Below are 72,089 nucleotides of genomic sequence, written 5' to 3'. Positions count from 1 at the left end.
TATAACCCCCCAGCGCTGTATACAGTAATATAACCCCCAGCACTGTATACAGTAATATAACCCCCAGCGCTGTATACAGTAATATAACCCCCAGCGCTGTATACAGTAATATAACCCCCAGCGCTGTATACAGTAATATAACCCCCAGCGCTGTATACAGTAATATAACCCCCCAGCACTGTATACAGTAATATAACCCCCAGCACTGTATACAGTAATATAACCCCCAGCGCTGTATACAGTAATATAACCCCCAGCGCTGTATACAGTAATATAACCCCCCCAGCGCTGTATACAGTAATATACCCCCAGCGCTGTATACAGTAATAACCCCCCAGCGCTGTATACAGTAATATAACCCCCCAGCGCTGTATACAGTAATATAACCCCCAGCGCTGTATACAGTAATATAACCCCCAGCGCTGTATACAGTAATATAACCCCCAGCGCTGTATACAGTAATATAACCCCCCAGCGCTGTATACAGTAATATAACCCCCCAGCGCAGTATACAGTAATATACCCCCAGCGCTGTATACAGTAATATAACCCCCCAGCGCTGTATACAGTAATATAACCCCCAGCGCTGTATACAGTAATATAACCCCCAGCGCTGGATACAGTAATATAACCCCCAGCGCTGTATACAGTAATATAACCCCCAGCGCTGTATACAGTAATATAACCCCCCCAGCGCTGTATACAGTAATATAACCCCCAGCGCTGTATACAGTAATATAACCCCCAGCACTGTATACAGTAATATAACCCCCCCAGCGCTGGATACAGTAATATAACCCCCAGCGCTGTATACAGTAATATAACCCCCCAGTGCTGTATACAGTAATATAACCCCCCAGCACTGTATACAGTAATATAACCCCCCAGCGCTGTATACAGTAATATAACCCCCAGCTCTGTATACAGCAATATAACCCCCCAGCGCTGTATACAGTAATATAACCCCCAGCGCTGTATACAGTAATATAACCCCCAGCTCTGTATATTGTAATATAACCCCCAGCGCTGTATACAGTAATAACCCCCCAGCGCTGTATACAGTAATATAACCCCCAGCGCTGTATATTGTAATATAACCCCCCAGCGCTGTATACAGTAATATAACCTCCAGCGCTGTATACAGTAATATAACCCCCAGCGCTGTATACAGTAATATAACCCCCCCAGCGCTGTATACAGTACTATAACCCCCAGCGCTGTATACAGTAATATAACCCCCCAGCGCTGTATACAGTAATATAACCCCCAGCACTGTATACAGTAATATAACCCCCAGCACTGTATACAGTAATATAACCCCCCAGCGCTGTATACAGTAATATAACCCCCAGCACTGTATACAGTAATATAACCCCCCAGCGCTGTATACAGTAATATAACCCCCCAGCGCTGTATACAGTAATATAACCCCCAGCACTGTATACAGTAATATAACCCCCCAGCGCTGTATACAGTAATATAACCCCCAGCGCTGTATACAGTAATATAACCCTCAGCGCTATATACAGTAATATAACCCCCCAGTGCTGTATACAGTAATATAACCCCCCAGCACTGTATACAGTAATATAACCCCCCAGCGCTGTATACAGTAATATAACCCCCCAGCGCTGTATACAGTAATATAACCCCCCAGCGCTGTATACAGTAATATAACCCCCAGCACTGTATACAGTAATATAACCCCCCAGCACTGTATACAGTAATATAACCCCCCAGCGCTGTATACAGTAATATAACCCCCAGCGCTGTATACAGTAATGTGACGGATCGTCCTGTGCTGCAGACTGGACACATCCGCCTGTCAGCTCCTTCCCTCTCCCAGTCAGCGGACACGCTGTGGCTGTCCGAAGAAAGCAGTCACAGACCAGCACTTCCCTCAATCATGAGACAGAACTTCATGCTTTGAGGTTAAAAACAGAACTCCCTTTATTACAAACACACAGAACTTATATACAATCTCCATTCACTGTGCACCGAACCCAACCCCCAATCCTATCAGCCACATCCCATCACAAATCCCATCAGCCACATCCCCTCACAAATCCCATCAGTATACAGGGGATGTATCAGGTGAGGGGATTAAGGGATACAATGGGTTTCTCCCACCTGTGTTATCCCCCCTGTAGTGCGGGTGCCGTCTGGGCAGACAGGACTGTGCTGGATGATTAAGAGCCCCAGCCAGATTATAGGATCGTCTCTTTGAAGGCTGGGGCTGAATCCACATTCAAACCGGGTACACATAAATATAATAATTGTGACGGAAGCCTCCATCACTGGGGCCACTGGAGAAGCCTGACTGCCAGCCTCCTTCCTATTGACTATGGGCCTTGGGTTTCTAAAGACTTCTGTGGCTACCCCCAGCAGTATCTTCTCATCTCTGGCTGAGGGGATTATCTCCAGCAGACAGCCAGGGTCTGCCACCAGGGAGTGACCACCATTGTTTTAGTCTAATGTATAAATCAGTCTCCCCCACCTATTGTATTGTTAATCCCGTTACTGCCCCTGTTGTCTCTGGGAGGCAGATTAAGGGAGTTGTTTGTGTCCCAATATCTTGTTTTATGTAAATGTGTGTTTTGCTGGATATATCCAGCCCTGTGTGTGAGAAATAAATCAGTCTTCGTTTGGTTTTACCCTACACTGAGTCTCGGCTAGTGACTGGGGAACCGGGGAAAGTGTGTTGTCCCAGGCTAAGGGAGCACAAGACAGCGGAGGTAGTCGGTCGGACTAGCCAGATCCGTTACATTGGTGGCAAGCGGCGGGATTTCTTCTTAGTCCGAGGGACACTTACTTTCTACCGGGATTGACCGACAGGACGGCAGACTTCGGTCGCCTTGACGAGGACATGGATGTGGTATCAGAATTCCAGGGGCTGCTGCGGGTCATCCTCTCCTGCTACACCACTGCTCTGCCTACAGAACAACACCAGAACCTGAGGCAAGTGGTTCGACGGTCAGTTTGGCAGAGGGCTGTTATACGCCGGGGTCAGTGTCTTCCAAGCTCCGAACAAAAGATTAGAGACCAGCGGGAACTACGGATGCCATTCCTGGGACAGCAACCCCAGGAGCAATGGGTATCCGAATTGGACAAGCTGGTCCAACAGGAGGTAGAGCTGGAAGATCATTATAGGGATCTGCAGTGGTATACAGAACAAGCATATTGGGGAACTGCGAAAGATTGTTCTCCAGAGGACTATGACTGCGGTGGCCCTGGATTATTATGGGATAGTCTTCAGGAGGATCCGGACTTCGGCAGCACAGCGGAGTGGCGGATCGAGGACATCCGGGATTTCAGGGAGTGGGACCTCCCAGATGCACTAGGACTCAGAGGTGATTTAGACTTTTTAATTACACAGGAGTGGGAACTGGAGAAGGCATATAAAAAACTGTTCGAATGCGTTCAACAGAATGCCCCAGTGTCCAGGGATTGTGTAGATTTTGTGGATGTGATTGAGTGGTCAGCTGAGGATGTTGACCCAGGTGGGGTGGATGGGACTGCGGTCTCCACCCCTGAGTCAGAGGGATACTGGGCAGCTAATCCAGATCCGATACTGGAGCTGTGCGACTGTGCTCCACAACCAGATCCAGAGACTGGGGATTCATTTGATTTATTGTCTGAGGATGTTAACCCAAGAGGGGTGGATAACACTGCGGTCTCCACACCGGGGGCCTCAGAATGCTGGGCAGTCTGCCCAGATCCCTTAGCCCCAGCTGAAGAGCTGGCAACAGGGCAGAGCGCTGCTGGCTTCTGCCCCACACCTGCAATGACTACAGGGATCCAGGGAGATGCGGCACCCGGCCCTTCTCCCCAGCGGCAGCTCACATGTCCGGGAGCAGAGGAACCGGTCCTCCCTCCCCAGCGGCAGGCCGACCCACAAGATGCCCTAACCCCAGCTGAAGTGCTGGCAACCGGGCAGAGCATCGCTGGCCTCTGCCCAGCACCTACCAAAGCTGCAGGAATTCAGGGAGATCCAGCAGCCAACCTACCTCCCCAGCAGAAGCAGGGAGGTGGAACAGCCGGTCCATCCCCCCAGCGGCAGAACCTAATTCCGGTACCGGAGGAACCGGAACTCCCTCCTCAACGGCAGCAGGAGCACCAGGGAGGGGATGCAGGAGGCATCCCTCCCCAGCGGTACCCGGGAGATGGCGCAGCCGGCCCATCTCCCCAGCAGCAGCAGGAGCACCAATTTTGGGAGGGCATTAATGGGCCAAATAAACTGACTGACTACGGAGTCAACCCGTTTGGGGTCTCATCCTATGTCAGTCCAATTCGAAGGGGGAAGAATTGTGACGGAAGCCTCCATCACTGGGGCCACTGGAGAAGCCTGACTGCCAGCCTCCTTCCTATTGACTATGGGCCTTGGGTTTCTAAAGACTTCTGTGGCTACCCCCAGCAGTATCTTCTCATCTCTGGCTGAGGGGATTATCTCCAGCAGACAGCCAGGGTCTGCCACCAGGGAGTGACCACCATTGTTTTAGTCTAATGTATAAATCAGTCTCCCCCACCTATTGTATTGTTAATCCCGTTACTGCCCCTGTTGTCTCTGGGAGGCAGATTAAGGGAGTTGTTTGTGTCCCAATATCTTGTTTTATGTAAATGTGTGTTTTGCTGGATATATCCAGCCCTGTGTGTGAGAAATAAATCAGTCTTCGTTTGGTTTTACCCTACACTGAGTCTCGGCTAGTGACTGGGGAACCGGGGAAAGTGTGTTGTCCCAGGCTAAGGGAGCACAAGACAGCGGAGGTAGTCGGTCGGACTAGCCAGATCCGTTACAATAATAATAATAACTGAAGATCAGACAGGGTTCGTCACATTACTCCCCTCTTGTGCAAACGTCCGGCAGACACAGCCAGATCCCTAACGGATCGGCTTGGGGATGACCGGGCCTCTACTGTCTCTAGTCCTGCGGGGTAGGGAGAGCGGGCGTGCGGCCTCTGGGGCACCCTGGCAGCCCCATGTCAGTCATCCAGGCTCCTAGGCCTGGCCCGTAGTCAAAGGGTAAGAGGCCAGCCCAGAAGCCTCTCCAGTGGGCAGCCCTCTTTAGTCTCCTCTGCAGGCATGGAAGACCTTTCTCCAGGGCTTCCTTTCCCCTCTGGGCCCTCAGCCCAGACTCGGCTCCCTCCCAACCTGATGGAATCCTCCCATGGTTACCCTGACTACGGGCTTGTCCCGAGACAGCTCCACATTCCCCCACCCAAACAACAAGAGCCCACTCCAAAGCAGCAGCAGTTTCACTTACCCCTACCTGGCTCTCCGAGCTGGGGCTCGTTTTGCCCACTAGACCATGCCGCTGGGGAGGAATGCCGGTTGCCCTTCCTCCCATAATTGGTGACAGCCGCTGGGGATGGTCGCCGCCTGCGCCCCCTCCCGGATGCTCGTGCTGGGGAGAGCCAGATAATGGGGGTGTAAGCAGTGCAGGACAGAGGTCAGCGACTCTCTGCCCGGTTGCCAGTGCTTCTGCTGGTGCAGGGAATGGTGCTGGGCAGAGAACAGCGTCACTCTGCCCTGTGGCCAGCTCTTCCGCTGGGGGTTCCCTGCTAGCAGGTGGGGACCCTTCACTGTGGGGTGGGCAGAGGCCAGCAGCACTCTGCCCTGTTGCCGGCGTTTCAGCCAGAGCGAGGATTGCTGGTGCAGGACAGAGGTCAGCGACTCTCTCTCCGGGTGCCAGCACTTCTGGTTGGTCCTCGTTAGCCGGCGGGAACACTGTGCTGGGGAATGAGCAGAGGCCAGCAGCACTCTGCCCCGTGGCCGGCTCTTCTGCCGGTCTGGCATTTTGCGGTGCTGGGCAGAGGATCGCGTCGCACTGCCCTGGTGGGTCCCTGCTAGCAGGCAGGGACCTTTCACTGTGGGGCGGGCAGAGGCCAGCGGCACTCTGCCCCGCTGCCGGCGCTTCAGCCGGAGTAGGAGGGGCGCATGGTGCTGGGCAGAGAACAGCGTCCCTCTGCCCTGTTGTCTGCGCTTCTGCCGCCTCTAGTGGAAACCCATAGACCGCTGCCTCAAATTCCGGCGACTGCACGCGGTCCATAATCGCCCGGAAGACTTCCTCCCAAAAGTGATTGCCCACTTTCACCTCTTCGGGCTCTGGCTGCAATGCCAGGGGCAGAGTGGCTGAACCTTCAAGTCCGGAGGCTTGCCAATTACAGTGAGCGGCCTCCGGAGCTTGCTCTGTAACATCGGTCGGCTCACACTGCAGGGCGTAGCTCCCCTCGAATAGCGCCACGTATTCTGCCTCGAGGCACCATTCTCTGTCTACTAGTCTCTCAAGGTCTTGGCTGAGTTCACTTGTTGCAGTGGGCGGCAGGGCTCTCCGGCGCTTGTCACTAATGTCCCACCATCGGTCCATGTTGCCACTGCCAAAGAAACCCCTTTCCTCGAATGCCTCCCACAACAGGCCAGGCCCGCCAACATCCATCCCTTCCGGAGAATGGGGCTTTCTGGATTTTCGCTGCGGGCCTCGGGCTTCCCAGTATATGGCTCGGTACTCCTCTTCGAGCCCAATCTCCTGTCGGACCAGCCTCTCTAGCTCTGCAACCTCACCTGGAGACGCAGGTCCCCCGAACAAGTAGAGCCTCCCATTCACCTGGTCCCTGATTCGTTGTTCTAGGGTGTGCAGATGTGTACCTTGGTGGGCGCTCCACTTTTCTAGGGCCGCTCTCCATCTCACGAGCCGGGCTCGGGTCCGTCTCTCAAACTCCCATACTGGAGTCTCCGATTCGAGGGTCTCGACTCCCCTCCAAGTCACCCCGCATCCCGGTGACTGTTCAATCCACTCCATCTGTGGATCCGTTTGGCTCTTCCTCGCCAGGGTATAACTTTGTTCTGCGGCTAGTTGCTTTGGTCCGCTCTGGTCTGGAAGGAGTAGATCCCACCGCTGCCACCAATGTGACGGATCGTCCTGTGCTGCAGACTGGACACATCCGCCTGTCAGCTCCTTCCCTCTCCCAGTCAGCGGACACGCTGTGGCTGTCCGAAGAAAGCAGTCACAGACCAGCACTTCCCTCAATCATGAGACAGAACTTCATGCTTTGAGGTTAAAAACAGAACTCCCTTTATTACAAACACACAGAACTTATATACAATCTCCATTCACTGTGCACCGAACCCAACCCCCAATCCTATCAGCCACATCCCATCACAAATCCCATCAGCCACATCCCCTCACAAATCCCATCAGTATACAGGGGATGTATCAGGTGAGGGGATTAAGGGATACAATGGGTTTCTCCCACCTGTGTTATCCCCCCTGTAGTGCGGGTGCCGTCTGGGCAGACAGGACTGTGCTGGATGATTAAGAGCCCCAGCCAGATTATAGGATCGTCTCTTTGAAGGCTGGGGCTGAATCCACATTCAAACCGGGTACACATAAATATAATAATAATAATAACTGAAGATCAGACAGGGTTCGTCACAAGTAATATAACCCCCAGCGCTGTATACAGTAATATAACCCCCCAGCGCTGTATACAGTAATATAACCCCCAGCTCTGTATATTGTAATATAACCCCCAGCGCTGTATACAGTAATAACCCCCCAGCGCTGTATACAGTAATATAACCCCCAGCGCTGTATATTGTAATATACCCCCCAGTCTAGTAGATCGGGGGTCAGATAACAGAGCGAGAATCATACAAACGGCTGATATGCAGCTGCCTGAAAACATTATATTATGGGGGCAAAAACTACAACTGGGGTAAAAAGCCATCAGAGGAATATTTATGAATAAACGAGGAATAAAATAATTAGATGGGTGATATAGTATGAGACGGACCTCATTCGCATCGTCCATCTTTTTCTCCTTTAACCTTTTGCCTTCTAAGTGCGTTGGAGAATCAGATACTCGACTTGTTTCTTCCAAGCCTTATATAAGTATCGGTGCTCAGGGGAGTAATCCAGGCCTCTTGAGGTACAAAGATACCCCCCAGGTCCCAAGGGGCACCCAGGGCTCTTTGGTGGACGCGTTGGCCCTGCGAAGCTGCGTTAATGCCGTGGGGTTCTAATTATTTAGGGTATTTTATTGTGGAAGACCCCTCCAGACTCCGAAGACGCTCTGCGGTGCCGCATTGGGGCCGCGTGCATTCTGTGTCCGGAAAGCAGTTCATTTTGGTGCAAACCCATAACACAAATCTCCAAACGAGAAAGAAAGTAACAGCGATCGTCACGGCGACACAATAGAGTCTTTTCAGAGCTTTAATTACCAACCGACACTTAGAGAAAAGGTGATTTATAAAACGCTGGCTCGGCAATGGAGCCGAACGAATGGTTAATTGATCCGGGGGGCGAGCCGTGGGGAACATTATTCACTCGCGCTGATTTATCAAAGTATTTAAGAGACCCGCAGAGACAATGCTCTGCTCCCCCGGGGGCCGGGACCGCCGTGTGCGCAATGCGTTTAGTGATAAACTGCGCGTTCTGGCAGCTTCAGTAACAATAATCTTTATATCTCCGCACAGCGCCGAGTACATCCCTGGCAGCCATGGCAGAAGATGTTGCTGCGAAAGCCGTGGATTGTGCAGGGATATCGGAAACGCGAGGGTCCTCACCACTCGGGGCCACAAGGGTAAAGCCGTAAGGGTAAACACGGGGTTACTGCCCCAAGAGACCCACTACTCCCTCCGTTCAGCCCTCCTTTTGTTTCAATTACCCCTACTACTCCTTTAGATTGTAAGCTCACCGCTCCCAACAGGAACTTTGTATAAAAGTACCATAAGGCTAGATTGTAAGCTCACGGGCCAGGTGATAATAATAATAATGATTGCACTCAGTTAAAAGCGGCCAAGGAAGGAGAGTTCAGGATGAGAAACGCGTTAAAGTTTCTCGGGATGTTTGTGAGATTTGAGTCCTCGGCGGATGTCACTTCTGGTTCCTGTCACATGACAGTCGAGGCGTTTCAGCCGCAGCAGGGCAGCCAGGTTCGGGCTTCAGCTTTTCAGGGGCGGATGGCACACGGCGGACCTTCTGTGGAGAGAAGACTTTAAGCGGCGGATGGTTCCCCTTGGCTTGCGCATGTCTCAACGAGCCACATCAGCCGTCTGACTTGCCCATTTTGGTTTGTCCTTTGCCACGTTCTGGCAGAAAAGAACCGGCGGAACTCAACTGTCAGATCGAGAGGATCAGGGAAGAGAGAAACGTCAGCCGTCTGACATCAACTGTCAGATCAGATGGTGAGACGGCTGATGTGTCGCTATTCCCTGATGCTCACCATTTAACAGTTGATGTTAGACGGCTGATGTTTCGCTATTGCCTGAGTCTGACATCAACTGTCAGATCGAGAGGATCAGGGAACAGTGAAACACCAACTGTCCGAGTCACAGGAGTAGACAGTGGTGCCCGTGTGTTCCTGACACGTGTGTGTTGCATGTTTGCTCACCGTGTGTGACACGCGGGATTTGGGAAAGTGATGTTTAGAGAAGGTGTCCGCGAGTGACAGACTTTCGGGATTATTCACCGTGAGACAGACGGCCTCTCGCTTTTATTCCCGGCCGGGGAGAGAGCGTCTCTCACATTCAGTCACGTTTCCTCTCCAAGAGATTAGAGAGACAGAGCGAGCAGCCATTGAGCGAGAGCGCGTGTCTCTCAGCCAGCACCCCTGGGGTCTCCATCGGAGGCCACGTCCCAGACCCCCTAATTACTCCGCGAGAGAGACGCGTAGCCGTCCGCTGGACACGTGAGCGCGGCCGCCATCGCTGGAGAGAGACAGGCGCTGGCTTCTGTGTATAAATCCTGCTGGGAGGTTTATTGACAGTGATGGGCAGGAAGGTGAGACCCAATTACAGCGGGATCAATGCCCGGGGGGGGGCCGGAGTGGACAGCTTCCACGCGCCTCTCCCCAACGAGACCGCTCAATAACCCGCCAATGCGCCACGCCGCTTTATTAACCCCGTCTGGTCTGCATCGCAGAAAAAAAAAGCACAAGAGGCTCTGAATTGAGAAAATGCAATATGTTTGGGTCGTTGGCAAAGTGTCAGCTCTTGTGGCTCCTCGCGGCCGAGACACGATTATCATTTATTATTATGATTTATTGCTGTATATAGCACCACCAGATTCCACAGCGCGGTACAATCCATGCTCAATAACCAAGTCTGCTGGTACTGGGGTATTTAACGGGGTTCACACCCCCTCCTCTGTAACCACTGGGTGCTGGGGGTATTACAGACCCCCTCCCCCCCGCTCCGATCACAAGTTACCCCGGCCACGCAAAAACCCCGGGGATGGATCAATCACACACAGAGCCTGCAAGAGTAGTCCAGGCAGGCTCCTTATACCAGCAATGGTGGTACTATTGAAGTACTATTGAAACATGCACATATATGTGCCCTGGGCAGGCAAGTTGGCCACCGAAGCCGTAACGTGGCCACCGAATCCTCACCTGTTCATGTCTTTGCCACCTTCTATGTCTGTTAATCTGTTGCAGTGTTTCTGTCGCCCTGCAGGTGGCAGCACCTTTACACACTTACCCCCTGTTACCCCTCTGGTCGGGCATCCCCTGTTCTTACACCTGCCCCACCAATCACCACGTGGATTCCACATAATTCCACCTGGAACTAAACTGAAACTGCGCCCCGGTCATTGCTGGCCGGCGGATCAGGAGGCGACTACAACCTCGTCTGATAATTTCACGGGCATTGGGAATGAGTCCTGCCCCGATCCACATCTGCCCTGTCCAGGTGGCCTGCAGACAAGGATTCTGGGCAATCATACGTGGCCCCCATAGCTTACTGCTGCCGGACTGCACCGGCCCTTGGGGCCCTCCACATTATATTATTTGACTAATCCCTGAGGGCCACCCTGGGGCAGTCGGTTCTGATTCTGGAGTGTGGCCCATGGCCCTTGCAGAGGTGGAAGCCCAACTATTCTTATGGTTCTTCTCAGCCTCGCTCTGCCTCCTGACATGAGAGACATTTCCATCTGAAGAAAGGACCTCTGAGACCTCGAAACGGACCACAAATTTATATCGTTGTTTTACATTCACTTTATTAAAGCCGTTACTTGGCAACGTGTCCCCTGAAGCCCCCCAGCCTCGGACCCCACAACCCGCCGCAAGAACCACGGGAATAACGGGTCGGCAGACCACATGACTAAATCTCGTTACAGACCTGAGCCTGGGCCATGGATATCCAGAACCAGGCAACATCCCACAGAACCGGGCCATGGACAGGAAGGAAACCCCTTTAAAGTGGCCCCTATGACCATCCTGTATGTAGCGCACGGCGCGCCGGGGCCCCCGGGAGCCGTCACCGCGCAGGCAGATGATTTCCCGGACGTTGTTTTATACGCTTTGTGACGGCCGCTGCTGACACCGATTAACTGCCACGGCTGCAGCTCCCACGCGCCACAAATCTTCACTGCTGATGATTAAGTCTTTCTGCTTTTAATGAAGATGTTTTTTTCTTTCCTCCGCACATTTTTAATGCCTCCTCGACGTTGCACATAACTGGGGGGCGGGGGCATTTTTTACATCACCGCGGGGTGAACTAAACGCAAATACCCCTGAAAATACCTTCATTTGAGAACGGATCAGGGTGGTGATGGTGGTACAGCATAACTCCCATCCTACTGAGCCAGACACTGATATGGTACAGCATAACTCCCATCCTACTGAGCCAGACACTGACATGGTACAGCATAACTCCCATCCTACTAAGCCAGACACGGACATGGTACAGCATTACTCCCATCACTATATACTGAGCCAGACATTGACATGGTACAGCATAACTCCCATCCTACTGAGCCAGACACTGATACGGTACAGCATAACTCCCATCACTATACACTGAGCCAGACATTGATGGTTTAGGCCACTGCCCCCCACTCCGATACTGAGTTGTGGGGTTCAGGGTCATTCAGGGTTACCGCCGCAGGCCGTGCAAGGGGGGCAGGAGAGATTAACCCTTTAGTTACTGGCATACCTGAGAACTTTCTGAATGAGCCGTCACTCTCCATATGTGTTACCCAAAGGGCACTAATACCGGTCGTCATGGAAACCTTGACTTGTCTTATTTAACCCTTACAAATAATTCCTGCAGTTTTTCTGAAGTAATACTGTAGTTTTTTGGACATGAAAAAACTGCAATACTGCACTTTTACTGCATTTGTACTTCACTGTACTGCAGTTTTACTGCAGTTATTTTTGTACGGAAGTACAAATGCAATAAAGCTGCAGTACATTGAATTACAACTGTAGGTTTGCAATATAAAAAAAAAGTGCAGCAAATGTGCAGTATTGCAGTTTTTTCATGTCCAAAAAACTGCAGTAATTTTTTCGTAAGGGACTTAATTGAGTCACCTGCATTCAAGCAGGGATATCATCCATAACATAATGGGAGCAAAAGCACTGAGGAATAGGAAGGAGTCAAACTGTGTGACCCACAGAATCTGCCCCGAGACCCTAAGACTGGGGCAAAAAAAACAAACTCCGGGGTAAACCCTGACAGTTCCCAGGTACGGTTACTTGGCTGGGTTTTACTCCTATTTGGACTCCCTGGAATAAGCGAAGGTCCCACGGCAGGTAAATAAAGCAGCCAATCGTAACAGCCCTTTCCCCACCTGTAGGGTAAAGTATTGCCCTGATAATACCCCCTGCTGCCCCCGGGGCACCCAACCAGCAGCAAAAAATACTATTCATATAATTCCTTTTATTTCACATAAAAAGAGACAAAACAGTGAAAAACAAACAATATTTAATCTTTTTATTATCATCATATCTTTGGTTTGTTTTTTTACCCCTGAGCACCACAATCCGGCTTCACCTAATGCCCCGGATCAATCATAAAGAAAAAAGAAATTTAACAGACGGGTGGCGTGGCGGGTTCCACGGCGCGGGCCGGACGCGGCTTTCTAACCGTATTCTGGGGAAATTCCTGCCTTTTTTAACATTTCCGCAGAGTATATTTTAAAACTTTAGCTAGAAGCAGATGATGAAAGTCTCCTCAGCCAATCAGAGCGAGGATTACTGGGGGGTCCATGGCCGATATTTTTTGTAAAAAACGGATTTACTGTTAAAAGTCATAAATCATTTTTTTTCCTCACTCCCTAATCTAACGATTTAGTAAAAAAAAAAAAAAAAAATCTAAGAATTCAAAGTTCTGAGGAAAAATATTTGTATATTTTTTGGACTCTCCGATGGAGAGTTTGGAATTAACACCGTTAGATTTTTCTTGGAAACGGCCAATCAGACCGCGCTGGACACCATCTTGTGTTTTCTTTTCGCCGCGGAGGCGCACAGTCCGGGACCTGCGACGCGGCATTAAAAAAAAAAAAGAAATGAAGCCAAAAACGGCGCTAAATTCTACAAGCAAAGCCCAGCAAAAGAAAAACAGTCTATAGAAGGGTTAAAAAATACAAATAATAATAATTACACCATTTATAAGTCTTTTTTCCCCGTAATTTCGTGAAGTAAGCGCATCTTTAAGCTCAAAAGCAAAGGACGTCTTTATTCGTGGAACCGGCCAACGTAACGTGGTAAGCGGCCATTTTGTGCCAGTTTATGCCCCAGGGCTGCGATTGGCTGGCTCCTTGCCCTTATATGGTAAGTTCATGAGAAGTCCGGGGCAGGGGGAGGGGAAATGAGGTAAAATGGTTGAAGTCCACACTTTATATCCGTCGGGGCACACGGGGGGCACGAAGGGAGATGCCCACCGTGCAATCGGGTTTTCTTACAGGTCCAAATGGGTTCCGCCCCCATCCATGGTCCAAAAACCCACCCCAAGTGTCACAAAGTTAAACAATCAGCTCACGGTCGGCGGATCTTTCACCCCGTGGGGAACACGAGACCCCCGAACACTGTATGAAAATAGAATGTATGTTTTTATTTTTATGTTTAGATATGTGGGATGTTTCCGTATGTTGGGGGAAGACATTCTCCATCGCGATGTTCACTTCCTGTCTTGCTGCAGCCTCCTCGCTCATGGAGTGCGCATTTAACGCGACAGGAAATGCCTTCCCCCTGTGCTTTTCAGAGACCTTCATGCTCTGGGGAGGTAGAGAAACGTGTAGACGGTTCCGCTGCGATCGGTGACCGGATTCCGGTGACACCGGGGGATCCCGGAGAGTCACGATCACAGCTCACAGGGAGCGATGGATTTCATTTTGTCATTACAGTAGATGCACACCTTCCAACTGTCCCGCTTTGCGCAGGACAGTCCCAATTTTGCCACGTTATCTCGCTGAGCTCTACCTCTGCCCCACTTTTCAGTAGAGAGGTACGGCTCAGCAGGATTGAGGATCGCAATCTCCCGGTCGTTCACAGTAGCGTTGCCAGTTTGAGTGACACTTAACCTCCCAAGCCCCGCCCCCCAGCATCTCGATTCGCCGAGGGGTAGAGGTCAAAATGCTAGAGTATGAAGCAGATTAACTTTGGCAGTTCTGTCATTTTAGTCTTTCATCTAAATCACGTAAAAAAAAAAAAAACCCTTTAAGAAGTTTTTTGTTGTTGTTTCTATAGCAACAGCCTATCAGTGACTGCTTTTGTGTCACATGGCAATTAGGTGTTCCCGGCAAAAATTATGAATGAGGCAAAATCTTACATAATTAACCCCTTAAGGACAATGGGCGGTCCCAAAACCCATTGAAAACAATGCATTTTGAGCCCATAGATGAACGGGCTTTGTCATTAAGGGGTTAAAGAACTATTTCTGGGAAGGGTCAGCATGAAGAACGCGGCAGAGGAGGTGAATTATAACTGGTGCAGGACTCCAGTACACGGTTCAGACCAAAATGTTCATGACATCATCTTCCGCCTCTTGGAATAAAATTATTCTCCAGTTTACAGAATTTGATATAATTATAAATATATGCTAATGAGGTAGACGTAACCTTAAATATTCTCTAAACTCTGAAGCAATCGGGCGACCCCTTCATTTTCGTTACCGAGCGAGATACGGGCAGAGGGACCCGATGGGGACGCGTGAGGTAAATCCAGGCTCTGGAAGATGCAGCAGGATCCTTTGGCAATGAAAGGGTTAAAAAAAACGTTTAAAAAAAATAAGTATTTTTGGGGTGGATTGGGGTTAATTCTAAAAATAGAATTTCCTGTTATTTCGGGAGCGATGTTTCTTTCTCCAGCCCCCCCACCCCCCCGGTAACGGTTGTGTTTGGGGCGATTCTTACACGAAGCCCAATTAATTGTCCTGCGAATCGGTGCCGGCATTCTTGAGGTCTGCTGTCAACTCCTCCCCCGGCTGCCCCTACTGAAAGCAGGAAGCGTACCTCAGTACACTTCCTGCACACGCTCAGTACGACGCCCATTCTAGTCAAAGGGCGCTGAGCTCATTTGAACTCAAAGGGGGCAACAGCAGCAGCCAATCACACGCCAGAACGCTACGGGACTTAAATGGGAGTCGTACTGAGCGTGTGCAGGAAGTGTACTGAGGTATGCTCCTCGCATTCAGTAGCGGCAGCCGGGGGAGGAGTTACATCAGACGGAAGTCTTATTTTCTATAGAAGTTTGGGGACTAAACAGCTCTTTTACCCATTTCCGAGGTATTTAGGCATTGCCGTTAATTTCCTGTCATGATAACCCGTTTTGGTGCGGGGAGCGCGGTCGCCCCCCCCCCGGCTCTGGTTTAAGGCTGGCGCGATTCTTTGGTAACTTCCACCAACTCTCAACACGATAAACCAAAGCCATGAGATGAATCCTGCTTGAGAAGAGGTGACTTTGAAACAAAAAGAACGAAAAAGTTTTGATCTCCCCGACGCAGTTCAATAAATTAACTCTTTGGTAAATAGCTACATATTGTGAGCCCCCCAGTTCGGTAGACGGGTGGGAGACGGCGGGGAACGTGGGGCTCCCAACACCCCCTCCCTTTAGAAAGCATGCTGGGGTGACTGTGCGCTGGGCAGAGGTATTTGCCCCGGGGGTACGCCCCAGACGGCTGGTGTAGAGGTAGGATGGCGTGGATTTACGTGGATTGTAGACCGGTGAGTCAGACTCGGAGTGCGGTGAGCAGGCGGTCGGCCCTCCTGGCCCCTGCGCGGCTTCTCATTCTACATTCAATGGCTGCTCTCAGGGTGAACTCCAAGAAGAACCGGCCCCGCTCTGTCTGAAGGAGGCTGCGGAGGGTCCGGTAAGTCTCGACCCCCCCCGCCGGTGGGAGTGGAGGCCGCGCATGTTCACGGGGAGGAGCTGGGGGGAGTGTGCGCTCGCGGTGATGAGGGGAGCTGCTGGTTCGGTGGCGGGGGCGGAGTGGACCGGCCCGGGTTGCTGCTGGATCCGGTGGGTCTGCGAGCGACCAGAACGCCTGCAAAATAAACGGGGGGCACATTAAATGGCGGCCGTCACCTTCACGGCACTACAGATAAATCTAGCGGGCACCGGGGGCACTCCTGCCGGCCGGCGCCGTATTCTATTCAGAGACAGTCCTGCGCGCCCCGGGGGCCACAGCCCCGTCGGAATTCTATTCTTAGTTCTTCATGAAATAGTTCTGCGCTTTCTACCATTTTCTTGACTTTTGAGTCTTTTACGCCAATAACCCCGCGAGTGCCGGGGGGAGGGGAGGGGGCGGGAGTCGTTCCGGCCCCCCGGACGGTTAACGACCGAGTCCTAATTACCAGATAGATAAAGAACAGAAAAAAGCCAAATGAAGGAATATCGACGAATCGGCCGCAATCCGAACACAGAGAAGATTAGCTAAAGATCCGCAGAGCTACCCGTTACCATGGCAACGCGGCAAAGAGAAGTTTAACAAATAAACCCACCCGGTTATTATTTAAGGGGTTCCATGGGTGACGCGATCTGCCCCCCGAGTACCGAGCAGAGTTTTCTAGGCCCCGGGACGCGGTCCAATCATAATGCAGCAGCCGCGCTGTAATAGGATGGAAGCTTTAAGCCCCTCCCAGCAGGAGCGACAAACCCTCCACAACGACTTATCGTTGGCAACAGGCGTGTAACTGCGCCTAGGGGTCCCGGGATGGACACCTTAATCAGGCGTTGGTCTCGTCTTAGATTCAGGAGCCGGATGTCTATCCCATGCATGTTTAATACCCTCACTGTATTACCCTCTACCACTTCTGCTGGGAGGCTGTTACACTTATCTACCACCCTCTCAGTCTGTCTCACCCTCTCTGGGTTACTTATAATGGGTATTTTTCTTTAAAAACCGGTGCAGATGGAGCCGCTCGGCCGTAGAGAGCAGCTTGTTGGATTTCCTGCTGGCGGCGGGAGGGTCTGTACCTGCGTAGACGACTCCATTAATCTCGATGGACATGTTGATGCTGCTGATGTCGGTGGCTGACAGGCTCATCGCGGCGTCTGATCTGTCATCTGTAGAGAGAGACGGGAAACCATCACCCAGACTGTCTCTATGCGACCCCCCCGTCTGTCTCTACCCGACCCCCCCGTCTGTCTCTACCCGACCCCCCCGTCTCTACCCAACACCCCCGTCTGTCTCTACCCGACCCGCCGCTCTGTCTCTACCCGACCCCCCGTCTGTCTCTACCCGACCCCCCCGTCTGTCTCTACCCAACCCCCCCGTCTGTCTCTACCCGACCCCCCGGTCTGTCTCTACCCAACCCGCCGTCTGTCTCTACCCGACCCCCCCGTCTGTCTCTACCCGACCCCCCCGTCTGTCTCTACCCGACCCCCCGTCTGTCTCTACCCGACCCCCCGTCTGTCTCTACCCGACCCCCCCGCCTGTCTCTACCCGACCCCCCGCCTGTCTCTACCCGACCCCCCCGTCTATCTCTACCCGACCCCCTCGTCTGTCTCTACCCGACCCCCCGTCTGTCTCTACCCGACCCCCCCGTCTGTCTCTACCCGACCCCCCCGTCTGTCTCTCTACCTCGGCCGTTGATCTTGATGTTCATGGGCAGCTGGGCAGCCATGGTGAGCAGGTTCTGCTGCAGCGCATGTTGCATGAGCCGTTGCTGCTCCTCCGCCATCAGCGCCATCTTCTTCTCCGGAGGCTCGCCGGACTCCAGCTTTTCCCGAAGCTGCTCCAGGGCCGCGGCCTGCATGGCCTGCACAGCGTGGGGGCCGGGGAGACTCAGCGGGACGCCTATCCTGTGCGGGCCGGGGGCCGGCCGGAGACCGTCTTCTGCGAGAGGAAAACGAAACTCAGAACTGCGGAGTAACCGAGTACTTTATTTATTACTCCGTTATACGAATTATTACTCCGAATTATTACTCCGAATTATTACTCCGAATTATTACTCCGTTATACGAATTATTACTCCGAATTATTACTCCGTTATACGAATTATTACTCCGAATTATTACTCCGAATTATTACTCCATTATACAAATTATTACTCCGTTATACGAATTATTACTCCGAATTATTACTCCGAATTATTACTCCATTATACAAATTATTACTCCGTTATACGAATTATTACTCCGAATCATTACTCTGTTATACGAATTATTACTCCGAATTATTACTCCGTTATCATAGCAATTATTACTCTGTTATTATTAGAATTATTACTCTATTATTAGAATTATTATTGTTTTTATTATTATTTCTTATAGTAATTACAGAGTAATAATCCTAATAACAATAACAATTCTAATAATAACAGAGTAATAATACCAATAATAACATAGTAATAATTCTAATAGTAATTACAGAGTAATACTTCTATTACTGTTATTAGAATTATTACTGTTATTATTATTAGAATTATTACTCTATTATTAGACTTATTACTCTATTAGAATTATTACTGTTATTATTATTACTGTTATTAGAATTATTACTGTTATTATTATTAGAATTATTACTCTGTTTTTATTAGACTTATTACTCTATTAGAATTATTACTGTTATTATTATTACTGTTATTAGAATTATTACTGTTATTATTATTAGAATTATTACTCTGTTTTTATTAGACTTATTACTCTATTAGAATTATTACTGTTATTATTATTACTGTTATTAGAATTATTACTGTTATTATTATTAGAATTATTACTCTGTTTTTATTAGACTTATTACTCTATTAGAATTATTACTGTTATTATTATTACTGTTATTAGAATTATTACTCTGTTATTAGAATTATTAGTTATTATTATTACTATTCCTGTTAGTATTATTCCTGTTATTAGCATTATTACTCTGTTATTATTAGAATTATTACTATTATTATTATTATTACTGTTATTAGCATTATTACTCTGTTATTAGTGGAATTATTACTATTATTATTATTACTGTTATTAGCATTATTACTCTGTTATTAGAATTATTACTATTATTATTATTACTGTTATTAGCATTATTACTCTGTTATTATTAGAATTATTACTATTATTATTATTATTACTGTTATTAGAATTATTACTCTGTTATTAGAATTATTACTATTATTATTATTACTGTTATTAGCATTATTACTCTGTTATTATTAGAATTATTACTATTATTATTATTCCCGTTATTAGCATTATTACTCTGTTATTAGTGGAATTATTACTCCGCTGTTACTCCGTGACACTCACCCTTCTTGATGGCGAGGATGTGGCTGATCTGCCCCCCGTTGTGTGTTGAGGCTGAGAGGGAGGCCATGTTGATTTTGGGGGACGTCAGGGCGCTCGGGGTCCCCACCGGGGAGTAACTGAAGAGCCCGGAGCCAAAGCTCTGCCTCCTGCCTTCCCGCCGGTTGCTGTCGATGGCGGCCTGGAGCTCTCCGGGGGAGCTGAGACCCCGCTTTTCACACTCGTAGGGGTAGAGATACTTCATATATCTGCAGGGGGAGACGTGATGACATCAGAGGGGTCTCAGGCTGTATGATGACATCATATTTACACACGTAAACAGTGAGGGCTGCCCATCGGGTCTGCCGTGGAGTTTTTTGCCTGATTAATCGAATCCCTCGCATGTCGTACAACCTATACTAGTCGGCTGTTCCAGGTATCTACTACCCTTCCTCCCATTACGACTGTTGGCGCTGTACCCTCCACACAAAGGGCTGGCCGCGGAGTGAGACAGAGCCAGTTACCACTTCTGCCGGTTAGCGGGTCGCTGTCTCCTGCACAGATACTTACTGCGTGCGGAGCGTGAAGGCCGCGCTGGTTATGGACGTGGGAAGACTGAGGCCTTTGGTGATTTCCCGCCAGATCTTCTTGTTGATCACCTCCACCAGGCCGCCCTTCTCCGTCACCAGCCGGTACAGCGTGTAAAGGTCCAGGACCTGCTTGGCCATGATGGGGATTCGGTTCACCGGCGTCCCTGGAAGACATAACGGGCGGTAGCGGTCAGCGCGGAGAGTAACCGGGGACGGGCAAACATGGCGGCGTCTCTATGGCAACCGCACAACGAGCGCCACGGAACAACGCAACAGTTACAATGTATCACCCCCCGCCCCGTATCCGGGGGCATCTACTGCCTGCTGCGGGGTAAATAACACAATCGCCGGGGTCGCGCTGCCATGTTTTGGGGTACATGGAGAACTCCCACAATCCTCAGCATCCCCAGCGGAGTCTGCTAGGTCTGGGCCTCGCGTACTCAGCGCTGCGGGGATCTCCCGGGACTCACGACGCGGAACGTGGCTGCTAGGGGGTCCGTCGGGAAACAGGGTTCATGTACAAGACCCCAAACCGAGGGTCTCGGGAGAATATTACGGGCACCGGACCCCCAAACCCGAGGGTCTCTAGAGAATATTACGGGCACCGGACCCCCAAACCCGAGGGTCTCGGGAGAATATTACGGCCACCGGACCCCCAAACCCGAGGGTCTCTAGAGAATATTACGGGCACCGGGCCCCCAAACTGAGGGTCTCGGGAGAATATTACAGGCACCGGACCCCCAAACTGAGGGTCTCAGGAGAATATTATGGGCACCAGACCCCCACAGCGAGGGTCTCGGGAGAATATTATGGGCACCAGACCCCCACAGCGAGGGTCTCGGGAGAATATTACGGGCACCGCACCCCGAGACCCTCACTGCGAGTTTTCCTCGGTCTCCTGTCATGTTCTGCGTTTTTATATTTTCAGCGTTTTTTGGCCATTTTCAGCACCCTGGGGGGCCGGTTTCTCCGGGGGTTTAATTTTTAACCCTGTGACGTGCGGGGGGGGGGGATGGTGTTGGTTTCAGGGCCCGGGGTTAAACGACCCGTCAGCCTCTGACCTCTCGAGAAATAATGAGCCGCCGATTAATTCCTTTACACCACGGAACAACCCCCCCTTCCTCATGTTTTATGTGTCAATTAACCCGGATAATCTCTGCCGGAAGGCGGATCCCTGTCCGTCTTCATAAAGCTCTCTGACCCCAGATAATTAACCTCTGTTTTGCCTTTTCAGTTTTATTTTGTCGGCTGGATTTATGAGGACGGAAGATCAATACCCCGCGGGATTTACACATCTAGGAGGAGAACAGACAACCCTAAGTACTGTGTTTTCAGAGGGTGGTAGATAAGTGGAGCAGCCTCCCAGCAGAAGTGGTAGAGGGTAATACAGTGAGGGGATTAAACATGCATGGGATAGACATACGGCTCCTGAATCTAGGTATGGTTCAATCCATCGCATAATAATCACAGATCATCCTCCTGATTCTGGAAGTTGTGGCCCCGGGGGGGGGCTCCCAGGAGCCGCTCAGGGGGGAGGGGTGGCTCCCAGGAGCCGCTCAGGAAGGGGCCGGGAATGAGACATAATGGGTACTCCGGCCACAGAGAGAAGGGAAGCTGCAGCCTTGCGGGTCTGTAATCAGCGGGAAGGCGATCGCCGGCCCGTTACCGGCCCTCCGGGACAGAAAGCTCGCCCGCGTTATCTGATCGTCCCAACTGGGTAATGAGAAGCGTATAAAGAACGCAAAGAAATGGAATATTCCGCCCCCCCGGCACGCGCATGGAGGAGATGGTCCGGTCCTTTCATCCCTTTTATTGTAAGAAGACCTCGGAGGTCTCCTCTTCACACGGAACGCCAGTTACGGCCCAATAAAGTGTATCAACTTCAAAGAGCGGCAAACCATTTCCACAGCCGGCCGGGGAATTTTCTCAGCGGTTTCTTATACTTTTTATAGCCTTTTCTGCACTTTTTTGCCCCCCCCCCAAAAAACCAACTAAATCCAGACATTTTACTGTAAATTACACAGCAGAGGAGAGATGGAGAGAAGAGCGGGACTGGGGGAGCAGGGAACACAGAGGAAGTCAGAGAAACCCAGAACCCGCCGGCAGATCGGCCCCATCCGGCCCCCGTCCAGCCTCCTTAATCAGTCGTCGGTCTCGTCTTAGATTCAGGAGCCGTATGTCTATCCCATGCATGTTTAATACCCTCACTGTATTACCCTCTACCACCTCTGCTGGGAGGCTGCTCCACATATCCACCACCCTCTCAGTAAAGGTATTTTGAAGGTATAGGAACGTACGGATAGAGGCGGACGGGGATTTTACATCCTGCAGATATGAAGCCATGAAACAGAAATCCTTCCAGCTCGGTGGTGTAAAGAGACAGATTGCAAGCTCTTGGGTACGTTTTTGAGAGCCTAGCCCAGGAAGCCCCTTTGCTCCCCTGTTTTTGGCTGGAAGTCGTCCTTTAACTTCGCGAAGGGAGGATTTATGTGGCTTCAGACGGAGATAAAGGAGATGAAGGTCCCGGCTTTGTTTAAAGAGAATGCGGGGCCGTTAATAACCGGCGGGGGCCGATCTGCTAAGGAGTGCGCCGCCCCCCCGCTCATCGATCCCTTTTGTTAGCGTGATTTATAGGAAGCGCTGACAGCGACCAATCAAACGAAGCAGATTATTTGATACAAAAACCTCGCCGAGAGCAGCAGGTGGGGGCAAAACACTTACCCCGCGAACAAAAGCCCCGCCAAGGGGGGGGGGCAGGTATTGACAGGACATTCATTACCACCCCCCCCAGGTGATGGATGGAGGCAAATTAAACTTGTTTAACAACCACGAGCCTTCAATGGCTGCTTCTTCTTACACCCTTTAGCTGCCAGAGTGACCGCAGGGCATTAAGGGGTTAAAAAGGCAGATTAACCCCTCTACTGCCAGCTGTAGCCTCCACCATGAAACTCCTACAATCCTCAGCCGGCCCTTACGAGTGACGGATGGGCCGCTGAGACTGGATTAACACGCGCGGAATCACATTCGGGTTACAGACCGTTTACCACTATCCTCGGGACCCCAGAACCCCAAAACCAAGACCCCCAAACTAAGTGCTGCGTCCGTAATAAATCCCAGACTAGGCGTGAAAGAGCGTTTATCGGCAGAGATATCTCCGGGGAGACGTCACAACGAGAGACCGTAACCCCAAAACTAGAGCGTCAGAGGCTGAGATGGGATGGAAGGAGGTTTTACTTTACTGAGAGGGTGGTTAATAAGTGGAACAGCCTCCCAGCAGAAGTGGTAGAGGGTAATACAGTGAGGGTATTAAGCATGCATGGGATAGACATCCGGCTCCTGAATCTAAGACGAGATCAGACAGCTCTGCGCATGAACAAGGAAACTTTCCCGACCCCGGCCCAATCAGAAAAGCTCGGGGCCCTAAAGTGCTTCAGGGGCCACAGCTTTGCCCTCATTGCAGGAGTCAGGTTGATAGATTGCGAGCTCCTGTGCGCACCTATTGTTATGTTATATACTACGTGTACGGCGCTGCGGAGTATGATGGCGATATATAAACAATAAATCCTAATAATAGCTGTATCGGCTGACCGAGGAGCTGTAGAGTGCGAGCTTTTGGGACCCCTCCGGTCTCTTGCTCAGGCATTCCCGCCGGGTTCTCAGGGTCTTGGGGTGAGGGGTTCTCCATTTGAGGGTCTCGGGGTGGATGGGCAGATTCTGAGGGCTTTTACCCCGATGTAGGGGGTGGTCACATGATGAACGCACCAATCACGCGTCTCGCCCTGACGGCCATGTCTAAGGGGCCATTCTGGTGCAAAGAGGGAAAAGTGCTGTTGTCATAGCAACCCCCTGGGGTATTCCTGTCACCCAACCATTTAACCCCGTAGCTGCCGACGTGTCTGGCGTTAACAGTTTCCGTGCACGCCTTCGCTGGGCGCATCGCCGGGCTCCGGACCCCCGCGCTCCAGACTCCTGCGCTCCGGACCCCCGCACTCCGGACCCCCGCGTTCCGGACCCCCACACTCCAGACCCCCGCGCTCTGGACCCCCGCACTCGGGACTCCCGCGTTCCGGATCCCCACACTCCAGACCCCCGCGCTCCCTCCGCTCAACAAAAATGCACAGTGGGCGAGACGCGTCCCGTGTAATTACCGACGTGTAATGGCGACCAACCAAAGAGGGGCCGCCGGACCCCCGGTCGATGCCTGCTAATAGCCTGCAGCCCGGCATTAATCTCGCCTGACAGGCGGCTCAGACAGATGGGAGTCGGGAGGATGAAATCATTTAGTGTCTGCGGCATCGCCCCGTATTAACTCCTTCAGCGCTGAGCGTCTTCTGCCCGGCCCCTGGGGCCTGATAGTGAAGCAGCATCCTCTATAACACAGAGAGCAGCGGACAGATCTGCGCCTCTCCCTCGCTTTACGTCCTCGCGCAGACCCCGGGGCTCCATAATCCGGAGTCAGGACCCCCAATATCTCCCTCTCAGGCATTTACTCCGCTTCTCAGATTTACTTCACTGACAGGGTGGTGGATATGTGGAACAGCCTCCCAGCAGAAGTGGTAGAGGGTAACCCAGTGAGGGGATTAAACATGCATGGGATAGACATACGGCTCCTGAATCTAAGACGAGACCAACGTCTGATTAAGGAGGAGAAGCAGGCGACTAGACGGGGGCCGGACGGGGCCGATCTGCCAGCGGGTGGAAATTTGCCCCCGTTTCTTATTCTCAGAGAGATTTGGTAACAAACAGGTTAATAAATTAAAAGAAAAAGACTGAAGATTTCCCCCAAAATTACCGAATCCTCAGGAATATTATCAGAAAACGTAGGAAGCGACTTCCAAAAATCTAACGTAAAATATTTAAAAAACTTTCCGGATTTTATTCTGATCCAAAATGTCAAATTTCCAGGTTTTTTTATTATAAAGAACCCTTTAAAGTTAAATAATCGTTATATTTTTGGTGAAATAATTGTTATATTTTTGGTGAAATAATCGTTATATTTTTGGTGAAATAATTGTTATATTTTTGGTGAAATAATTGTTATATTTTTGGTGAAATAATTGTTATATTTTTGGTGAAATAATTGTTATATTTTTGGTGAAATAATTGTTATATTTTTGGTGAAATAATTGTTATATTTTTGGTGAAATAATCGTTATATTTTTGGTGAAATAATTGTTATATTTTTGGTGAAATAATCGTTATATTTTTGGTGAAATAATTGTTATATTTTTGGTGAAATAATTGTTATTTTTGGTGAAATAATTGTTATATTTTTGGTGAAATAATCGTTATATTTTTGGTGAAATAATCGTTATATTTCTGTTTGAAGGAAGTTGGTCGCGTTACGCGCATTCACACTGTAATTCCTGATACGGTTATTCCTCCCCGTTAGAGCAAAGCGTATGTCTGGCTGCCCACCCACTCCTTCTATGGACTCTTGACAAGCCGTGATTAATGTATCGGAAGGTCGGAGGTCAGTCGTGGGATGTTGACCCCTCCACCCACCTAACCGGCCGAGGTGACCCCTGACAGCGAGGAGGAGGCCGCCGTGAGACCCCTGTCACGCCACGAGACCCCCTTCAAATACTCCTCTCAACGTGTTAATCCCGCAATATTTGGGGCTGTTTAACCTGTTCATTGCCGCTGTGTCACAAGAGCTGACACTCAGTCATAGCGCTTGCAGGGACAGACAGGCCACGCGGTGGGATCACCCGGACACCCCCCCCCGGTTACCGACACCTGCGATCGTTTTTCGTTCTTTGGCAAGTAAAAGGTTAAACCGCGGGTTTTTTTGGGAGAATTATTATTATTAAAAACAATAAGCCGCATCCGCTACAACGTTTAACCCTTCAGCTGCCAACGCAGCGATTATATATATATATATATTTATATAGAGAGCGACCCGTCGCCCCCGGCAGCCAGATCCGGCCAATCACACAACTCCTGCGTGTAATTAGTGAATCGGTTATCAGGGGTACTTCATAATGTGGAGTTATCACCATGGAAACCATTGGAATGCTCCTGCTGATTAGCTGCGCTGGTTAATAGTGAGTGTGGATGCGCTACACCTGATGTGGGCGCCATCTCTGCCAGTCCCACCTGCCGGGGCTCCGGACGTACGCAGACATGCCTGCTCTGATACCGGGCCCCGGGGACAGAAGGAATGCATCAGCTTCCCGAAAACACCGGAAGGGGCCCCCGAGTGCCGGCTCCCCGGCCGCTCCTCTCCCCGCTCCGGACTCATAGCGGCGAGTAACAGCGGGACTGCCCCTCGAACAAACCTTCATTAACCCTTTCAGCCGCTGCAAGTGCGGCTACCGACCAGCCTCCCTCCTGTGCCTGTGCGACAGGGCAGCCAATTACTACCCCTAAGTGACACCCATCTGAACCATAAGAAACCAGAACCGCAGGAAGATCGGCCCCATCCGGCCCCCGTCTAGTCGTCCGTTTCTCCTCAAACCTAAAGACTCAAACCTTAATCGGTCGTTGGTCTCGTCTTAGATTCAGGAGCCGTATATCTATCCCATGCATGTTTAATCCCCTCACTGTATTACCCTCTACCACCTCTGCTGGGAGGCACTTATCTACCACACTCTCAGTGAAGTAAAGCTGTGTAAACAAACATCACATCCTTTCCAGCTGTTGCAGCTCGGGGTTTAGTAATGCCCCCCCCAGTTGTACCCCTGCCCAGGGTGCTGGTCCAGAGTCACGGCGTCTGTGTAAGTCCCGGGGGCCGGGGGGCTCCTCGCAGGGTGGTGACACATTCCGGGGTGATCATTTCGCACGGCCCCGGCAGTTTGGCCCCCGGGGGTAACACCAACGCTCCAGTTTGCTCACAAAGCCTCCTTTTGGTCTCGCGGGGAGGTGCTACCCCCCCCCCCCCGGGTCTCCGGATCTCTGGGGCAATAAACGGGCTGCGGGGAGGGTATCAGAGTCTGGCAGCCACGGCACAGAGAGAACGTCAGCTCTGCGGCCCAGTATTACATAACAGAGCCACACCACGACGTGGGGGCCCCGCGACTTACCGGCCGCCGTTACTGGGGAGTGGGGGGTATTAGGGGGGTCAGTGAGGCATTTAGTGAGACACAGTTACCCCATTGTACAGCGCTGAGGAATATGATGGCGGAATCAACAATAATACAACCGGGGGGGTAACCGAACAGCCCGAAAAGCTTTAAAGATAAGCCCTGTTTAACCCTTAGAAGGACAGCAGTGGGGGAGGGTTAAGGCGGCATTGGCCCGTAAACGAGCGCTCGCCCGGTAACCGCCCGGTAACTTCCTCCGAATCAATGCTATCGGCGGGGCCGGAGTCTGTAATATCTCGGCTCTCCAGCGTTATCGTCCGCCGATTGCCGTCCCCTCCATTGACTCTCTGCCTGGAGGGCCGGCAGGGGGGGGGGGCAGTGATTTATATCGTGGAGCTGAGACAGAGAGGAAAATTAGACAGCTTGGCTTAATTAGTGCCGTTATCTGCGAGCGCAAGACAGAGACGACTTAATTAGCTCTGGAGAGAGAGATAATGAAGTGAATCCTCCCGCTGCCCCCCCATTAACCCCTTCCCCCTAAAAGCCCCGGCGCACACATACCCCCTAGTCAAAGAGCTGGATTATCTCCAACATATAGTGTAGCACAGTACACGGGCCACAGACGGACAGCGTTACATGATCTCACGGGAGCCGACGTTCCTGCACACATTGTACAGCGCTGCGGAGTATGACGGCGATATATAAATAATAATAACACATTGTACAGCGCTGCGGAGTATGACGGCGATATATAAATAATAATAATAACACATTGTACAGCGCTGCGGAGTATGACGGCGATATATAAATAATAATAATAACACAGTGTACAGCGCTGCGGAGTATGACGGCGATATATAAATAATAATAACACACATTGTACAGCGCTGCGGAGTATGACGGCGATATATAAATAATAATAACACACATTGTACAGCGCTGCGGAGTATGACGGCGATATATAAATAATAATAATAACACACATTGTACAGCGCTGCGGAGTATGACGGCGATATATAAATAATAATAACACACATTGTACAGAGCTGCGGAGTATGACGGCGATATATAAATAATAATAATAACACATTGTACAGCGCTGCGGAGTATGACGGCGATATATAAATAATAATAACACATTGTACAGCGCTGCGGAGTATGACGGCGATATATAAATAATAATAACACATTGTACAGCGCTGCGGAGTATGACAGCGATATATAAATAATAATAATAACACATTGTACAGCGCTGCGGAGTATGACGGCGATATATAAATAATAATAACACACATTGTACAGCGCTGCGGAGTATGACGGCGATATATAAATAATAATAACACACATTGTACAGCACTGCGGAGTATGACGGCGATATATAAATAATAATAATAACACACATTGTACAGCGCTGCGGAGTATGACAGCGATATATAAATAATAATAATAACACACATTGTACAGCGCTGCGGAGTATGACGGCGATATATAAATAATAATAACACATTGTACAGCGCTGCGGAGTATGGCGGCGATATATAAATAATAATAATAACACACATTGTACAGCGCTGCGGAGTATGACGGCGATATATAAATAATAATAATAACACACATTGTACAGCGCTGCGGAGTATGACGGTGATATATAAATAATAATAACACACATTGTACAGCGCTGCGGAGTATGACGGCGATATATAAATAATAATAACACACATTGTACAGCGCTGCGGAGTATGACGGCGATATATAAATAATAATAACACACATTGTACAGCGCTGCGGAGTATGACGGCGATATATAAATAATAATAACACACATTGTACAGCGCTGCGGAGTATGACGGCGATATATAAATAATAATAATAACACATTGTACAGCGCTGTGGAGTATGACGGCGATATATAAATAATAATAACACACATTGTACAGCGCTGCGGAGTATGATGGCGATATATAAATAATAATAACACACATTGTACAGCGCTGCGGAGTATGACGGCGATATATAAATAATAATAACACACATTGTACAGCGCTGCGGAGTATGACGGCGATATATAAATAATAATAATAACACACATTGTACAGCGCTGCGGAGTATGACGGCGATATATAAATAATAATAATAACACACATTGTACAGCGCTGCGGAGTATGACAGCGATATATAAATAATAATAATAACACATTGTACAGCGCTGCGGAGTATGACAGCGATATATAAATAATAATAACACACATTGTACAGCGCTGCGGAGTATGACGGTGATATATAAATAATAACACACATTGTACAGCGCTGCGGAGTATGACGGCGATATATAAATAATAATAACACACATTGTACAGCGCTGCGGAGTATGACGGCGATATATAAATAATAATAATAACACATTGTACAGCGCTGCGGAGTATGACGGCGATATATAAATAATAATAACACATTGTACAGCGCTGCGGAGTATGATGGCGATATATAAATAATAATAATAACACATTGTACAGCGCTGCGGAGTATGACGGTGATATATAAATAATAATAACACACATTGTACAGCGCCGCGGAGTATGACGGCGATATATAAATAATAATAACACATTGTACAGAGCTGCGGAGTATGACGGCGATATATAAATAATAATAACACACATTGTACAGCGCTGCGGAGTATGACGGCGATATATAAATAATAATAACACAGATTGTACAGCGCTGCGGAGTATGACGGCGATATATAAATAATAATAATAACACATTGTACAGCGCTGCGGAGTATGACGGCGATATATAAATAATAATAACACATTGTACAGCGCTGCGGAGTATGACAGCGATATATAAATAATAATAACACACATTGTACAGCGCTGCGGAGTATGACGGCGATATATAAATAATAATAATAACACATTGTACAGCGCTGCGGAGTATGACGGCGATATATAAATAATAATAACACACATTGTACAGCGCTGCGGAGTATGACGGCGATATATAAATAATAATAACACACATTGTACAGCGCTGCGGAGTATGACGGCGATATATAAATAATAATAACACAGATTGTACAGCGCTGCGGAGTATGACGGCGATATATAAATAATAATAACACACATTGTACAGCGCTGCGGAGTATGACGGCGATATATAAATAATAATAATAACACATTGTACAGCGCTGCGGAGTATGACAGCGATATATAAATAATAATAACACACATTGTACAGCGCTGCGGAGTATGACGGCGATATATAAATAATAATAACACAGATTGTACAGCGCTGCGGAGTATGACGGCGATATATAAATAATAATAACACACATTGTACAGCGCTATATATTGTATAAGTGATGCAGTTGCCACAGCAACCAGTGCAATGCTTTTGCTGGTTGATCCACTATTGGCATTCCTGGGAACTCTCCGGGTCAAGAGCCGAATCCTCCGGGTCGTGGGGGTGGGGTCTTGACACGCCCCGCTCCCCGCCCATTTTCCCTGTAAATGGGGGTGTTTCCCGCTGCCGTCAGTGGGCAGTCCTGGCCGTGTCCCGCAAGGGAAGGCTCCGGGCAGATGGAGCCCAGAAGTTCCCAGGTATGATTATTGGTTTGCGCAAGAATTGACCTTTTCCCATAATCCCCTGCGCCCACACGACCCCTACAACCCCCCTGTTCTCCGAGGGGCAGATGAGACCCCAAGGGCCGTCTGCCCCCCAGCTTTATTCCTCTTGACATTAAGTGACAGGCAGTGGCGGCTGCCGAGTGCAGAAAAGCTGATTTGGGCCAAAGGAAGAAAACAAATAAGACAGAGTGGAAATCGATGAGCGATTGATTTTCCTGCGGATGGAGCGGCGATCGTTACTTCTGTCAATTGGCTTCATTAGAGCTTTTTGGCACCCCAGAGACATGTAAAAAGTGGGGAGTGCAGAGGGGGTTAATGCCACGTAACCGGGGCAACTGCCTTATGTCACCGGGAACCCGCTGGCAGATCGGCCCCATCCGGCCCCCGTCTAGTCGCCCGTTTCTCCTGCTGTAACGACTCAAACCTTAATCAGTGGTTGGTCTCGTCTTAGATTCAGGAGCCGGATGTCTATCCCATGCATGTTTAATCCCCTCACTGTATTACCCTCTACCACTTCTGCTTGGAGGCTATTCCACCTATCTACTACACTCTCAGTAAAGTAAAACATTCTTCCGTTCCATCTCAGTCTCTGAGACTCTAGTGTAAGATTGGGGTCTCTTGTAACTTTTCTCCTCCTTGGATATAAACCCCCCCTCCTGTCTTTTGTTAGACCCCTTTGCGTGTTTGCGGGGTGGGTGTTGTGCGGACAGTGCCCCGACACCCAGTGTACCCCCGACACCCCAAGCAAAGTTCATTTGAATTTAACATCATGAAGGGCGGCCCCCAAAGAGTTTAGTGATTAAACGCCATGTGAGGCGCTACTCCTTCTACACCCCCAGATGACGGCATATCTGCCAACAGTCCCTGTTAAGTTTTCACAGTCCCTCTTTCTGCCCCAAACGCCCGTGCCACTTTTTCCTCCCAGACGCCTCCCTTTCCTCCCCGATGTCTCCCTTTCCTCCCCGGTGCCCCTCTTTCCTCAGATCTCTGAATGGCTGCGGGTTAGTTGCCCCGGCGCGTGGGGCAGATACAGCGGTGCGGAGTATATGAGCCTCCCGGCCTCCATCTTTCTGTTAATTAGCAGAGCGTTAACCTCTGGCCGCGGTTGATCTGGTTATCGAGCCGCGTGTTCATTAATCCGGGCGGCGGGGCCGTAATGAATGAGCTCTGCAGCATGCGCGCATCTCACCGACTTTCTAATTGTTCCAGGCAGCTGGTGGAGAGGGGGGAGAGGCGTGGACTCCACGGGGAGGTCGGAGGTTAAAGTGTTTATCGAGTGCCGGATCCGCCTAATCATTCGCCGGCAGCTCGTTACACAAACCGTCAGGCTAATCGCTCTGCACTCGGCTCGTATTACCCCCAACGGGCAAGAGGGCAAAACTCCAGAACACCATGCGCAGCATTACAAGGGGCAACAATCCGTAACTGCCCCAGGACGTGCACCAAGGAACACCAGGATGCATTTTTATTGGACAGCCGTAAGACGTGCCAATGACATGCAGCCAATAGACGGTGCCAGCCGCCCGCTCTGCTCCTCCTCCTTCTTCTGGGCGCCAGGATATGATGTCATATGGTGCTCTGCCTTATAGGGAAGTTGGCGCCGGGGGATTAGCCAATAGACAAGAAGTTCTCCAACCAGGGGCCGTGTAGGGACACCAGGCACCTGCCGGGGGCACTGAGCTGGAACGGGTTCTCCCTCCATCCTTCCTCCTCTATGTCAGCCAACAAGCGCATGCAGCAGGGCGCGCCAGAGATATGGTTCCTCCGGGGCCGGCTCAGTCTCTGATTGGATGGGAAGCCCCGGCCAATAGGCAACAAGGGCATTCTGGAACTTTGGGTGGCATCTATTTAAAGGACATTGGTGACAGCTCTAGGAAGATTCCACTAACGAATACGGGAGGGGGGTACGATAGCAAACCATTTCATGTCTCAAAGGGACATTTTCAGGGTGCCTGTGAGGCACAAACTACATTACGTTACATTCATATAGCGCCAGCAGATTCCGTAGCGCTGTTACATTTATTCATATAGCGCCGGCAGATTCCGTAGCGCTGTTACATTTATTTATATAGCGCCGGCAGATTCTGTAGCGCCGTTACATTACATTTATTTATATAGCGCCGGCAGATTCCGTAGCGCTGTTACATTACATTTATTTATATAGCACCGGCAGATTCTGTAGCGATGTTACATTACATTTATTTATATAGCACCGGCAGATTCCGTAGCGATGTTACATTTATTTATATAGCGCCGGCAGATTCCGTAGCGATGTTACATTACATTGATTTATATAGCGCCGGCAGATTCCGTAGCGCTGTTACATTACATTTATTTATATAGCGCCGGCAGATTCCGTAGCGCTGTTACATTACATTTATTTATATAGCGCCAGCAGATTCCGTAGCGCTGTTACATTACATTTATTTATATAGCGCCGGCAGATTCTGTAGCGATGTTACATTACATTTATTTATATAGCGCCGGCAGATTCTGTAGCGATGTTACATTACATTTATTTATATAGCGCCGGCAGATTCCGTAGCGCTGTTACATTACATTTATTTATATAGCGCCAGCAGATTCCGTAGCGCTGTTACATTACATTTATTTATATAGCGCCAGCAGATACCGCAGCGATGTTACATTACATTTATTTATATGGCGCCGGCAGATTCTGTAGCGATGTTACATTACATTTATTTATATAGCGCCAGCAGATTCCGTAGCGCTGTTACATTACATTTATTTATATAGCGCCGGCAGATTCCGTAGCGCTGTTACATTACATTTATTTATATAGCGCCAGCAGATTCCGTAGCGCTGTTACATTATATTACATTCATATAGCGCCGGCAGATTCCGTAGCGCTGTTACATTATATTACATTCATATAGCGCCGGCAGATTCTGTAGCGCTGTTACATTATATTACATTCATATAGCGCCGGCAGATTCCGTAGCGTTGTTACAACAGGGGAGGCTGAATATGAACAATAATTAAAACTGACAATATCCAATTAAAAGATTAACTCACGGTAAGCCAGAGCGGGGCAGAAGGAGACGAGGTCTCTGATCCTAGGAGCTTACAATCATCCCTTAAAGGAACGGTAAAGCCAATATTTGTCCCTTTATTAACCTTTTTACCCCTTGTCGTTGCTGTCTAGTCGGGAAAGGGTTAACGGTGATATCTGCGCTGTTTTATCTCCTTTATGTTTGATGATCTCGAGCCAATCGGAAGTTTGATCAAAGTCCAATAATTATGATATCACCAGTTCCACCATCCAATCAGCTTCCAGCGGCTGAAGATAAAGCGCTGTGTATGGCTGGAAGCCCTGAGGCGCGCATGTCCTCAACGTACGAAAACACTCAGATACAATGAAAACGAGTAAAAAATCCCTTCCCTGATCAAAATAAATAAATAGGAGATAAACATCAGGGGGCTGTCCTGGTGACCCATTCTCAGGGTCTCGGGGTGAATGGGCAGACTGTCGGGGGTTTTTACCCCAGTCTCGGGGTGAATGGGCAGATTCTCAGGGTTTTTACCCCAGTCTCGGGGTAAATGGGCAGATTCTCAGGGTTTTTACCCCAATCTCGGGGTGAATGGGCAGATTCTCAGGGTTTTTACCCCAGTCTCAGGGTTCTCGGCCTGGTGCCGACTCCTTTATATTCTCCTCGGATTTAATGGTGTCTGAGCGTCCCGATTGGTCCTTTTCTCCCTGCTATATCACAGCTGGAATCCCTGCTTGAACACAGGTGACCCCATTCCGAATATCTTGTCGGCCGCCATTAGCGAGTCGCTGCACTATTGTCTGTGCGATGGGCCATTGAAGGGTTAATATGAGGAGTCTGGGGGTCCTAGGATCTGGACCCCGTGTCCGGTGTGAGGAGCGGTGGCTGGAGGGAGGGCAGGAGGCAGAAAAACAGCTGCCCCATAAACGCTTAACCCTTTGTGTCCCAGCTCTGTTTCCTTTTCCGTTCACAGAATAGAGAATGGATGGGAAACAGTAAATAGAAACCCCCCGCGGGGCAATAAAGCGCAGCTCGCCGTGAGAATCAGGAAATACCCCTGTATGGGGGGGGCTCCACAATGCACGGGGCGCAGATAGTGATCTGGAGCCAATCATGCCCCCCCCCGTTACACCCTAAACGTGATGGACCCCGGGGGTGTATTCTGTGGGGCACATTGGGGGATTTGCCGGGTGTTGCACCTCACGGTGTCTGTAAGGGTTAATAGAATGGAATTATCTTCCGTTTCCTTGTTTTCGGGGTCCGTCTCCCCTCCCCCGTGCCGATCGGTACCCGGCCCGAGTCCCCCTTCTTTGTCAGGGATCAGTCTGTTAGAAACCTTCAAATATCTACATGGGGCTTTTTCTACTTTACAGAAAGGGTAGTAGATACCTGGAATAGACTTCCAGGGGAGGTAGTAAAGGGAAGTGTTACCCCGCGATGTGTTTTATTTTGTTGCCTCGTTCCTCCTGAATTTGATTTCTTTTGGGTTTTTTTTAATCCGGGTGAATGCCCCCCCCCCCCCGCAGAGACCACGGCGGGCTCCAGCAGGCACCTTGTTGAGTAGGCTGTAATCAGACTCCCATTACTCTCAGCCAGCAGGTAAAAGCCGCAGCCAAAGAGGCCCGAGTGTGAGAAAGCTGCGACGCGTGTCTGATTAATACACGCAGACGGCTCCTGTTACACGGGATGAGAAGCCCCACGCACGGTACATGCGATAAGAAACCGCACGCGCGGTGCACGGGGGTGAGAAGCCCCGCGCGCGGTACACGGGGGTGAGAAGCCCCGCGCGCGGTACACGGGGGTGAGAAGCCCCGCGCGCGGTACACGGGGGTGAGAAGCCCCGCGCGCGGTACACGGGGGTGAGAAGCCCCGCGCGCGGTACACGGGGGTGAGAAGCCCCGCGCGCGGTACACGGGGGTGAGAAGCCCCGCGCGCGGTACACGGGGTGACGCAGATCCTTTGCATGGCTGTTTGCTAAACAAATACGTTCAAGAAAAAGTCAACACGGAGCTGCATTTAATACGAGGCGGAATTAGGCGGCCGGTATGGGGGGGATCCCCAGGCTGGTATGGGGGGGGGATCACCCGGCTGGTATGGGGTATCCCCCAGTGTAAACCCCCCCCCCCGGGCAAAAGCGTTAGTGACACAATACAAAGGGAAACAATGGTCGTTATGGAAACAAACACATTGGAAACTTTCCCTTACTCTCCAATACCGGCCAAGCGTCCCTGTTTAGCGTGGCTAGTCCCTCTCCCAACTCCCTGATGCCCCCCTCTCCCCCCTGATGCCCCTCTCTCCTCCCCTGATGCCCCTCTTTTCTAGGAGGTCAGAATGTTTGCTGGGTATGAGGGGATCGCAGGGTTCTACTGCCCTAAAAGTCCCGATAATGTGTATAGAATCTACAGTGGTATATTCATGGGTGTACGGAGTGTACTGGGCTGTACTGGTATCCAGGCACTGGGTGTACTGGGCTGTACGGGGTGTACTGGGCTGTACTGGTATCCAGACGCGGGGTGTACTGGGCTGTACGGGGTGTACTGGGCTGTACTGGTATCCAGACGCGGGGTGTACTGGGCTGTACGGGGTGTACTGGGCTGTACTGGTATCCAGACGCTGGGCTGTACGGGGTGTACTGGGCTGTACGGGGTGTACTGGGCTGTACGGGGTGTATTGGGCTGTGCTGGTATCCAGACGCTGGGCTGTACGGGGTGTACTGGGCTGTATTGGTATCCAGGTGCTGGGTGTACTGGGCTGTACGGGGTGTACTGGTATCCAGACGTTGGGCTGTACGGGGTGTACTGGGCTGTACGGGGTGTATTGGGCTGTACTGGTATCCAGACGCTGGGCTGTACGGGGTGTATTGGGCTGTGCTGGTATCCAGACGCTGGGCTGTACGGGGTGTACTGGGCTGCACGGGGTGTACTGGGCTGCACGGGGTGTACTGGGCTGCACGGGGTGTACTGGGCTGCACTGGTATCCAGACGCTGGGTGTAGTAGGTTTCCCAGTCTGTCGGCCGTCAGATCTCCGGAGTGTCAATCACAGGGAAACGATACATTAACTAGAAACGGCCCCAGACAGAGCAGAGGGGCCGAGGCGGACCCCCTTCATTTCCCATTCTGTTTCCTCTCTGTGGGGGATTAGAGGGGAGGAATAACCCACCGTGTCACTCGGAATCCACGTTTCCATCTTGAAAAGGAATTTGCTTTTCTTTAGATATCTCGGGGAATTTTCTATTTTCTGGGTCATTAAATGTTTAGATCATATATATATATTTTTATATTTCAAGATTTTTTCACATTCTATATTTTTTAAATTATTTATATTTTATTATTTTATGTTTAATATATTTTTTAATTTAAATTTATATTTTATTATTTTATGTTTTATATATTTTTTATATTATTTATATTTTATTATTTTATGTTTAATATATTTTTTATTTAAATTTATATTTTATTATTTTATGTTTTGTATATTTTTTATATTATTTATATTTTATTATTTTATGTTTTGTATATTTTTTATATTATTTATATTTTATTATTTTATGTTTTATATATTTTTTATATTATTTATATTTTATTATTTTATGTTTTATATATTTTTTATATTATTTATATTTTATTATTTTATGTTTTATATATTTTTTATTATTTATGTTCTATATATTTTTTTTATATTATTTATTTTTATATAATAAAATACCGTATTTTGGATTATTTTATATATTTTTTATTTTAGATTATAAGAGTACATACAGGTTAGATGCCATGGTTCCTTTAAATCCTAACAGCCCATCGGAAGCTCTCGCTGTATCAGCCTCCCAGCAGAGGTGGTAGAGAGTATTAAACATGCATGGGACAGACATACGGCTCCTGAATCTAAGACGAGAGCAATGCGGAGATGGGGGGGGTGCGGAGATGGGGGGGGGTTGTGGGGGTATCCATCACAATTAAGTGACATGAGATACAGATTTAGGCAGAATTGTAAAAATGTGTAAATGACAGAAAAGATTCATTCCTCGTCTTTAATCAGATTATATCGGGTTTCGTCGGCCACTCACAGCACAAAGAAGCGTTCACTGCGCCCGCCATGCGCCCCAGACCCCGGGCAGGGGGGCTTCCGGAGGTCAATCAGCACCAGGTGTGGGGGGGGGGCAAAGGAGCCACTCCTTGTATAGAAACTTAGAGATCTGCGCCCACCGGGGGTTAAAGCAGCGGTGCACGGTGTGTATATATATATATATATATAAATAGGGAGTCGGGGGAGGGGTCAGACGAGGACATCACCCCGCGCTGCACATCGCAATATCTCCGGGGGGGGGGGGGAGAGACGTTTAAATCCAGAAAGAGATAAAGGACGAGAGGGACCAGAATCTAACAGGGTCAGAGGCTTTTACTTTACCGAGAGGGTGGTGGGTAAGTGGAACAGTCTCCCAGCAGAGATGGTAGAGGCAAATACATTAAGCACAGTGAAAGATTTCAATTGCCTGCAGCCAGTTCAACCTGGGCAGAGGCGCCTTGCACCAACAACTCTCCTCAAAGCAATTATTGTACCCCGAGGCGCCTCCTCTCACGGCGCGGTGCCCCCCGCGTGGCCCGGCAATCTAACCTCTTGTTATAGTGAGTGACCCCGGACCCTGTATAAAGAGGCCCCGTTAACTGTCTGTGGGTGTCTGTGGCTGACCGCTGGACCGTGCGGAGCGTGTCGGTGAGACGCACAAACAGCGTGTGTCGGGGGGGGGGTGATGACACACGGGGGGGGATTGTGTTATTGGGACAGGTGTGTGGCCCCCGAGTGTGCACACAATACAACAGCACTAACATCCGACTGCACATCCTGGTCCCCGGCGGCTTGTGCAAACAGCCCCGAGAGAAGGCCGCGCAGGCCCGCGATGACAGAACTGCCCCACATCTCCCCCGTCCACCCAGCAAACGGCGGCCGTTAACCCCCGCAGGGCATCAGCGGGCTTAACTGCCCCCCCAAACCAAAGGAGGTTTCCAGTGCAGGCAGATAAGACTGACAACCGGGCTCCTGTTAGGGCCAACCTGGCAAGGGCCACGGGGGTGTCTCCCAGCCAGAGAGTCCTGTGTGGCCCCCCTGAGCTGGCGGAGCCCCTGGCCGAGACCCCTGTTATCCTGTGACTGGCATCTGATGTACAGCGGGGTAAGGGTTAAAAGCAACGAACGCGATGGGTTAGAAAGGAACTCAATCTGTCGGCGGAATATAAACGATCTCCGAACATTTCTTTACTGAGGGAGTGGTGAATGCGTGGAACGGCCTTCCAGCAGAGGTTAATCCAGGGAGGGGAACCCTGTAGGAGACACTCACCCCTCTTCTGCATGAAGCTGAAGAGATCGTCCAGGAACTCCTTGCGTTTGGGGTCATCGTCGAGCTCGTAAAGCTGCGAAACAAAGGAGAAAAATGCAATTTACTTTTCAGGCAAAACATCTCAAAAAAGGGGCAAAAAAGCGACACCCTCGAGAAAACAGAAATCGCTAATAAACAGAACTCTCGCATTTTTAGAATCACTAACCGCGCTGATGATCCAACTACCCGCACAGGTGGTTTTATTACAACGCCCATCACTCTGGGTTCCCACAACGTGCCGATGAATTCATCTTTTTTTATGCAAAAGTGGAAAAATAAACAGAGAGAATGATGATGATTAATCAGGCTCTAGAAATGATATAAACGGCAGGGAAGCGGTTGGCGGAGGGCGTGGGGTGTAAGCGGCAGGCGGAGGGCGCGGGGTGTAAGCGGGCGCGGGGTGTAAGCGGCAGACGGAGGGCGCGGGGTGTAAGCAGCAGGGAAGCGGTTGGCGGAGGGCGCGGGGTGTAAGCGGGCGCGGGGTGTAAGCGGCAGGCGGAGGGCACGGGGTGTAAGCGGGCACGGGGTGTAAGCGGCAGGCGGAGGGCGCGGGGTGTAAGCGGGGGCGGGGTGTAAGCGGGCGCGGGGTGTAAGGGTGCGTGGGGTGTAAGCGGGGGCGGGGTGTAAGCGTGCGTGGGGTGTAAGCGGCAGGCGGAGGGCGCGGGGTGTAAGCGGGCGCGGGGTGTAAGCGGGGGCGGGGTGTAAGCGTGCGTGGGGTGTAAGCGGCAGGCGGAGGGCGCGGGGTGTAAGCGGGGGCGGGGTGTAAGCGTGCGTGGGGTGTAAGTGGCAGGCGGAGGGCGTGGGGTGTAAGCGGGCGCGGGGTTTAAGCATGCGTGGGGTGTAAGCGGGCGCGGGGTGTAAGCGGGGGCGGGGTGTAAGCGTGCGCGGGGTGTAAGCGGGGGCGGGGTGTAAGCGGGCGCAGGGTGTAAGCGGACGCGGGGCGTATCAGGCCGCAGTAGTTATCGGGCCGCAGACGGTAACGATGTTATGAAACACGGAGCGGAACAATAATTTCTGGGTCAAGAGGCCCTTCGATCGCCACGACAACCGAGACGCCGAGATCAATGGATTCAGAGGAAGCCGAGGCGCGAAAGGGGGGGCAACACCACATTAACCCTTCAGAGCCAGCTGGATTCTGACTCCGTTCCTCCATAGACTTTTATTAGTCAGTGTCCTGTTGGTGATTAAGACCGAGCCATTCTATTGCTCCCCACAGGCAGTATGATAAGGAGTCGGGGGGGGGTTAGTAGATCAGGGATCAGATAACAGAGCGAGAATCATACAAACGGCTGATATGCAGCTGCCTGAAAACTTTATATTATGGGGGCAAAAAACTGCAAACTGGGGTGAAAGAGAGGAAAGGTATTTGAGGCGAGGAATGCGATCATTTGGGGGATTAACGCAGATTGGGGGGGCATTAAAACGATGCTTTGATGACCCCGCTGTTATAACGCAGGGTATCTGGCGGGTATGAAGTGCAAGCTCCCGGGGGCAGATCACGGATAACGCTTCATATACGTGACACCTGTCACCGGCTGGGGGGGGGATTAACCCGTTCAGCTCCCGCCGACGTCCAATCAGATCTGAAAATCGAAGGTTTCTCTCGGCAAACGTTTCATAAAACACTCGGCGGGAGAAACCCGATGCAGCGAAGCGATCAGATATTTATTCCGGGGGAAGCGTCAGCTCTGCGGAACACGGGGGGGGGGGGTCAAACGTTATAGGGGAAAAATGATGAATGATGTAACGTTCTCAGCAGGATCAGTAACCCCTTCAGCGCCGGATCTTAGCTGTATTGTGTTTATTCCATTTTGCAACAATGTAACAAGTTAATAACTATTGTTATTATAAAGTTTTACTTTACTGAGAGGGTGGTAGATAAGTAGAATAGACTCCCAGCAGAAGTGGTAGAGGGTAATACAGTGAGGGGATTAAACATGCATGGGATAGACATCCGGCTCCTGAATCTAAGACGAGACCAACGACTGATTAAGGTTTGAGTGGTTAGAGCAGGAGTAATGGGGGCCGGATGGGGGCCGATCTGCCGGCAGGTGGGATGTATAGCGGAGGAGAACGCGCTGAAACCTCCTCTGCCGTGAAACGGTTAAAGCTGAGGCCGTCTTCCTGCTTTGAATGCAGGCAAATTGCCCCAACATCCCGAACCAGAGAAAAGCCCCCCACCCCCCCCGCCGGGCGCCCCGGGATTTGCAAATCAAATCTTATCGCCCAAGAGAAAGAAGCTGCGTAACAGGAATGCCTGCGGAGTCACGGGGGAGTCGGCACCAGGGCACCTGCCACTGATTTCATATTCAAATAGGGCGGGGGGGGCATCGCACGATCCCGCCGTGATGTCAGACACTCGTTATTACGGGATCATCCAGTGATCGGGGGCTCGGGGTAAACGGGGCAGATTCTCGGGGCTTTTACCCCAATCTCAGCATCTGCCTATCCGAGCGTTCCGATTGGTGCTTTTCTCCCTGCTTTATCACAGCTGGAATCCCTGCTTGAATACAGGTGACTCCATTCCGAATATCTCTACCTCCTGACCCGCCATGGTTTCCATAACGACCGCGCCTCGCCATCCTCCTGATCGTGTTGTTTCTTTGACAATGTAATATCAGGCTGTCCGAGGGGCCGGTGGGCAAGTGTGTCTCATAAAAGTCTGTGCGCCGCAAAACCGCCCCTGCTGGCCCCCCGAGGGGCCAGACGCAGCCTGTCTCAGGGCTGACGCTAATATATAATAAGACAAAGCAGCTGCTTTGGCCCCGGGGGGCCCTTACCGGCTTATTGGAAGACCTTAGAAGTAACGCTTATTCTTTGGAACAGGCGGGGCCTTGGATATCTTCGGGCCCCTAAAGACAGAGCCGCCCTTTCTGGTCCATATATTATCGAGTCTACCTCTCCGCAGTGCGGCAGCTCCATGTATTTAGCACTACTCCTATAAAACCCCCATTAGAACCAGGCTGGGGGAGGGGGGTTTATGATGCCCAGACAGGGCAGTCTCTCCAGCCCCAGCCCCCCATTTATAGCCCTCTTTGGGGGATAAAACAGGGTATTTACAGCCATCCTGTCAGTGTTGGGACAGCTGTTAAAATTCCTTCCTGATACCCCCTCCCCTCCCCCACCGCCGGGATTCTCATACAGGGATCCGTTCAGCTGATGATGGCAGGGAGCCGGCTTATTCCTCCCCGAGGTGCCACCGGCTTAATATTCTGGGGTGTCCTGATTCGGGGGGGGGGGTATTTCTGAGCCCCGCGGGGTCTTATGTTCCCTCTGCGCCCCAACGTCCTGTAAAATTCTGTCAATGACCGCTGAACGGCGGCTCAGTAGTCGGGGGAGGCCACAGCTGTATTAGCCGCCGACAGCTTCATCAATTGAGTCTGGACCATCTCTCCTGGGAGGCTAGCTCATGTGTGGACTAACTCTCCTACCCAAAACTATACGCATTTTAAAAGCTTTACATGTAAAATGACACACGCTGTACACCTCACTTCCTATAAGGAAACAGGAAGTGCTCATCTGAGAACGTGCAACAAAGAACTGCTTCCCCCGTCATGCTGAAAAACGCTTTCTTATTTATTACATAGAAAGCAGTCATTCTCTAAATACCGGGGCGGAAAACCATCAGAGGTTTCTGCAGCAGATTTCAAAACTGCCCCGTATGGTCCTTCCCAACCCAGCAGTAATTACCCCGCAGTGAAGGGGTTAAAGACTTCATTATATATTAAACATATTAAAAGGCCGCGCCGGCACGTGTTCAGGAAATGACACGACATTAATTATTCACGGGGAGAGGAGAGCATCACGGGGAGGGAGCTTCGCGGTCTCGTGGGGCAGGGAGAGTGAGGGGGGTTACAGGAAGGGGGTAAATTAGAGGCTGGGGCATGTGAGAGGGTAGAAAGAGAGAACAGGAGAGGAGGAAATATAGTTCTGGAAATTACCGCTTTGGGTCTCACCCTTTAATCTAACCCCACACTCGCCCGTCTGCCCCTTCTCCCCACCCTAACCCCACACTCGCCCCTCTGCCCCTTCTTCCCACACTCACCCCTCTGCCCCTTCTACCCACCCTAACCCCACACTCGCCCGTCTGCCCCTTCTCCCCACCCTAACCCCACACTCGCCCGTCTGCCCCTTCTCCCCACCCTAACCCCACACTCGCCCGTCTGGTAGCCTCTACCTCTTCTGCTGGGAGGCTGTTCCATACATCTACCACTTCTTAGTAATGTAAAAGTCTGCACGCTGGGAAATGGGGTGAAAACAGCAAAACCCGCTAATTTCATTTCATTACAAGGACCGGCCCGTGTCCCACATCTCAGCAGCCTGCAAAGCCTGACCCCCCGCAGCTGTAAGGGTTAAGCCGGCTGTGTGGGGGCCGGGGTGGCAGGGCGGCTGTGCCGGGTTGTAGTAGTAGTGTGTGTGTGTGGCAGGTTATGTAACAACGAGGCAGCGCATGCAGCCTGCGGAGTCGCATTGTCCCCGGCGTGAACCTTGGACGAGCTCCAGGCCCGGCGTGTGCGAGGGATTCCCCCTCCTGTGCAATCTCATGGCGGAGATCCAGCCGACGGGAAAGTGACGAGTGCGTGCGCGGCATCGCCACCAAGCTGCCGCCGCTGCCTGCCAACTCTGCAGAGTCTCACTCAATGTGCCAGAGCAATCCGGGGCAGACTCAGAATGTACAAAGAGTTACAGAGTTACATAATTCCCGCGCACGCTCATCGCTAACTCACTGCATAATTCCCACTCATCGCTAACTCACTGCATAATTCCTGCGCACGCTCATCGCTAACTCACTGTAAATTCCTGCGCACGCTCAACGCTAACTCACTGCATAATTCCCACGCACACTCATGGCTAACTTGCTACATAATTCCTGCGCACGCTCATCGCTAACTCACTGCATAATTCACACTCATTGCTAACTCACTGCATAATTCCCGCGCACGCTCATCGCTAACTCACTGTGAATTCCTGCGCACGCTCAACGCTAACTCACTGCATAATTCCCACGCACACTCATGGCTAACTTGCTACATAATTCCTGCGCACGCTCATCGCTAACTCACTGCTTAATTCACACTCATTGCTAACTCACTGCATAATTCTTGCGCACGCTCATCACTAACTCACTGCATAATTCTTGCGCACGCTCATCACTAACTCACTGCATAATTCCCGCGCACGCATGTAACACACAGAACACGGAGCTGTCGGCAGGACTGTCTCGGCGACCTCACCAGCTGTGAAATCTGATATAAGATCACTAAACAAACTTGCACTTTTTGGCCACGCGCTGCGGAAACGTTTACACGGATATCCCGGGATTATCGCGCTGCAAGCTGCCGGCCGGCTGCCCCCCGCCCCGTCTGCGGATATTCTGCCCCCCCATCTGCGGATATTCTGCCCCCCCGTCTGCAGATATTCTGCCCCCCGCCTGCGGATATTCTGCCCCCCCCGTCTGCGGATATTCTGCCCCCCCTGTCTGCGGATATTCTGCCCCCGCTGTCTGCAGATATTTCTCCCTGCTGCCCCAGAGAGGGATGGCGGGGCAGAATGTTTTGACAGCGGATCTGAAGCGTGCGGAGTCTGCAGAGCCGTTCCTGTCTGCGGGGTTTCCGGGGCGGAAATGCCGCGCTCCTCCACTCCCCCCGTTTAATGCCGCGCTCCTCCACTCCCCCCGTTTAATGCCGCGCTCCTCCACTCCCCCCGTTTAATGCCGCGCTCCTCCACTCCCCCCGTTTAATGCCGCGCTACTCCACTCCCCCCCGTTTAATGCCGCGCTCCTCCACTCCCCCCGTTTATTGCCGCGCTCCTCCACTCCCCCCGTTTATTGCCGCGCTACTCCACTCCCCCCGTTTAATGCCGCGCTCCTCCACTCCCCCCGTTTAATGCCGCGCTCCTCCACTCCCCCCGTTTAATGCCGCGCTCCTCCACTCCCCCCGTTTATTGCCGCGCTACTCCACTCCTCCCGTTTAATGCCGCGCTCCTCCACTCTCCCCTGTTTAATGCCGCACTCCTCAGCTCTCCCCCATTTAATGCTGCACTCCTCCGCTCCCCCCCCCCGTTTAATGCCGCACTACTCCCGTTTAATGCCACGCTCCTCCGCTCTCCCCGTTTAATGCTGCGCTCCTCCGCCCCCCCCGTTTAATGCACGCATAAATCACAGCGATTGGTCGGATTCAGCAGCGGCGTCCAAACATTATTACAGACATCGAAAAACTTCTTTACAAAAGAAAACTTTTGGGGCGACCCCCATCCAGCATTTAAAGGGTTAACACAAACATTTAAAAGGGGCAATAAATGCGGGGCGCGAGTGCAGAGATTATTCACTTAACCCCCCCCCCCGAGAGAAATGAGAGAGAACGGGTGTTTGATTAGGAGGGAGTTTTGCCCCTTTAGCCCCCGGGGGCAGAGAGCGCGGCTTCCGGGAAGCCCTTCCCTGTGATGTATGTGAGAGCCCCCCGGGGGCATCGGGGCGACACCGGCTGAGTCACGGCCGCACCATCTGCTCTCCCCGCCGCGCTTCCTCTTATTACCCCCTGATATCACCTTCAAACATTTACAGGGGCAAGACCGGGCGGCGCAGGTGCAATTACCGTCCCGTCACATTCTACCCTTTGTTAAGCACAACAGACCCCCCCCCGGGGCAAATGAGCGCCACCCTGTGTGTGCAGGACTCATCAAAAGAAGCCCCGTAGGGGGGGGGGGCAGCTACTGAGCCCACCGGGTCACTTCACTACAAGTCACCTCACAGGGGCATCATGGGGGGGCTCATTGTACTGCGCTGCAGAATATGATAGCGATACATCCACCAATAAATAGTAATTCCTCCCCGTTTCTCCTGCTGTAACGACTCAAACCTTAATCAGTCGTTGGTCTCGTCTTAGATTCAGGAGCCGTATGTCTATCCCGCGCATGTTTAATCCCCTCACTGTATTACCCTCTACCACCTCTGCTGGGAGTCTATTCCACTTATCTACCACCCTCTCAGTAAAGTAAAACTTCCTTCCATCCCATCTCAGCCTCCAGTCAGCCAATTATTATTCCAGGTATTTAAATGTCGTGATTAACCCTTCGGAGTATCAGATATTTTGTATCTCCTGCTGGAAATGAATGGGTTAATTGATGCCCCCCCACACACACACACATGAAGCGACAAGAAATGCGGAGAATAATAAAGTTTATGGGAGATGTTTATCGGTCAGACATTCCTGGAAGGATCAATTAGTCCTCCCCAGTGTCCTGAGCAAGAAACAACAAGAGCCCCCCCATCACCCCCCCGCCGAGCGGAGCGCCCAGGAAGTCGGAAAAAGGGAATCATCCGCTTCATGCGTCTGAGTTTTCGATGGATCCGGGGTACGCTGCGTTACGGGGGCCGAACGGGTGAAAGGTAATTGGCCCTTGAGGTAAGAGCCCCGGGGCCACACGTTTACCCAAAGGGTCACCTCCCTGTCACCCTCCCCGCTACCCCGTCACCTCCCTGTCACCCTCAGCCATCACCTCCCTGTCACCCTCCCCGTTACCCCGTCACCTCCCCTGTCACTCTCCCCGTTGCCCCGTCACCTCCCTGTCACCCTCAGCCGTCACCTCCCCTGTCACTCTCCCCGTTAATCTGTCACCTCCCCGTTACCCCGTCACCTCCCTGTCACCCTCAGCCATCACTCCCCTGTCACTCTCCCCGTTACCCCGTCACATCCCTGTTACCCTTCCAGTTACCCCGTCACCTCCGTCACCCTCAGCCGTCACCTCCCCTGTCACTCTCCCCGTTACCCCGTCACTTCCCCTGTCACCCTCCCCGTCACCTCGCCACCTCGTCAGATCTGTCAGTGAACGTGGCAGAGGAATAACGTCCGGTTAGAGTGTAAGCTCAGAGTGCCAAACATACAGTAACAGAGGGTTGGGCCCATGAGCTTACAATCTATCATATGGAGGCCTCAGACATGCGCTCTGCCCCTTAACGCATGCATACAGCGCGGGCGGACATCAGAGACCCCGGGGGGGGTCTTTATTACCATCTGTTTCTTACATTCTTTTACCCCCCTGCCCCGAGGCAACAACTTCCCATAAACACAGAGAACAGGAGGAGCGACTCGTTCCCGGCCACCGAGGGTTAAAGCGGCCGTGAACAGGTGTGAGCCCCTCATCTATCACCCCTGACCTAAAATAACAAGGTGCCGGCCAGGCAGCGAGGGGTCAGAGGTCGCCTTTCAAGTGGTGGCCTGATGAGGCCTGTTATTTAAACTCAAAACCCGGACATTCTCTTTAATTACCCCGAGGGGGAGGGGCAAGAGGGGCATCACACTGCAGCCAGCGACATATTTACCCTCCGTGCTGCCCATGCAGCGCCAGGATATGACATCATCACGCAGCGCCTTCCAATGCCGTCTGTGCTGAGCCTGCGCAACCTCCATAGCGGCCCTTAAGCTGCTCTGTCAGCTCTGGGCCCCGTAATCTCATTGTATTAGCTTCTACCACTTCTGCTGGGAGGCTGCTCCACTCATCTACCACCCACTCAGCAAAGTCACATATATACCTTATCTGTAGTTTTGTTTTTTGGGGAGAAATCCAGATTTATTGTTTTTGGAGAAATCTCCTCTTAAATTTATGGCCTATTTTACCCCTGCAGGGCTGTGGTCCGGGGCAGATGCAAAACCCGCGGAAAGAATAACTGCCCCTGCCCTAAACTCCACGGCTTTCCTCATTCTTTCCTCTAAGGCTGTCGGAGCAAATCAGCCCCAACAACAATGGGGAGGAATAATCCCGCCGATCCCGAGAACAGGAAGTCAATCTGACTGCTGCTCCCGCGGCGTTTGCTTATCTTCATATGTAAACAGTCCCAATGTAATAGCCCCACGGCGGGCGGGGTATCTGGTGCTGAGGCAGGGTATCTGGTGTAGCCCCCCGGGGTATCTGGTGCTGTGGCGGGGTATCTGGTGTAGCCCCCCGGGGTATCGGGTGCTGTGGCGGGGTATCTGGTGCTGTGGCGGGGTATCTGGTGTAGCCCCCCGGGGTATCTGGTGCTGTGGCGGGGTATCTGGTGCTGCGGCGGGGTATCGGGTGCTGCAGCGGGGTATCTGGTGTAGCCCCCCGGGGTATCTGGTGCTGCGGCGGGGTATCTGGTGCTGCGGCGGGGTATCTGGTGCTGCGGCGGGGTATCTGGTGTAGTCCCCCGGGGGATGTGGTGCTGCGGCGGGGTATCGGGTGCTGTGGTGGGGTATCTGGTGTAGCCCCCCGGGGTATCTGGTGCTGCGGCGGGGTATCTGGTGCTGAGGCGGGGTATCTGGTGCTGCGGCGGGGTATCTGGTGCTGCGGCGGGGTATCTGGTACTGCGGCGGGGTATCTGGTGTAGCCCCCCGGGGTATCGGGTGCTGTGGCGGGGTATCTGGTGTAGCCCCCTGGGCCGCGCTCCATATCCTCACCTTATAAACACGGGATTAACCCTCTCCTGGCCATGCTGCTTGATATCAAACCTGTCCCCAGAGACGGAGGATCCCAAGGGCAAAGTCATCGAGCTTTTATTGCCCCTATCTGCCCCAATTAGTAAATCCAGCTTTTATAGAGTACATTGTGTACAGAGCGGGGCAAAGTCTACCCGCCGCCGCCGCAATCCGCTCCTTAATCAGCCGGATCACAAATAGCGTCCATAGATCCGCTCGGGTTTAACCCTTCCAGCTACACTCAGCACCAATCACATCATCGGCACGTTCCTTATAGAATTCACACCAACATTCTACGGGGGCTCAACACAAAGAGAGGGGGAGAGGGGGGAGTGAAGAGAGAGAGGATGGAGAGAGACGGGGAGAGAAGAGAGGGGGGGAGTGAAGAGAGAAAGGATGGGGAGAGAAGAGAGGGGATGAGAGAGAGACGGGATGGGAGAGAGGAGAGGGGGGATGAGATAGAGATGGGGAGAAAAGAGAGGGGATGGGGATGGGAGAGAGAAGGGGGAAAGAGAAAAGAGAGAGAGATGGGAGAGAGACGGGGAGAGAGGAGAGAGACGGGGAGAGAGAATCTGCCACCCGCTCAGTAACTCTGCTCTGACTTTTTGCCAAAACCCTAAGAAGCTCTCGAATCCGTCAGTAACCGTGGAAACTCGGCGTCCGGATTGTCTCCTCGGAAGATTCCGCTGTTTCCGGTAACTTCCCCGCCGGTGCCCCCCCCCCTGCTCGGCGGAAACGGTTAACTGGACATTTTTACAGATTTTATGTGATTTTTTACGGCTTACAAAAAAAAACTATTTTTTATTTTTTTTATATATTTGACCCGAGGCCAATCCAGTAACGGGAGGTTTAACCCCTTCCCGCCCTGACTCCTGCCCGGGGGGGGGGGCGGATTTTCTGACCTTGTAAAGCTGTAAGTGTCAGAATTCCAATTTAACGACAACGAAATTCCACGTTAATAAAGTTAATGTTTACTTTATCCGCTGCTATTAACCCCTCGTGACGCCGGCGGAGAGCCGGGAGAAGACAGAGAGAAGAACAGAGAGAGAAGGAAAGAGAGAGAAGGGCAGAGAGAAGGGCACAGGCTGCTGACTGGGCCTGAACAACACGCGTAACACTGATTGCGAGCTCTTCTGCCCACTGACTGTCTCGTACTGACCTATCAGAGATATCGGGGGAGGGAGCTCCTCGGTTTCGTGGCTGTACGGGCCGCTCCCCTAAAAGACCATCTCTTCTGGCACAAATGAGAGTAAGACGCATGGACTGACTTACCAGAAGAGGTGGTCAACAAGCAAGGAAAGATAAGGGGGTAACAAATTCCACGTACCAACCGAACGTACGAGAGGCTGAAACCCCCAACTCCCACAATCCCCAGGCAGCCACATCATCAGTACGCTGCCCATATTCTGGCCTCTCTGCACTTCTTGGGGTCACCTGATACCCCATCTGCCCCGGAGCTCCCCCCCACCCCGATTAAATACCCCCCCCGCTGCAGCATTTAATATTTAACATCATTTATAGACCCCTCATTAAAAACGCTGATCTCTCCATCCCTGCAGATCATTAAACCCACAGCCCGGGGGCAGCGGGGCAACTGGGGGGGGGGCGGGGCAACTGGGGGGCGTTCTGTGACTTACTGCTGGGGGTATAGTCTGCGATTTGATCCGTACATTGGCAGGGCCGACAGCACAGAGACCCAGAACCCACCGGCAGATCGGCCCCCATCCGGCCCCCGTCTAGTCGCCCGTTTCTCCTGCTGTAACGACTCAAACCTTAATCAGTCGTTGGTCTCGTCTTAGATTCAGGAGCCGTATGTCTATCCCATGCATGTTTAATCCCCTCGCTGTATTACCCTCTACCACCTCTGCTGGGAGGCTGTTCCACTCTCTCAGTAAAGTAAAGGTAACTACGTGTGGCTTTTGAACGCGTAACAGAAATCCTAGAGACGCTGCTTCAGGACTAACAACAGGAGCCATTAAAAAAGAGGATTTGGGGCAAAATCAGTCCTATCACCATAGCAACCAACTGAACCATGATGGTGATGGCATAAACCTGCACCAAACCACTTTTTTGTGCTCAAGCAACTTTTGGTGGCCCCCGGGGGCCATTGGCTGGAGAGCTCGGATATGGCCTTTCCGTGTCCATGCGCCGTGGGATGCTGGCGATATACAAATCAACACACTGACCCGTGAGGAAAATTAATGCAGAATGCATAGGTTTTGGGGCCAGAGTGGCCGGGGGCCCCGGGGGAGGGGGGGTCGGGGGCCCCCGGGGGGTGATCAGGGCGGCTTCTGTTATCGGACTGGTAGCGGTGCTGCAGGGGCTGCGCATGCGCGATCTGTCTCCGGCAGCGCAGGGTTACTGTCGGCCGCTCTCCAGCGTTGGCCGCTTTCCACGCAGTTCTGGCAAAAAACCAAAAGCTTTGACTTTCTAGGAAATCCCTCGGCGGCTGCCAGAGACGGCAACGCGGCGGTAACCCCCGGCAACCGGGCCGCTCCGAGGATCCCCCCATACTCATTCCATCCCAACAAGAGACTTCTGAGGTCTCTGAGGCTTGCGTAACTTTACACCTCTGTCAAAGTAAAGGTTTTAACGGAAGACTTTATTATTCCGGGGGACATGCCGACAGCACCGGCATATACCGGCTCTGTGTAACTGCCCCAGCGACTGGCACCGGCCGATAGCACCGGCATATACCGGCTCTGTGTAACTGCCCCAGCGACTGGCACCGGCTGATAGCACCGGCATATACCGGCTCTGTGTAACTGCCCCAGCGACTGGCACCGGCTGATAGCACCGGCATATACCGGCTCTGTGTAACTGCCCCAGCGACTGGCACCGGCCAACAGCACCGGCATATACCGGCTCTGTGTAACTGCCCCAGCGACTGGCACCGGCCGATAGCACCGGCATATACCGGCTCTGTGTAACTGCCCCAGCGACTGGCACCGGCTGATAGCACCGGCATATACCGGCTCTGTGTAACTGCCCCAGCGACTGGCACCGGCTGATAGCACCGGCATATACCGGCTCTGTGTAACTGCCCCAGCGACTGGCACCGGCAGATAGCACCGGCATATACCGGCTCTGTGTAACTGCCCCAGCGACTCGCACCGGCATAAACCGGCTCTGTGTAACTGCCCCAGCGACTGGCACCGGCCGATAGCACCGCCATATACCGGCTCTGTGTAACTGCCCCAGCGACTCGCACCGGCATATACCGGCTCTGTGTAACTGCCCCAGCGACTCGCACCGGCCGATAGCACCGGCATATACCGGCTCTGTGTAACTGCCCCAGCGACTCGCACCGGCAGATAGCACCGGCATATACCGGCTCTGTGTAACTGCCCCAGCGACTGGCACCGGCCGATAGCACCGGCATATACCGGCTCTGTGTAACTGCCCCAGCGACTCGCACCGGCATAAACCGGCTCTGTGTAACTGCCCCAGCGACTGGCACCGGCCGATAGCACCGGCATATACCGGCTCTGTGTAACTGCCCCAGCGACTCGCACCGGCATATACCGGCTCTGTGTAACTGCCCCAGCGACTCGCACTCCCTATATAAAAAGGGTCTAAAAGTGGTCTTGTCTCCATGGCAACTAAGGGAAGGGCGGGCAGACGGGCACCAGAGCAGCTGCCCATACATTGTGCCCATTAAGCTGACGGGTGACACGCACATGAGTACCGTCACGCGTGTTACGGACACGTGGCAGCTGTTTTCGTGGCAGCTGTGCGGCGGATGCATGCGCGGCGCGTCTCATGTGACGGAGGCCGAGTGGAAGCACCGATCAGAAGTAAAGTGAGGCCCTGCCTGCCCTGCACCACGCTCCGCACCGGCCCCCGGCAGATGAGAAAGATTCCGAGAGGCTGTTACCACCCCTGCCGGAGTCACTTTGGGCTCCGGAGAGACATTTGCTGGAAGACGCAGCCCCCCCCACCCCCACAGAGAGAAGGGGATTCAGGACCCCCCCAGAGTTACCCCGACCCCCCAAAAGTGACACAAAGAGATGACCCCAAACAAAGAGTAACCAAAGAGTAACTTCCCCGACTCCGGGGCCTTATTTACTAAACTCGCTCACCCTGACTCAACCTTTAACCTCCGCCTGACTCTTCCTCACGCAGAAAATGCCCCGGGGCAAAAACAGCTCGGTGCGCTGGGAGGGGGGGATTAATGGGGAGGAATAATCCAGCATAATGCTAAGAACAGGACGGTGACGGTCCAGCCTCTGCGCTCTCGCGTGTGACAGTCCGGCGGCTGCGCTCTCGCGTGTGACAGTCCGGCAGCGGCGCTCTCGCGTGTGACTGTCCGGAGAGGGACCCCCGCGGCGCCTGCGCGACTCACACCAGCAGCAATGGGTTAATGCATTTGCTCTGGACATGAATTCTGGCCATTCTGGGGTTAAAGGGTAATATGGGGTGGTATGGAGGGGTAATTATACCCTGTCGGTGGGGGCAGGGAATTTAATACCCCCCATCCGTGGCACACATGACGTCAGATGACCAAATCTTGATATTTGGGGTGTTCTGGTGATGAAAGGGTTAATTGTGGTAACCCCCCCCCCGGGGCAGATTGAGGAGGCGCGCGGGGAATGCCCCCGGGGGTTATCGGCGGGGGGGCCGTGGGCAGGTGTCGCGCTGCGTGTGTCGGGGAGGAAATCCTCGCACGCTTCCTCTGTGCTGGACGGGGGCCAGAAAAACACGTGGAGAGCAGGAGCCGCCGAGTCCCCAGCCCCGCGGGGTTAAACGCTGTCACTGCGCGGCTCCAGAGAGTGTAAGCTCACGTGCGGGGCCCCCAGGAGCCCACCATTCTGGGCAGGAACTTTGTATAAAAGTGCCATAAGGTGAGAGTACAAGCTCACGTGTGCAAAGCGTGTATTCACAAACAGATCAAACACGCTTCCCCTTATTTCACCGGAATCTAACACGAGAGCGTCAGGGACGGAACGGGAGGAAGTTACTTTACTGAGAGGGTGGTGGACTAGTGGAACAGCCTCCCAGCAGAGGAGGTAGAGGGTAATACAGTGAGGGGGATTTAAACGAGTTATTATTCCAGGAGTAAATTATAATGAGTGAATCTGATGGGATCTTGTGGTCTGGCTCAACACAACTAAAAGCAAAATAAACCCAGCTGGAGGACGGCCGACGTTTTTAACGACTTTCAGAATATTTAATCAATTTCTGTCGTTATTATTATTATATATTATTATATACATTATTATATTATTATTATATTATTATTATTATATTATTATTATTATTATTATATTATTATTATATATTGTTATTATATTATTATATTATTATTATTAAATATTTTTATTATATTATTATATTATTATTATATATTATTATTATATTATTATATTATTATATACATTATTATATTATTATTATATATTGTTATTATTATATATTATTATTATATATTATATTATTATTATGTTATTATTATGTTATTATATTATTATATATTATTATTATATTATTATTATTATCATGACGGATACATTCCCATCACCCGCATCCGAGAAGAAATACAAAGTCCCCAAAAAACGGGGAGGTTGGCACGTATGCTGTGTAAGACACATGCTAGGTGTAGAGTGTCAGCTCTGCAGGTTCGGATGATCCATGCCAGCATCCTGACTTTCCGGGTCCGTTGGGGAGACCCCCCCCCCCAGAAGTGGGCTTTATTCTGGTTAACCCGTTCTGTGCCAGAGCCGAGGCGTGTCCGGACTGAAGGGGTTAAACAGGAATGTCGGTGGGGAGGGGGTGGCGTGACATCATGGGATTTAATAGAGAGTGCGTGCGGGGGGGGGGTGCAGGGGGGTGGGGAATGCGGCTCATCTGGTTTCACCATTTAATAGCCCTGTCCTTTATGCTGAGGGAATTATTTATGGTTTAGCTGATACTTGTCAGCTACCAGTTAAATTCTTCACATTGCCCACAGCAGGAGGGCCGGTGGGGGGAAGGGCAGCAGATAGCCCAGGTGGGGTAAATGCGACACTCGGGGCCCCGGAGCCCCTATGGCACGGTATAGACGGCAAATCGTTTACTTGCCAATTAGGGGTTTTTGGGTTTAAAAAAAAAAGTCAGTTTTGTCAAATAATTATAAAATTTAGGAACCGACCCGTTTTAAGTGAAATCCACAGAATTCTATATAAAACAAGCAAAAAAAGTTTGGAATTTCTGGTATTTTAAGGGTTAATCTGCAGATTATTCTAAATAATAATTAAATTTAAAAGAAAACCAGAATAAATAGATTATCCTCGAAAAATTCACATTTTCTTCCCAATTTTGTTTATTATATTTAAATAAAGGGAAATTTCAAAAGCTTTTATTTTTTGCTTTTCTGTACATTGGAGAACCGCGCTGACTTCTGATGTCACTTCCTGTATCATGTCTGCGTTTCGATGCATCATCTCGGAGATCTGCGCTGATATCTGATGTCACTTCCTGTATGGTGGATGTGTTTCGATACATCGTATCCGAGATCTGCGCTGATATCTGATGTCACTTCCTGTATGGTGGATGTGTTTCGATACATCGTATCCGAGATCCGCGCTGATTTCTGATGTCACTTCCTGTATGGTGGATGTGTTTTGATACATCGTATCCCAGATCCTGCTCAACTGACCTCTTCTACTGGGAAGCGGGGCCGGGCGTCTCGCTGGTAACTTAGATAACTAATCGCAAACTGCTCAAAGGGTCCATCAGACAGCTGAGTGTCCTCTTTAAATTATAACCCAGAACCCGCCGGCAGATCGGCCCCATCCGGCCCCCGTCTAGTCGCCCGCTTCTCCTGCTGTAACGACTCAAACCTTAATCAGTCGTTGGTCTCGTCTTAGATTCAGGAGCCGGATGTCTATCCCATGCGTGTTTAATACGGGGAGGTCTCGGGGGTCTCTGTGGTCTAGGAGGTCCGGAGGGGGGGTTCAAATCTGCTGTCACATTAGAGGCTTTTATCAGGTTCATTCGGCCTCTTCCTAGAGACATTTCCTTTCTGCACCTCGGCTAATGGAAGAGGAAGCCAATAATCCACGTTTACGGCTCCCAATAAACCGAAGGCGTGAGACAGGGGGCCACGGGTGGGGGGCTCAGGGTGATAGGCGTGAGCTGGGAGGGCACAGGGGGGGTCGTCAGAGTGATAGGTGTGAGATGGGGGGCGTGAGGGTGATAGGTGCGAGACAGGGGGCCACGGGTGGGGGCTGAGGGTGATAGGCGTGGGCAGGGGGCCCCGGGTGTGGGGGGATGATAGGCGTGAGACGGGGGGCCGCAGGTGGGGGACTCAGGGTGATAGGTGTGGGCAGGGGGCCGTGGTGGCCGAACACGTCTGGATCAGTCACGCGGTGTCGCCCCCGGCAGCGCTGATCCCTCCTCTCCGTTACATACAGGAATGTGTACAGCGCTACGCAATCTGCAGGCGCTACATAAATAAATCTTCCTCCCAGAACGCGGCCGGGAACGTTATTTATTCATCCGGATATCGCCATCATATTCTGCGGCGCCGTACAACGGGATTTCACATTCTAACGACGATACACGCATTTATCTATACAGTATACAGGGGCCGGTCACTGATTTATCTATACATTATACAGGGGGCCGGTCACTGATTTATCTATACATTATACAGGGGCCGGTCACTGATTTATCTATACATTATACAGGGCATCTCACTGATTTATCTATACATTATACAGGGGCCGGTCACTGATTTATCTATACATTATACAGGGGCCGGTCACTGATTTATCTATACATTATACAGGGGGCCGGCTCACTGATTTATCTATACATTATACAGGGGGCCGGTCACTGATTTATCTATACATTATACAGGGGCCGGTCACTGATTTATCTATACATTATACAGGGGCCAGTCACTGATTTATCTATACATTATACAGGGGGCCGGTCACTGATTTATCTATACATTATACAGGGGGCCGGTCACTGATTTATCTATACATTATACAGGGGCCGGTCACTGATTTATCTATACATTATACAGGGGGCCGGCTCACTGATTTATCTATACATTATACAGGGGGCCGGTCACTGATTTATCTATACATTATACAGGGGGCCGGTCACTGATTTATCTATACAGTATACGGGGCCGGTCACTGATTTATCTATACAGTATACGGGGCCGGTCACTGATTTATCTATACATTATACAGGGGCCGGTCGCTGATATTACTATACAGTATAGGGGGCCGGTCACTGATTTATCTATACATTATACAGGGGGCCGGTCACTGATTTATCTATACATTATACAGGGGGCCGCTCACTGATTTATCTATACATTATACAGGAGGCCGGTCACTGATTTATCTATACATTATACAGGGGCCGGTCACTGATTTATTTATACAGTATAGGGGGCCGGTCACGCATTTATCTATACATTATACAGGGGCCGGTCACTGATATTACTATACATTATACAGGGGCCGGTCACTGATATTACTATACATTATACAGGGGCCGGTCACTGATTTATCTATACAGTATAGGGGGCCGGTCACGCATTTATCTATACATTATACAGGGGCCGGTCACTGATATTACTATACATTATACAGGGGCCGGTCACTGATTTATCTATACAGTATAGGGGGCCGGTCACGCATTTATCTATACATTATACAGGGGCCGGTCACTGATTTATCTATACATTATACAGGGGCCGGTCACTGATTTATCTATACAGCATAGGGGGCCGGTCACGCATTTATCTGTACCGTCTGACCGTTAGTAACGCTCGCTCGTCTCCGTTGTCTCTTGCACAGGAACATACTTTGAATTCTTTGTTTTTCCTCCCCTTTGTGAGCAGGTTTAGTAAACATGCAGGTCCTGCTCCAAACAATGACCTTTGGTGACCTTTCAGGCCACAGAGCCGCCCACGGCAACGCATTAACCCTTTCAGGTTACTACAACCTTATTAACAGCTTTAAACAGACAGACACTATATCCGGTACCATATACCGCCCCAAACATCCCATATACCGACCCGGTAACCATATACTGCCCCGGTACCTTATACCGCCCTGGTACCATATACTGACCCGAGAGCTCTCCCTATAGATACCCGGTACCATATACTGACCTGGTAGCATATACTAAAGCAGTCCTATATACTTTGCCGGTACCATATACTGCCCCGAGCGCTCCGTATACTGCCCCGAGCGCTCTGTATACTGCCCCGAGCGCTCCGTATACTGCCCCGAGCGCCCCGTATACTGCCCCGAGCGCCCCGTATACTGCCCCGAGCGCCCCGTATACTGCCCCGAGCGCCCCTATACACATATAAGCTTGGCACGTGGTGCAGATTTTTGTCGCATGTCCTCAGCAAGTGAAGAGTTAACAATGCAGGTTTACTTTCCTTCCATCATAAGAGTTCATTTTAAACTATTACCCCCCATCCTGCCCCGGCCCACCCCGGCCCACCGACACCTGTAACAACAGCAGCACCCCGACCCATGCACTGGCAGCACACGCTTCCCACGCGGCATCACTCTAATCATTGTGAGTTTATAGAATAGTTCCGACACAGTCCGTGGCGCTGCACAACAGAGTGACCCCCCCCCCGCGGCCGAGACAGACAAGGAAAGCCAAACCCGAGACTGCTGCAAACCGTAATCGTCTCGTCTTAGATTCAGGAGCCGTATGTCTACCCCACGCATGTTTAATACCCTCACTGTATTACCCTCTACCACTTCTGCTGGGAGGCTGCTCCACTTATCTACCACCCTCTCAGTAAAGTAAAACTTCCTCCCATCCCGTCTCAGTCTCTGTACTTTCTGCACTTTAGTGTTTTAGGATAAACAGACTTTCAAGACTAAAATCCTCATCCATCGAATGATCTCCTCTCTGGGGCAATAAAGACAGGAGGGGGGGTGTCCTGGTCTGGGAAGAGACCCACAAATGGTTAACCCCGCCATGTAACGCCACCCTCAGGCACCACAAGGGTTAAAAAGAATGTCAGTGCGATTTGGGTCCCCTATAAAGCTCATTTGTTGAGGGTTACAGATACCGTCTCTGCGGGGCGTGGGATTTACCAGAAATCCCTTAACCACATCCCTTTAACCCCGCTAATTGCTCCGTAACGCGGCTGCAGCCCCCCCGTGGCACTCGGGGGATTAGGGGCTCGCAGGTGCTAAACAAGCAGAGCCATCTAGCTGCGGCGGCTCGGCCCTCCGGCCCGTGGAGAGCAGACTCGCAGTTACTATGTGCGTCGGTCTCTGACGTTCTGCTTCCACTTCTTCCTCCCCATTTTCACGCCTGCGACGCCTTTATACCCCCCTCCAGGTCACGGTGAGAGGTTACTGACACGGTTGCCCCCTCTCTCCACACCCGTAGTCTTTAAATGAGGCTTCAGAAGCCGCCCTACGACGGGGTAATAACCGATAAAGCGCATTCACAGAGGGGCAGAAGCTGCCGGCACGTTCCGGAATGGAGGCAAATACCGGCAATGAGCGGCCGCACGCGCTCCCCATCTTCCCGCGCCTGCTGTTCTGATACGTTCTGATACCGGCCCCCCGGAGTCACTTCACGCGACCGAAGAGGTTTGCAGAGTCATCATTTCTCGTTTCCGCTAAACGGGCCGATTCAGTGAGAATGTGACCGGCGACCGGCGAGCGTCCCTGCTGCCGGGGCCCCTGGTTTACACATAATATATAATATAATAACTTTCAAACAAACGATTCCTGGGCTACTGATGGAATATTCCGGCTACTTGGCAAAAAACATAGAATTTACCCCAAAACCACCGGACGCCGACACCCCGACCACCACCAAACCCCAATAATATGCATCAAGATGGCCGCCTACCTGCTTAAACTGTTCCTCGTAGGTCCATTCGTGATGCCCCGGGTTCTCATTGGGCGAGACAGTTTGTGACTGGCCCGGGGGGCAGTTCATCGGGATTTGGGGGGGACCGACCCTAGGCGCCCCGTCTCGAGGAGAACCGGGCTGCTGTAAGCCTGAGGACATCTCGCCATCGTCCTCCTCGCCTTCCTCATCATCCATCTCCTCATCGTCGTAATCGTCCCCCTCGTCCCCCTCGCTCCTGTTTCTTGTCTCGTCCTCCTCCGATCTCTGAAGGGCTGTCCGTTGGAATATAAGAGGGGGCCGGAGCTGGGTCACTCCGGGGCCGGTTACGGTTGTCCCAGCGGTGGCTGAACTTGAGGGAGAAGTGGCCACCGCGGCCGCCGCCGCCCTCACCGCGGCCTGGTACTGCCGTATGGCGAGCGCCTGCTGCTGGATCCGTGACTCCACCATAGAGCGCAGCTCCCGGTCCTTCTCCTGCCTCATCTTCTCCTCCAGGGCGAGACGCGCCGCTTGCTGCCGCTGCAGGTTCTCCATGACGGCCTCCAGCCTCATCCCACCGCCGCCGCCGCCGCCACCGGCAGAGACCGCCTGAGAAGTCTGCGAGGGACGGGGTGTGGGGAAAGGGGACGAGTTGTGGGAAGAAGCGGAAACGAGAAGGGAAGGGAGAGATTGGGGAGAAGAGAAGGCAGTCTGCTAGAGGCAGAGGGGAAAGTTGGGGGTAGAAGTGGGGCGAAGAAAGGAGAACAGACCAAGAGATCGGGAATTTGGAGTTAGAGGGGCAGTAAACGCGGGGGCAAGAAGGGAGGGTAGAAACAGATTGAAAGAGGAGAGGAGTCAGAGGTTTGGGGGCAGCAGGCAGATGACACCGCGGCGGGAGAAAGTAACACGTTGGGGGAGGAAAGGAGACAAGAAACAAATAAACGAACAAACAAACAGGAAGAGAGGAGAACGAACACCAATTACGGGAAAACGAGCCACAGAAATGCGTATTAGCATAAAAATGATAAAGTATATTAATGGGGTGAAAAAAACGGAAGAAAGAAACGAGAAAAGAGAAGTAAAAATAGATAGAGGAAGAAGAGGAAGCAGAGGAAAAGAGAAAAGGAAAGGCGTCGGGGGAGGGGGAAAAACAAAGAGGTTATTACAATACAGAGTATACAGCCTCACACATCATCACCTGTCTGCACATATCAGCGCCGAGCGCCCACCTGTCTCTGTACTATATCAGCGCCGAGCGCCCACCTGTCTCCGAGTACTGAGTGTGCACTCATACTGCATCGATCTACTTTCCTCTGTACATTAAATAACATTTACAGCCACAGAAAAATCCTCGTCACAAAAACTCTTTGGGGTGGTTTTGGGGTCACAATCGGGCTTCTTGCCCCTCGGTAACAAGCTGCGCATCGATTGGCTATCCGGCTGCACCCCCTGCAGATAGAATTCTATTTAAATTTATACCGGAAACGGACAATTTCTGTACAATTTCATCAGGAAATCGAACGATCCCCGCAGTATTATTATTATTAATTATTCTTAATTATTATTATTATTAATTATTATTATTTTTATTCGGGGGAAAAGGATAGAAAAATCGTTTTTAAAAAAAAGTTATTTTGCATCTTTCAATTTGTAATTTTAGGGAAATTATAGAAATCCTCTTTTAATAATAAAGTTGTTTTAAGATTTTGAATATTGCAAATAAAAATAAAATTCACCATTTCCTGTAATTTTTTTAAATTTTTTTTAAATACATCTTAAAAATTGTGGAATTATTCTATATGGCTAATAAAAAAAAACTAGGGTTTAAGATTTGTGCAGGATTTCAGACGTTTTTGGGTTAGAAAATATATTATCGGTTAATCTTTATTTAAATAGCGCCAGCTGATTCGGGATAATTTTTTTAAAATTTTGTTAAAATTATTTTTTTTTCTGAAAGCTAAAAAAAAATGCAAATCCCCCAATTATCTAAATCCCAGTTTACATTTTTTTTTTTAAAAGAAATTCTAACATTCTGGGATTAATAGAAATGTTGACCCCAAATATTGGAATTTCACACAAAAATAGAATTATTCTTATGAAATTTGGAAATTACGGAAAAAGGGACCAAAAAAAGGGTCTTCTCGGCTGAAACCTATTTTTAACATTCCGATATTTCATTTTAATAATTTATATAAGAATCAGTGTGTGGGGGGAGGGGCGTTAATGTTTTCTGGCCGCTGTGATTGGTTATTGGAGCGCAGGCAGTTAGCGCGCTGATTTACGGTAATCGCCCGCTATGTAGACAAATGTCAGCTCCTCGGTTCGCTTGACCTCATTGTTGTCAAAGTTGTAACAAGTCGGACAAGTTTTAGATTTAAGTAAAATGTAGACATATCGGACCTCCCCCCCTCCCCCACCCACGTTCAAAAAATAAGGAACAATTTCTAAAGAAAACGGAGGCTTTTTTTATATATATAGAATTTGGGGCGGTTCTGAATCCTTCGGCTCTCCGCGGTGAGGAAGGGGTTAATCCATTTCATTTTTAATTTTGGGTCTGGAAATGGTAAAAAAAATAAATTGATATTAACGTCCATTTAATTCGGAAAAAAAAGTGGGGGCCGGTTTACCGGATTCCCCCAAATCGGGACCCCCCTGGGGGCGGCGGGGGGGGCATGTCCCCCGTGATCCATTCCGTGTGATCCGCCCGGATCCCGTAAAGGGACACGACGAGCGCTAACGAGGCTCTAACAGAGAGGAAGCGGGGGCTCGGATTCTCCAGCCCCCGACACCTCGTTTAACCGACGCCGTCCCGTGAGATTCACTAAAATACATGAGTGACTTTTACCCGCTAAAAATCCGACTTTTGGGGCTTTTTATACGCAAAATCTTTCTCTGGTCCAAGGAACCAGCGTTGGCGTTTCTCGGGCTCCGTTTCTGGGGCATTTGGGGCATTTTGGGGGATAGTTTCTGCCCCTTCTTATCGATGGCTCTGATGACAGCGGAACCTCAAGGTTATTCTTGGCTTTCATCACACGGAATATTGCGAAATAATCCCCGCGCGATATTAACCAACGAGGAGAACGCGTTAACAAATTCGAACAGCAATGAAAGGGTTAATCACAGGCGTATTCCGGACGACCGACGGACTTTGAGGTTAAAAATGAAATCGTAATCCCCGTTCTGTCGCCGTTACTAATAAAAAGTCACTGGATTTTAATAATATTTCACTTATTTCATTAGGAGAGACTTTTTTTATTTTTATTTAGAGGAATTTTTCATTTCAGGAGAACGAAGTCCGAGGCCAAGCAATAAAATCTCGAAATCGATAGAAAAACGTGTTTCTGGACGCTGCTTGAACATTTCCTGAATTTAAAAGCTGATTTCCAAATCTCACTGAATCCCAAATTAAATGCTTCCTTTGGTAAAAATGATAAATTACGCAATTGGTAAAATCCATGCAAAATACCGAATTTCTGTTTTTGGGGGTCGTTTATCGGGAGCCTTTTCTAAAAAAAAATGTAACCAAAAACCAAAATGATACTTAGTGACGCCCGCATTTATTATATTATTGATTATTGTATGCTTATTAATTATTTTGCTGATCACTTATCAATTATTACATCACTTATATCGCATATCAAGTATCATATTGCTTATTAGTTATTTTATCACTTATCGATTATTATATTGGGTATTATTATATTCCTGATCACATATTATATTACTTATCGATTATTACATCACTTATCACTTATACTCACTTATCCGTTATTACGAGTTTAGCGCAATTATTATATCTCTGTTCACTTATTACATTCATTATTGATTATTATTTTTTATTTATATTTCTGATCACTTATATCGCTTGTCAGTTATTATATTATTATTATTATACTGCTGATCACTTATTACTATTATACCACTGATCTCTTATTATATCACTTATTATATTGCTGATCACTTATTATATCACTTATTATATTGCTGATCATGTATTATTATTATACCGCTGATTACTTATTATGTTGCTGATCACTTATTATTATACTGCTGATTACTTATTATATCACTTATAATTTATTATATTGCTGATCACTTATTATTATTATACCGCTGATCACTTATTATATTGCTGATCACTTATTATTATTATACTGCTGATTACTTATTATATCACTTATAATTTATTATATTGCTGATCACTTATTATTATTATACTGCTGATTACTTATTATATCACTTATAATTTATTATATTGCTGATCACTTATTATTATTATACCGCTGATCACTTATTATACCGCTGATTACTTATTATATCACTTATTATTATATTGCTGATCACTTATTATTATTATGCTGCTGATTACTTATTATATCACTTATAATTTATTATATTGCTGATCACTTATTATTATTATACCGCTGATCAGTTATTATTCCGCTGATCACTTATTATGTCAGTTATTAATTATTATATTGCTGATCACTTATTATATAACTTATTAATTGTTATATAGATGATCAGATGCCTCAAACAGAACTGATCTCCTTGATGTTAAACCCGTTACGCCGTGAAGAAGTAAGATATGAGGTAAAAGGAACTAACATTATGAAAGGCATTTAACACTTTGCTGCCTGGCACTAACCCACCGTTCTGTGAAGCGCAGCCGCCGTGGACTGGGTTGGAAGGAACGTTTGTCCCAAATTTTGGAATTTTAAGTTTCGTTACATTTCCCGTCCCGGATTCTAAACCTGGGGATTTTGCGGTTTGTTTCGTGGTCGTGATATCGGACGTGCGGACGCATTAATCGGTGGGTAGTAGTTTTAGGGCTCTGTCGCTATGGTTAAGAGCGGAGACGGTAAAAACCCTGCCGAGCTCCCCGCTCCTGACCCTGTTCTAGAGCTCCCGGGCGAGTTTACTACTAAGAAGTAAATATATAAACGCGGCGAGAGGGCGAGAGGGGGTTAGTTACCTATTACTACAGTGACTGGATCTCTAATCATTCCCAAACCAACATACCGGGTTTAACCCTTTCACACTCTGCCTCTCATACACACAGCCCTTTTAAAAGCTGGCATGGGGGGGGGGCAAATTTAAAATAAAAATGACTTTTACAAATAAAACCAAAAGTCTGAGTTTGGTGTAAATGAGCTCGGAGCGCGCGGCGTTCCCAGCCCGGGACAGGGCAGTACAGAGGGGTCCGCGGACCGATGACACGCACCGTGCCCCCATCTGATGGCTATTTGCCCCAGGCACATGCCCTTGGGCTGCAGGATGGTTTAAAGGGACAGCAGACAGCATGCTTCGTGTTACAAAGTTACCCGATTGTGTTTAAAAATAAAACTATTCTATAAATACACGAGATGCACAATATCAGCCCCACGGGGGGGGTATCAGGGCTGGGGAGTTACACGCATGCAGGGGGGGCAACAACCCAATCTAACCCAACAGAGGCCGATTAACCCCATTAATGCCCCCTAATGCCCCTCCAGGGTCCCCCGGGGCTCCACTTACCAGGGCAGACTTGCTGGCCAGGCTGGTGTTCTCAGCCATGCCGGAGATCTTCCTCCCGGGCTGCGATCCGCGGAGCTTCCTCTCCAATAACTCAGCCGGCAGCCCCAGCCTTATCCCTGCGCGGAGGGTCTGCCCCGGCCCCGCATCCAGCCGGACCCCTGCCCCGGAGCCGCGGACGGATTCTGCCCTCTGCCTCTGCCTCTCTCCTCTCCCCTCTCTGTGTCTCCCCTCTCTCTGTCTCTCTCTGTCTGTCTCTCCTCTCTCTGTCTCTCCCCTCTCTCTGTCTGTCTCTCCTCTCTCTGTCTCTCCCCTCTCTCTGTCTGTCTCTCCTCTCTCTGTCTCTCCCCTCTCTCTGTCTCTCTCTCCTCTCTGTCTCTCCCCTCTCTCTGTCTCTCTCTCCTCTCTGCCTCTCCCCTCTCTGTCTCTCTCTCTGTCTCTTTCTCCTCTCTGTCTCTCCCCTCTCTGTCTCTCTCTCTCTCTCTGTCTCTCTCTCCTCTGTCTCTCTCCTCTCTGTCTCTCTCGCTCCTTTTTTTTGCTCTATTTTCTTTTTTCTTTTTTTTTGCAACAAGTGTTAAGCAGGCTGAGTGACCCTGGGAGTGAGCGATCTGCCCCCTCTGCTCCGATTTGCTACCAGATTGTCACAGGGAGTGATATATGGAGAGGGCAGGGTTAGTGACAGCCCAGAGAGAGACAGACAGACAGAGACAGACAGACAGAGAGAGACAGACAGAGACAGAGAGAGAGAGAGACAGACAGATAGAGAGAGAGAAAGAGAGACAGACAGAGAGAGACAGAGAGACCTGCAACCCATCAGGGAGATCCCACACATGCAATAACCCCTTCACTGCCATATAGAAATATATATATATAATGTTTTAATATTTTAATATATATATTTAGTATTTTTTGTTTTTGTTCATTTCTGTTTTTTTTTTTTTAAATATTTTAATAATATCTGGGTTTGTTATTTATTTGTATTTATTTTTTGTTGCTTGTTCCAGTTTTTTGTCATTTTTGGTGTGAATCCCGCGCTCGGTTACTTTCCGGTTGTTTCTCTTTAATGAAAATGTTACTTTTTTTGTTAGAAATACTAACACATTTTTCCAAATTTCTCGGGAGCAAAGTTTGGAAAAATCCTGCTTTTAAAAAAAATATTTCAAAAGGATATATATATATAATTTAAAGCCCCCCCCAGCTCCCCCCCCCCCCGCTGTCCGGACCGGCATTGATGAGAGATATTGAGCCGTCGAATCCCCGCATTCTGCGTTTTTCACAATTAAGGGAAATTAGGGTGGAAAAAAAACACAAAAATCTCATTTCCAGGGAAACCGATTTTAATGACCCAAAAAATGCTATCAGTCTTGAAGCAGCAGCCGTAACCCTTTGTGTGCTGGCGCTTTATTGCATCGACGCCAATATATTGATCATTGGTTATCTCCTGTTGTACGGCGCTGTGGAGTATGATGGCGCTATATAAAGGGATACGTCATAATCGTGGGAAGCATTACAAGGCACTCGTAGGGTTAATGAGTGATTGACACGTGGAAACATGTATGCAAATTCCGCATGTAACAAACACCCGGCGCTCGGAGGCCCTCACACGCCAAGGGCCCGACACATGCGCCGCTTCCGATGGGTAATTCCGCCACCGTATAGTATTGAAGCCATTGTACAGCGCTACGGAACATGAGGGCGCTATCTAAAACAACACGTGATGATAATAACCCGCCATTATCTGTCAGAGATATAAGTTTATACAGGTTCCGGGTGTATGGCGCACGCCGTGTCCCCCTTCCGCCTCCAAGGGGCATTAAAGGCCAATAGGGCCCCTAGGCAGCTGCACGATGTTCTGATACAGAATTTCCACCTCGGCTCGGGGGCAGAAGGGCCGGCGACGTATTAATGCGGGTTTGTTAAATTACTATACGAGGGGCCGGGACCCTGATCTCTGGAGACCCCCGCGGGAGAGACAGACAGATCGGTAGCGAGAGCCGCCATTCGCGCACACAGGGGCCGGCAGCTCGTGTTAGCGATACTGACGCTAATGACGCTTTAATGAGACGGCCCCTGAACCCCGCGCAGGTTCACGGCCTCCCGGACGGGCGGCTCCAGGTGCGCAGGTCACCGCCGGCACACGCACGGTTAACACAAATGAAAGGTTTGCTACCGGCAGCCAGACACTGGGGGCAGTGGGGGGGTTAATGGGGGCTGGGGGGGCAGTGGGGGGGCAGGGGCGGCCATCACTCAAACATCTGTGTTTTTATGGCTTCTGACTCGTTTCATCTCTTTATCTTCTTCCTAAACACCAGACAGGACCCTGCAAGCCCCTCGCCACTGTCTGCCCCACACCCACCCGGACACCCCCACACCGCCCATCTGCCCCCCCCGCGCCGCCCATCTACCTCACACCCACCCGGCCCCCCACACACCGCCCATCTACCCCACACCCACCGCCCATATACCCCACACCCACCCGGACCCCCCCCCCACACCGCCCATCTACCTCACACCCACCCGGCCCCCCCACACCGCCCATCTACCCCACACACCGCCCATCTACCCCACACCCACCTTGCCCCCTGCGCCGCCTGTCTACCCCACACCCACCCGGCCCCCCGCGCCGCCCGTCTACCCCACACCTACCCGACCCCCCGCACTGCCCGCCTGGCACTGAACTGGTTAACAGCGCCCGTCCGGTTAAATACACTCGGCCCCGCCAGCTGGGCAACTAAGGGTTAAAGAAGATCCCTGCGTAATATTGTAGTGGGAGCTGCCACGGGGTATTAGATCAGCGACACGGAATGTGGGGGCAGCGAGACTAATTAATGCCCCTCTTTACGCCAGCATTTAATAAGGTTTCGGCCCCCGCGTGCCTGCGCAGACCCTCGAAGTAAGATGTCAGGACCCGAGCGAGAAAAAGAAAAGGAATTGAGACTTTACTTTACTTAGAGGGTAGTGTGTAAGTAGAACAGCCTCCCAGCAGAGGTGGTAGAGGGTAATACAGTGAGGGTATTAAACATGCATGGGATAGACATACGGCTCCTGAATCTAAGACGAGACTGGTTAAGGTTTGAGTCGTTACAGACGGGGGCCGGCTGGGGCCGCCAGTTGGCGGATGATTAATGTATTACAGACAGATTGTTTAATCAGCAGCGATTATTAGAGAGTCGTTACAAAGATCAGAGGTGGGTCCGAGATTAGATATTAAAGCCGAGAGATTAGCAGATGTCACGATGCGAGAGCGCAGGAAACAACGGCCCTCGCGTGCGACACCCGGACAGGGGCGGGAATCCGAGTGACAGCGAGCAGGGAAGCTTTCTTAGTGAAGGGTTAATAGATTATTATTGAGTTTCAGCGACTCAAACCTTAATCAGTCGTCGGTCTCGTCTTAGATTCAGGAGCCGTATGTCTATCCCATGCATGTTTAATACCCTCACTGTATTACCCTCTACCACCTCTGCTGGGAGGCTGCTCCACTTATCTACCACCCTCTCAGTAAAGTAAACCAGCTGGTTCCCAGGTACTCGGCTTCTCAGATAAATAGGTGCAGATCCACAATTAGTGAGTTAGGTGACTAACTAACCAGAAAACCGGGGGTTAACCCTGCGTAGATTCCATAACAATGTTATGAGGCTGTGATTTCACCCCGTCCCGGGGTAATAATAACGCCCGGAGCGATCGTGATATCCCGCGGTGACGCACATCAGCAGAGATGTCATTATTAGCATCTGGAAGTGATAACGCGGGGCAATTAAATGTCTGACGCGTGGCGGGGGCAGATACTGACACCTAGAGGGCAAAAAGCTCATTGACTCGGGCGTCAGGAATGGGTTAAAATAATAACTTTATTCTAATTAATAAGAATGATGGAAATCCGCGTATCAGCCGACTTCCGGGTAAAAAAACATGAATTTCATTTAAATGTCAAATTATATAGAATATTAATAATACTACAAATAACTATTAATATTACTAATTATATCTATATATATCATAAAATTATTGTATTAATATTAAAATTATTCGTGTCATTAATTATATAACAAATATTTTTATAATGTATTACATTAATGTTAAAATTGCTATAATTAATGCGTTATTATTAAATATATCGCCGTCATACTCTGCAGCGCTGTACAATGTGTGTTATTATTATTTATATATCGCCGTCATACTCCGCAGCGCTGTACAATATGTGTTATTATTATTTATATATCGCCGTCATACTCCGCAGCGCTGTACAATGTGTTATTATTATTTATATATCGCCGTCATACTCCGCAGCGCTGTACAATGTGTGTTATTATTATTTATATATCGCCGTCATACTGCGCAGCGCTGTACAATGTGTGTTATTATTATTATTTATATATCACCGTCATACTCCGCAGCGCTGTACAATGTGTTATTATTATTTATATATCGCCGTCATACTCCGCAGCGCTGTACAATGTGTTATTATTATTATTTATATATCGCCGTCATACTCCGCAGCGCTGTACAATGTGTGTTATTATTATTTATATATCGCCGTCATACTCCGCAGCGCTGTACAATGTGTGTTATTATTATTTATATATCGCCGTCATACTCCGCAGCGCTGTACAATGTGTTATTATTATTTATATATCGCCGTCATACTCCGCAGCGCTGTACAATGTGTGTTATTATTATTTATATATCACCGTCATACTCCGCAGTGCTGTACAATGTGTTATTATTATTATTTATATATCGCCGTCATACTCCGCAGCGCTGTACAATATGTGTTATTATTATTTATATATCGCCGTCATACTCCGCAGCGCTGTACAATGTGTTATTATTATTTATATATCGCCGTCATACTCCGCAGCGCTGTACAATGTGTGTTATTATTATTTATATATCGCCGTCATACTCCGCAGCGCTGTACAATGTGTGTTATTATTATTATTTATATATCGCCGTCATACTCCGCAGCGCTGTACAATGTGTGTTATTATTATTTATATATCGCCGTCATACTCCGCAGCGCTGTACAATGTGTTATTATTATTTATATATCGCCGTCATACTCCGCAGCGCTGTACAATGTGTTATTATTATTTATATATCGCCGTCATACTCCGCAGCGCTGTACAATGTGTTATTATTATTTATATATCGCCGTCATACTCCGCAGCGCTGTACAATGTGTTATTATTATTTATATATCGCTGTCATACTCCGCAGCGCTGTACAATGTGTGTTATTATTATTTATATATCGCCGTCATACTCCGCAGCGCTGTACAATGTGTGTTATTATTATTTATATATCGCCGTCATACTCCGCAGCGCTGTACAATGTGTTATTATTATTTATATATCGCCGTCATACTCCGCAGCGCTGTACAATGTGTGTTATTATTATTATTTATATATCGCCGTCATACTCCGCAGCGCTGTACAATGTGTTATTATTATTATTTATATATCGCCGTCATACTCCGCAGCGCTGTACAATGTGTTATTATTATTTATATATCGCCATCATACTCCGCAGCGCTGTACAATGTGTGTTATTATTATTTATATATCGCCGTCATACTCCTCAGCGCTGTACAATGTGTGTTATTATTATTATTTATATATCGCCGTCATACTCCGCAGCGCTGTACAATGTGTGTTATTATTATTTATATATCGCCGTCATACTCCTCAGCGCTGTACAATGTGTGTTATTATTATTATTTATATATCGCCGTCATACTCCTCAGCGCTGTACAATGTGTGTTATTATTATTATTTATATATCGCCGTCATACTCCGCAGCGCTGTACAATGTGTGTTATTATTATTATTTATATATCGCCGTCATACTCCGCAGCGCTGTACAATGTGTGTTATTATTATTATTTATATATCGCCGTCATACTCCGCAGCGCTGTACAATGTGTGTTATTATTTATATATCGCCGTCATACTCCGCAGCGCTGTACAATGTGTTATTATTATTTATATATCGCCGTCATACTCCGCAGCGCTGTACAATGTTATTATTATTATTTATATATCGCCGTCATACTCCGCAGCGCTGTACAATGTGTTATTATTATTTATATATCACCGTCATACTCCGCAGCGCTGTACAATGTGTGTTATTAATATTATTTATATATCGCCGTCATACTCCGCAGCGCTGTACAATGTGTGTTATTATTATTTATATATCGCCGTCATACTCCGCAGCGCTGTACAATGTGTTATTATTATTTATATATCGCCGTCATACTCCGCAGCGCTGTACAATGTGTGTTATTATTATTTATATATCGCCGTCATACTCCGCAGCACTGTACAATGTGTGTTATTATTATTTATATATCGCCGTCATACTCCGCAGCGCTGTACAATGTGTTATTATTATTATTTATATATCGCCGTCATACTCCGCAGCGCTGTACAATGTGTGTTATTATTATTTATATATCGCCGCCATACTCCGCAGCGCTGTACAATGTGTGTTATTATTATTATTTATATATCGCCGTCATACTCCGCAGCGCTGTACAATGTGTGTTATTATTATTTATATATCGCCGTCATACTCCGCAGCGCTGTACAATGTGTGTTATTATTATTTATATATCGCCGTCATACTCCGCAGCGCTGTACAATGTGTGTTATTATTATTTATATATCACCGTCATACTCCGCAGCGCTGTACAATGTGTGTTATTATTTATATATCGCCGTCATACTCCGCAGCACTGTACAATGTGTGTTATTATTATTTATATATCGCCGTCATACTCCGCAGCGCTGTACAATGTGTGTTATTATTATTTATATATCGCCGTCATACTCCGCAGCGCTGTACAATGTGTTATTATTATTATTTATATATCGCCGTCATACTCCGCAGCGCTGTACAATGTGTTATTATTATTTATATATCGCCGTCATACTCCGCAGCGCTGTACAATGTGTGTTATTATTATTATTTATATATCGCCGTCATACTCCGCAGCGCTGTACAATGTGTTATTATTATTTATATATCGCCGTCATACTCCGCAGCGCTGTACAATGTGTGTTATTATTATTTATATATCGCCGTCATACTCCGCAGCGCTGTTCAATGTGTGTTATTATTTATATATCGCCGTCATACTCCGCAGCGCTGTACAATGTGTGTTATTATTATTTATATATCGCCGTCATACTCCGCAGCGCTGTACAATGTGTGTTATTATTATTTATATATCGCCGTCATACTCCGCAGC

At 49.7% G+C, this 72,089-nt stretch overlaps 1 protein-coding gene across 1 annotated transcript; it reads right to left on the bottom strand.

Annotated features, from left to right (window-relative positions):
* Positions 1-16,123: 16,123 nt before the first annotated feature.
* Positions 16,124-64,879, bottom strand: ARID3C (AT-rich interaction domain 3C). Its single transcript, XM_053448812.1, has 8 exons — positions 64,841-64,879; positions 59,345-60,037; positions 39,030-39,102; positions 20,013-20,196; positions 19,467-19,711; positions 17,800-18,054; positions 17,193-17,282; positions 16,124-16,260 (listed from the first exon to the last, which is right to left on the bottom strand). Exons 1-8 carry the CDS (start codon positions 64,877-64,879, stop codon positions 16,133-16,135), a joined length of 1,707 nt encoding a protein of 568 aa, XP_053304787.1. The 3' UTR covers positions 16,124-16,132.
* Positions 64,880-72,089: the final 7,210 nt, after the last annotated feature.

This window comes from Spea bombifrons, chromosome 1 (assembly GCF_027358695.1).
Source record: "Spea bombifrons isolate aSpeBom1 chromosome 1, aSpeBom1.2.pri, whole genome shotgun sequence".
NCBI lineage: Eukaryota > Metazoa > Chordata > Amphibia > Anura > Pelobatidae > Spea > Spea bombifrons.
This window is presented reverse-complemented; position numbering and strand designations above follow the sequence as displayed.

What these genes read in the sequence shown, in the direction of transcription:
- ARID3C (XM_053448812.1), bottom strand. Translation starts at nt 64,879, where the DNA reads ATGGCTGAGAACACCAGCCTGGCCAGCAAGTCTGCCCTG. An exon ending in GCCTTCACGCTCCGCACGCA is followed by an intron (nt 19,712 to 20,012) that starts GTAAGTATCTGT and finishes CTCCCCCTGCAG; the next exon opens with ATATATGAAGTATCTCTACC. An exon ending in CATCAAGATCAACGGCCGAG is followed by an intron (nt 17,283 to 17,799) that starts GTAGAGAGACAG and finishes CTCTCTCTACAG; the next exon opens with ATGACAGATCAGACGCCGCG.